Here is a 60,948-nt window from a genome sequence, read left to right as displayed (position 1 = left end):
ATGCCGAGTGCCCAAACTACGACCGAAACCCAAATATCTTTTGCAAAGTGCTGATTCGACAATTTAAATAGTAACTTATGACTCCCTGCTCTGTTACATGTTTAAATTGTATAGGCACCTGAGGATACCAATACAGTAGAAATAAGGAGAAGAAGTTTTGGATTATCATTGTAGCTTCCTTCTAGGGTTCTGGGCTGCCTGGGACTGCAGGAGGCCTTGAGTCCTGTCTGGCGAACTCTGCGCTGGGGTGATGGCACAGGTGCCCACAGAAAGGGCTCAGAGTGCCACCTCTGGCACCCGTGCCATAGGTTCGCCATCACTGCTGTAGATGATGCCACAGCTTACCTCCTCCGCTGCATAAAGCATGCCTGCAAAACTCTCCCACTATAATGAGTTGACCCCAGTCTATAGCTGAATATGTTCATAAGGCTTTGGAGGGCCAACAAGCAGCTGAAAAACACTTTGATCTTTAATAAATAAATTCTCATTTATTATACTGAAAAAGGACACTTTCAGCACAAATAAAATGACTGAGACATCTGCTTACCAGCTGCATCTTACTGTCAAACAGTTTTTTGCCAATAACTAAAATGGAAGCCTTTCTGAAGATGTCATTTCTAAGCGACACTTTCCTTATCTCTTTGACTACTAGAGAGAGCAGTGAGCCGTAATAATATGTCTTTCCTGCAGGGGTCGCTGGCTTTCCTTTTCAAGTGTGACTTTTGGTCTCCACTAAAATGTCCGCTTACATTGCCTTCCGCATACTGCTCCGGAGACAATTCTTACTTAATAAGGAAATAGGAATTTTGTGGATGTTTTTCAGTCCTGTGCTTGTAAGGAATGAGTGGGACGTTCAGAAGGCACTACCCATTCAGAAGGTCTGGATTTTCTTAGCGGGTACATTTCTTTCCTGCAGCAGTGTATATCTGTATATATCTATAATGTATATCAGGGTTCTGGGTTTTTTAGGGGAAACTGGGAACTTTCTAACACATATGTGAATTGTGATGTGCACTCTGTTGTTATTTTTGACTCAATCAAACCCAAAGGGGCTTTGTGAATTTAAAGAGAACCTGTCAGGCAGTCACTTATCTGTTATCCAAGACAGTGACAAGATCACAATAATGTCCTTTATTCTGGGAGATTCAGCATTACACAGAAAAATAACTTTGAACGCTGAATGCTCAGATGCAGAGAAGAGTCTCACTGGGGCACATTTACTAAGGGTCCGTGGACCGCATTTTCGCCGGGTTTCCCGACTTTTTCCGTTTCGAGACGCTTTTAACTGGGGTTTTTGGAGCACGCAATTGGATTACCATCTACACTGCAGATTTTAAAAAAAATATGAGTGAGTGTTTCCTGCAGAAGTATTCGGATGACACTGCGATAATTGGGTGTATAAAAGAGGGAGATTTGTCTGAGTATTGGTCGACCATTGACCTGTTCTCGGAATGGTGCGACACAAATGGCTTGGAATTGAATCTATCTAAGACCAAGGAAATGGTAATCAGTTTCCGAAAAGAACGTGATACTGATGGTGAGCCTACAAAGATTAGGGGTGTCGCAGTGGAACGCGTCACAAACTATAAGTATCTGGGTGTTTATCTGGATGATAAGTTATTGTGGCATATAAATTCAGAGAAATTGTATAAAAAGGCGTCTGGGAGACTGTACTTTTTAAGATCGCTCAGGTCTTTTGATGTGGACCGTAGGATGTTGCTGTCCTTTTACCAGTCTGTAATTGGAAGTGTTTTATTCTATGCGGTGGTATGTTGGGGAAACAATGCTCGCACGACTGACTTAAACAAATTTAAGAAACTGATTAGGAAGGTGAACTCAATTGTTGGCACTAAGACAGGATTGGGAGTCAATCTTGTGTGCGCGTATGCTCTCCAAATTTAAGTCCATTGTATGTAATGAGAAAAACCCATTGCATAACACACTGATGGGTCAACGTAGCACATTTAGTGAACGGTTTCTGCATATGAAATGTAGAACGAATCGTTTTAAAAACTCCTTTATACCTAGGGCAATTGTATTAGTTAACATGGGCAAGTAATTAGTAATTAACATCTGTAACCATTGTGTTTTTCTCCTTTTTAACTTTTTATTGACTCTTTTATAATAATTGTTATTATTTATATGTATATGTACGTTGTATCTCACTGTTTTGTATATATGTGTAATTGTGATCATGAATGGAGGTGTTGCTGTTGTCGTTGTGACAAAGTCTATTTCCCCTATGGGGACAATAAAGCATTCTATTCTATTCTATTCTATTCTATTCTATTTTGGCGTACGCAAACAGATTTCATGCGCTTGATTCGGACTAAGAGCGGGAATTAAAAAATCGAAATTGTGTCACAAGCTATGCACTCGTTGGACAACGCACGGGGATCGCGACGGAACGGGTAAGTAAATGTGCCCCACGCCCTTGAACTATGGCTATTTGCTAGCAGCGTCAATTTGCGGCCAAAAAGCCAGTCCGTCGTGCTTCTGCTGGATTTGATTATTGCGTCTGCTCATCTCTACTACTACCGGTACTAATAGTCTTTATTTATGTAGTACCATCAAATTCCGTAGCGCTTTACAAAGCAAACTAGTGTCCCATAGGGCAAGTATTTCCACATAGAGTGGTTTATAATTTGTGGCACAAAGATTTGCTTCTTGGGGGTCTGAGTGTGCAACACAAATTGCACCAAAAAGTGTTGGACAAGCTAAAAGAGAAGCAAAAGTGTTGGGATTCATGAAATAAACTGATGTGAGTGTCGGAACTTGTGGGGTAGAGAAATAATAAATAAGGTGCACATGGTGCAGCAGCAAAAAGAAGAGTACTCCAACACCAAGAAACAATAGGGTCCCTTTAAACCACTGGTCAGAAGTTCTCAGCTTGGATTAGGGGTAGAAACATCAACTTAAAGGACATCTACCACCAGGATGAAGGACTGTATGCAAATGAGCCTGAGGGGCTCCAGGCTCCATTAATACCTATGGAGCCTGGAGCCCCTCAGGCTCATTTATATACAGTCCTTCATCCTGGTGGTAGATGCCCCTTAACATTGCTCAGCAGTATAACAATAGAAATAAAAGTCATCATAGGCATATGAAGCATGAAGAAAACGGTAGCAATCGCCGATTAAAAAAGTCCATAATCTTTACAAGTAGGGGACCGCCTGTATTCAGAAGTCCTTCATAAAAAGCAGCAGCCTGTTTTGCGCCATACAAGCGCTTTGTCTAGCTTGTATAGCTGTTGCTCTTAGTGCATCTCCCCTGCTCCTACTTCACCTGATCGACTGCTGTTTTTTTATAAAGGACTTCTGGATAAAGATTGTGGACTTTTTTAAATTGATTTTCTTCATGCTTCATGTATTGGGAAAAAAAGAGTGACCGCTAAAAAACAGAAATGCAGTGTCCCCCAGTGCGCCTTCAGCTGAATGCCATCCAGTCTTGTAATGATATACCAGGACTTTGGGACATCAAATTATCCAGGACGAGACATTGCAGCACAATTCTTCTACACAATTCTATCATTCCTGTAAAAATGCTGTAAAGTTTCCTCCTTTATTAATATTACTTGCTTATTTTTCTGGTTCCCTGCAGCTGAGCCCGCCACATGCATCTTCCATGTTATCCAGTATCCTTGTCATCCAAAGCGACCTTCTGTCATTTTGAATAATTTGAGAATATTGACATATTTGATTCTCCAGAGAACTAGAAAATGATAACAGAAGACTGGTCAGATATCAATTATTAGACTGCCTGTATAGCATACATCTACTTACCCGGTCCCACAGACTTCACGCAGTACAGAATGTCCGATGATCAGGCACTCTGTCGCGATTCACTAAGATCCTGCATGTGTCACTTCCCAGGCTCAGGTCTGCCGGAGTCCACCTTCTTCTTCCTGGTGCATGTAAGTGCATTGTCTTGCAACACAATTTGAATCTTGAATCCCGAACTCAGTCCGAATCACTCAAAACGTCCGACGGCACGCCCACCAATTTCTGTCGCATGGAAGCCAGAGCAGCTGCGCAACAATTCGATCTCGTGCGACACAATCCCAGTGCAAACCCCTGTTAAATACCAGTCAAAGCTGCGCAAATCCAGAAAACCGTGAACAGTCCGACTAAAGTGCGATTTGCGACCCTTAGTAAATAAGCCCCATTATCTTGGCATGTCAAAACTGAACTGCATGTTATCTTGCATTTAAAAGGTGAATTGTATAAAATCCTTTTTATACATTTTTTTAGGTCTGGGGTTCCAGTGAGTTATGGGAATTGCCTTGTTGCACCTACCATAAACCATGTGGCGTAGAAGGAAATTTGGTAAGAAGTCACAGTTGGGATTGGAAGATTTAAGGATACAGCGCAGAGAACGGGAGACAGGTGATTTCTGATTTTGACTTACTGTAGATGTTGTATGTGTGTTATTCTTCTTGGTGAACCTTGTGCCATGGTGTAAATGCACTGAATTATTTTATGACTGCATTATGTGTTCTGGCCACTTGAACAAAATGATGAATGTCCATTTATTTACTGCTTATACGGCAGTAATAAAAAGTGTTCATGGCTATCAGTAAGCATCTTCTAGTTACTGTTACTTATGTGGATTGAGCAGTTAACATGCTGAAGAGCAGTGCTTTTCTAATCTAAGAATTTTTCACCTAAGTACTTTACTATTATTGTGACATTTTGGTGATCAGCCATTGCTGTCACATCCAGTACATGGCCGTGGTCAGTCTATGACAAACTTCTGTGACAGATTGACCACAGTGTTGAGGACTCTACATCATAGTGATATATGTTGTTGTGGTCATATATAATATACAGTATGTTCCTGTTTAGCTCTAAGAAAAGCAAGAAGAGAAGAGCATCTTATCAGCAAGAGGCTACTGCAAGATGTCACTCATGATGACCAGACCCTGGAAGATGTCCAGTCTACTTTCTCAGAGCAGCAGGTTATAATATACATATGTGATTGTATTTCATGGATTCATGGATTGTCAAATGGTGGCAATAGTAAAGGAACATAGCTTGTATGCAGTAGTGGATTATAATATAGGTGGTTTGGGAGGTAGCCTGGGGCCCAAACCAACCACCAAATTTCATACTGAGAAGGACCTTCACCCATGAAATCCTTGTACGTCTGCTCCTGCTCTCAATGCTCAAGAACCATTCCAGGACTTTTAAAGTTCCTTCAAAGGTCCTGAGATCACAGTTTAAAAGCAGGCAGAAAAACATTATTCTTAAAGATTTTTAATCAAAACTACCGTATGACAGGTCAGACCTGGAGTAGTTTTATCCACCGGCCCTGCTGGTCCAAGCCTCATGATGTATCTGCCGTGGAGGCAGCGGGGGCTTTATCATATTCTAAGGCACGATAAATCTCCTCCTATGAGAGAATAAGTTACAAAGGCTCTGCCCACTGGTACCCGTACCTGTTGAAATAACATTTGTGTTATCTTTAGGACTGCACAGTTCTGCTACTGGATAGCTTTGGCAGTGGTCCTGCTTAACGGTTATTCTGACCACAAATTGGACCACAATGTCAACTTAATATGTAAATCCTTTTTGAATACACATGTTCATAGCATATATGTATTCTAGCTAGTTCATATCGTTTTTCATAGAGGGACTGACATTCTTCAAATACTTACAGATTTATTTCTATTCTTTATTTCTTAAGGTTGCACAGCTTGTTACAGACATTCAGCATGGATCAGCTGACAAGTTACCGTCACTTGTTGCTCTTCGTCAAGCTCTTCGAGATAAAGACGTGCGGGTTATGTTCATTAGGTATGTTTTGACCTGTACATTTAAGGTAATAGATGTGAAATTGGCATAGTCCTAGGACACCTGACACATGACATTCCTGATTCCCTTTAAGTTTTCCCTGTATCAGTGAGTACAGTACTGTAATTTTCTGTCCTTAGTAATAATGTCTACTTATTTACTTCACACAGGGCAGAAGGCAGTATGCGAGTTCTGATCGGGTTATTCACTTTTCAGTTTGCCAGTGTTCAGATGGAGGCAGCGAAGTGTCTACATGAGCTCTCCAGCTCTGATGATCCAGCTGTGTGTAAAGCATGCCTGCCAGCTACACCCTACCTTCTTACATATTTATCTGGGAGTAGTCCAGAATTCATGGTAAGGCACAATCGCTGAAAGGGAATCTGTCAGAAGAATTTATCCCATTAAACTACTAGCATCTAACAAATGTATAAACTCTAAATGTTGAAAATCTGAAATGCAATTTCTTGTATTAATAGACATGCTCTTAGTAAGTAACTCTCCCAGTATCTATAAGCCAAATTAAAAAGAAAATACTCTTTCCTTCCCTTCATCTTTAAAGGGGTATTCCCACCTGGGCATTTACATTTTAATTTAATTCATTTTCCATATGTAAACATTTCTTCAATTGGATGTTATTAAAAAAAAAATGCACCAACTGTACATAGTTACTGTACATAGTTCAGAGCGCAGACGAGTGTGCGCAGCTACCATGATCTGAGCGGTCAAGATCTCATAGTAGGAGGATCGAAAGAGACTACTGGGGCGTGGAGTAGCCGCACTATGTAGCTTCAGCTCCGGATACTCCACGCCCCAGTAGCCTCTTTGCATCTCAAATTTGCATATCAGGTTAATAAAACGTTTGCAAACTCTGCGGCCGCTCAAGGATTAGCCCTAAAAAGGGCTCCAATGGTATTTGTGCTGGACCTGCCACCGGATGTACCCAGCGATCTCTGTCAGCTCCATAGAGATTAATGGAGCAGAACGGTCATGCGCTGCGGTCTGCTCTAGTAGTCTGAAGAGCGGAGAGGGGTCGGTTGGACCCCTCGTTTTCACCATCTGTGGGGTCTCTGCACTGAGACTCCCATTGATCAGCAAGTTAGGCCCTATCTCTGGCCTTTGTGGGAAAACCCCTTGAACGGGTAGATCCAAGATAATAGGTTTCCTTTAATAAATTTGGCACTGTTTACCCCAAAAAAACATTTCGGTTAAACAAATGTGGGCTGGTGTTTTGTTATTTTTTTTTTTTTCTATCGGAGGGTTTTGGGGATTTTGACAGTGTTTTGGAAATCGCAGCTCTAAAAAAACCATAAAAAATACAATTGACATATGTAATGAATAACAATAAATCTAGCAATGAACAATGTTCTCAGCCCATTCATCTTCTAATGACTTGCAGATTTGTCATATAATTTTGTAAGTAAATATTATCAACCAAAGCCTGACAATCCATGACTCCATGTCTTTTAGGAATTGTGTCTGTATACGCTGGGCAACTTGATTGTGGAAAGTGAGGCAGCAAGAAACCAGTTACTTCTGCAGGGGATCATTCCTACCTTTGCATTGTGCTTACAGGTAAGCAATAAAGCAATATATGGCAATAGTTGTTACTCTCCAGCCATCTTATACTTGTCTAAACAACCGTAAATTGCCTCCTCATTGTAGTCCCCGCACATGACTGTCTTAGAAGCCACCGGCTATGCACTTTCTCAGCTGCTGCAGGCAAAAGAAGCCTCTGAAAAAGTCGTGCCGTAAGTAACGATAAAGCTGTTTCTTGCTTTTAGGAAAGGGAGTGAGGCTTCTCATAGTTTTTAGCCTTGACAGCTGTGTCAGTGAAAATGTATATACATGTATGTGTATATATATCTATCCTAGGCCTAAAGAGATGAAAATGAACCTAATATTAATCTGTACATCACCCGTATGGAGAGGGCTCGTGGGCTGAGCCCTCTCCATACAAGTTGGGTGTTTGCTGCATATTGCAGCTAACACACGTGGTCGGCAATGCTGCTGGAGGCATTTAAATCCCGGCCGCATGTGGGCGTCGCCATTGTGGGAAATACTTAAAACTTCCCTTTTTTCAAGCCAACAGTTGAGAGGACAGTCAGAAATTGCACAAAAATCCTTGCACTTACTAGAAACTTTATCGCTGTGCAGTGTGGACTTCTCATTTGTTGCAGTTCCCTCAGTGCGTACCCTTGTGCATCTCTCAAGTCTAATCGGGAGTCGGAAAAGACATATTCATTAAAGACCCTGCAGGAGGATATTGTACCCAAATGTTTTGGGTACAATTCTAGAAAATAAATGTTAGTGTTTAATTTAAATATTAGTAGACTGTTTGTACGGAAATCCCTATTTGTTTCATTCTTTCTTTCTACAGGCTTGTCCTACAATCCGGCCTCGTACCGGATATTCTTAGGCTGTTACACTATAGTCCAGAAGATGGCTTTGGAATGAGGATTGAATTTGCTTGGTGCCTCCATTACATTGTGAGCAGGTACCTTCAGTTTATAAACTATATAACTATTGAAATGTTGAAAAACAGCAGTGTTTTTATGTAGAGTTTTAATGTATATGGCCCACTGTAAGAAGAACAAATGAGTTTCAGAAGGGGTTTAGAAATTGGTAGGCTTGTTGTTTGTTGGTTTAATTTTGCTCCAAAAAGTGTTGGGAAACCAAATTGCAGGAAAAATGTTGAGACTGAAGAACTGCACCCAAATTGATTGAAAAAAAAGTCGTGACGTGTAAAAAATATGGCGCACAAGGTGAACAAAAAAAAATTTGTCCTTTAAAAACTGGTGCAAAGCGAATAATGATTTCCATGTCTCCTCCTTAGACCTCATGCACACTAACATATGCTCGCCTGGGCCGTAGCCTCAGTCTCTGTCTCCTTATGTATTCTTCCACTACTACCATATCCTACACTCCTCTTCTTGCCATGTGCATTAAGCAGACATGGGAGGAGGGGGTTGGTTTGGAGGAGAGGACTCATCACGCATTGCTGGCAGGGAGCGAGTAATGTGAAATAAAGTTTCATAAAGTATTGCAGAATTGATGATGCTGACAAAGACATTTTTAAAAGCATCCTAGCATAGGCTATTGGAACATGTCACTAGCTAAAAATGTAATTCCTGGTTAACGTTAAAGGAAATCTTCCATCAAAATCGAGGATAATAAATAGGGACACAGTGACCGTGGTAATCTTTTATATTTCTTATCCATGGTCTGCTTCCTTCTTAAATCAACTTTAAAGCCAGAAGTAGTCTACTGTGTGTTATCATAACCCCTCAGTGCTGTAGCTTCACTGTCTGTTACATGGTGCAGGGGCACTCCCCCTCCCGCTGTGTAAGATTACATCAGGCGGGAGCAGGGGAAGAGAGTGTAACAGCCTGTGAAGCTACAGCAATGAGAGGCTCTGATAGCCCCCCCCAGGGTCCTTCTGGCTTATTAACATAATTTTAAAAGCTGATTTTAGAAGGAAGGAAGCCATGGTCCGCACAGAGCAGACACAGGACAGAAGATGGCCACTGGTCACATGTCCACATCACATGTCCTGCATCTGCCTGGGCAGATCATCACCACTATGTTTGGCTGTAGTGGGTTTGTTGCAGTGCATCCAGTATGGCCGGTGTTGTGATGATGTGCAGGGATGGCAGTTACACATCGTTACTATGGTAACAGAGCAGGAAAGTCTGTTATATCATCCCTGGGAGCAGAGTATAAGAGGTAGAAGGAGTTACTGAGAACTAAAGGATCATGGGACTTGTAGTTTCCAGTGGAAGCCATCTTGGTGACAACCCTGCATACTTTAGAGAGGCCATACATTTTGTAAATCATAAAAATCAAACTATTTAAGCTCCATTTTGTGACTGACATTGAGTTTTGTTATATTCATTTATTTATATCGTCATGGCTTTTTGTGTCAGAAGTTCATACTCCTGAAATACCCCTTTAACAATCAGATAATGTCCTGTGCAGTGTCCTGCTTGCAGTGACTTATGTCGAGTAGGTGGTGCTTAATATTCCACGCCGTGTACTGGGAACCGAGAAAATTTTTTCGAATGCAGTGAAATTGGTGAAAAAAACCACACCACTTTTCTTGTGGGCTCGGTTTTTATGGCTTTCACTGTGCGTCCCAAATGACTTGTCTACTTTATTATTTGGGTCGGTGCGATCACGGGGAACACTTAATTTGTATAGGGGTTATAATGTTTTCATACAGTTATAAAAATTATAACCTCCTGTACAAAAATAATTCCTTAATTTTGACATCTTCTGGCGCTTATTACTTTTTCAAACTTCAGTGTACAGAGCTGTGTGTGCGAATAATTGACATTTACGACTTAGGGCGCTATTTTCCGTAACGGGGAATAACTGTTTTCATGTTTTGATAGATGGGACATTTTTGTACACAGCAATGCCTACCACCAATCATGGGTGTTACCGGTGGGTGTTTGGTGCAATATGCAGCAAATATCCATCTTGTATGGAGAGGGATCAGAACGTGAACCCTCTCCATACACCCGCATCCGACTTGTAAAATACTAATACTTCGGTAAGGGGTTAGAATCGTGTTTCTTTCATGAAAATGCGTAGTAGAATCATCCAGAAAATACATTTTGAAGTGATATGTAATATGGTTGCATAAAGTCACCAAGGAGCAGGGCTTAACACTGAAGTTAAGCTCTTCCAGCTTCAGGAAGTATCTTTCGCTGTAATAGATGTCATAAGTTACCGCTTTCCAGTGTTCTGAGGTGGGAGAGCTTGACTTCAATGCTAAACTGTCCGCCTCCATGACTTACACTTTGAAGCAAGATGCACATATGTTGTATCTTCTGGATGACGTCACTACGAAGGGCCATAAAAGAAACATGATCTGGACCATGTGAAGCTGCCTGACATCATACTGTGAGTAGTCTATTAGAATTCCACTGACCGGTTCCTCTTATGATCCAAATAACTCATGTCACTGAATATTGTCTATGCTATTCTATACTGTACTTCTAGCAGTCTCCATGATTTGGAATTTATATTTCCAATATACTGTGGCCTTTTGCAAGTACTGCATATTAATATTGGTACATATATTCTTGCAAAATATATTCTGACAAATATTCCACTTTCTCATTTTTAGCCAGGTGAATAACATTCTGCTGATTTCTGGAGGGGTTTTAACCAAACTGATGAATTTATTTATTAAACTTGCTGACCTTGTTACGAAGATAATAATTCCAGGTATAGAATTGGTGAGTGTATGACAAGTGTTCTACCATAACCCACAAATAACCATTTCTAGGACATCAAAATCATAGTAAAAGAGGTTAGAAAAATACAATCAATCAAAAAGTCCAGCCTATAGATTATATTGCGTTGATCCAGAAAAAGGCAAAAACCCTGCAAGTCTGATGCCATTTGGCCTAAAACATGGAAAAAATTCCTTCCCGGCCCCTAATACGGCAGAATAACTCTCTGGATCAACAAAAACTACTTACAAAAGTTTTATTCCCATACAATGTTATATTATTCCTCTCCAGAAAGGCATCCAGGCCTCTCTTGAACATGTACATAGAGTCCGCCATAACAACCTCCTGCGGCAGAGAGTTCCATAGTCTCACTGCTCTTACAGTAAAGAATCCCTGTCTATGGTGATGGTAGAATCGCCTCTCCTCTAGGCGCAGAGGGTGCCCCCTTGTCCTGGTCACAGGTCTAGGTATAAAAAGATATATGGAGAGATCCTTGTACTGTCCGTTCAGGTATTTGTACATTGTAATGAGGACCCCCTAATAATCTTGGTTGCTCTCCTCTGCACCCATTTCAGTTCTGTTATGTCCTTTTTATGCACTGGTGCCCAAAACTGTACACAATATTCCATGTGTGGTCTGACCAGCGATTTAGGCAAAACTAGGGCAAAACTATGTCCTTATCATGAGAATCTATTCCTCTCTTGACACATCCCATAATTGTATTTGCTTTAGCAACAGATGCCTGACTCTGGTCACTAAAATTAAGTTTACCATCCACCAATACACACTAGCCTTTTTCTTCATCAATTTTGCCAAGAATTTTATCATTTAACACATAATTATAATTTTCACTTCCTCGACCCAAGAGCATAACTTTACATTTATCTACATTAAACTTAATTAGCCATTTTTCTGCCCGTTCCTCTAGTTTCCACAAATCCCTTTGTAAATTATACTATGCTTCTTTGTATTAATTACTTTACAGAGCTTGGTATTATCTGCAAATATAGAAATTCTAAATTGTAAACCTTTTAACAGTTCATTAATAAAAATATTTTAAAAGTGGCCCCAATTCTGACCCCTGTGGCACTCTACTGATAATGTCAACCCAATCTGGCAATGTTCCATTGATGACGACGATTTGTTTTCTAACACTAAGCCATTTACTTACCCATGTACACAGATTTTCTCCCAGTCCCAGCAGTTTCATTTTATGCACTGTGTCCAGATACACAACATCCACAGCCTGCCCAGGTTCAATCTAGAACTTACCGCCCTGTAGAAGTCAATCAGATTAGTCTGACAGCACCAATACCTCACATGCTGGGTTAAAAGATAAATCACGAAAGATTGAGGAGGATTTTCTGGTCTTTCTCTGTACCCTGTATTCTATATATTTTAGGTTTGGACTACAACTTTTCATCATTACAGGACATCTCTCATCAAACTCAAGCATGGATAAACCACAGACACATACTTATAGAACCAGGCACCATGACTGTGGTAATCTGCTTATATTTATTATCTATGACCTTCTGTTAGGTTGTCTCCCTCTCCCTCTTTGCTCCTTCTGAGCACTTCCCCCTCCCTCTGCCGAATGGACTCTTGCTAAGTACAGGACATTTCAGCACACAGTGGGAGGGGGAAATACTGTGCACCCTGTAACATCCTGTGAATTTGCAGCACAGTGGGGCTCTGGGAACCTGTAGAGTAGCCTTACAGGTGCATTAGCATAATTGTAAAAGTTGATATTAGAAGAAAAGAGGCCATGGATAACAAATATCAGAAGATTGCCACAGTCAAAGTTCCTGGATCTATGAGTAAGTGCCCCTGGTTTTATTTTGATGGTAGATTTCCTTTACTGACAATCATTGTAGTTTAATTATGTTTCACCTTTTGACCTTGGTTTACTAGGGTTTATCTCACTAATGATATTTGACTTCTGATTTCTGTCTGGGTTTCCAGTGATACAGAACATGTGTCACCTGGTACTCATACTCATTGGACACTCAGGAAAACTCGTAGGCTCTAGTTTTCTAGACAATCCAATCGGTCAGACACTCATAAGAGTGTTTTTCATAAGATATTATGACTAAATATATATATTCTTCTTTCCCCCAATCCAGCTGCTTTGTCCAATAGTACGTTGCTTGGGAAACCTTCTGGTAGAAGTGGATTCTTCGGGGAACAAGATTCAGATCCGTGATGGCAGAATTATTGTGGCCTTGTTTGTTCTTATGCAGCAGTTCCAGAAAGAGCACGAATTCATGGTGAAAGAGTGCTTATGGGTCCTTAATAATATGACAGGTAAAAGGATATCGGGGATGCAAGTGGAGAATTTTTTTTTTTTTTTTTTTGGGGGGGGGGGGGGGCACTTCTGCACCTATTTTTGCCATAACAAAATATTAAAACTATATGTTGGGGGTCACATTCCTAAAACAAAATACCAGTTCCATCCCCACCTCCACTCTGCCAAGTTAACTATAAATCATCTAAAATAATCAAACCCTCATACAACTCCATCAACAGAAACATTTTATTCAGTGACACAAAAATATGTTTGTATTGGGCAAAATATTGAAATTCTATTATTACTTACAGAATTAGGTTGACATATTACTCGAGCAATGTATCTGAACACCTTCTTAATTTCTACAACTTGGATAGATAAGGAGAGGAAGCTAATGATTAACACTCTCCATACATTCATTATATCTCCATTGACAATTCAGCTCTATGAAGATATTAGACTTTCCAGGGACTGTCTGTAAAGCGAGTACTGGTTTACATTAACTGCTTTAAGCGTAATTTCAAAGTTACCTATCCAAAAATTGTTTTGGCACAGCTGGGAGGGTTTTTGTCAACAATTCCAGTAATGCCTATATTATGCTGCTGACTTCTTCCTAGTCTGAGATCTAGCCTGTTATGTCTATCAGTAATATCTGTAAAGTCCTCTCCAGCTTCCCATGAGCAGCTTTACCTCACTTCCCATAAGGCAGAACTCTTTTCATGTTCACAAGCAACCTAGTTAATCAAGACATGGAATATCAGAATTAAGTATCTCCTGTACAGAAATCCACATAGCAAGGCAGGCAGGGCAGGGGAAGACACAAAGCTGACAGTACACATCACTGGATTATGTACAGAACATGCAGTAAGTCACCAAATAAAGTCTACCATACACACGGTGGCTCAGTGGTCAGCACTACAGCATTGCAGCGCTGGGGTCCCATCCCGGTCAACATCTGCAAAGAGTTTGTATGTTCTCTTTGTGTTTGTGTGGGTTTCCTCCGGGTCCTCTGTTTCCTCCCACACTCCAAAACATACTGGTAGATTGATTAGATTGTGAGCCCCATTGGGGACCGGAACTGATTTGGCAAGTTCTGTGCAGAACGTGCGTGTGCCATATAAATAAAGGAATTATAATTATTACATGTGTAACCCTAACCTGACAGTTACATTAATTGTCAGATTCACATGGTAACATGTGTTACAGTAAATTATACACACAGAATTTGGCACATAATCACACATATACACATATGGTGTGTGGATCTTTTGGAGGATACTAGAATTGTGCACCTGTATGGGGATAGGTGGACTGTGGGAACATGAGTACAGACTGTATACACTATACAGCATACATGCTCCTCATCTCCTCCTACTGAAGAAGCTGTGTACAGAGCGCTCCCCCTTCTGCTCACCCTTGTGTCAGTAGACTGCATCTCCTGTTCTACAATACGGTTTCATCATGACAACCAGAATGCAGGGCTGAAGGGAAAGGGACTGGCAGAGAGGATGGACTGGCTATTAGAGCTATAGAAGAAACTTAATATAGTATATTACCACGTTAATTATAATTTTTATCACATCTTTATCAGGCCATCTCTCTTTATTCTGCATTAGTGAGGGCCTCATGCCAACTGCATAAAACAACCAACACCTAGTAGAAGTGACACAAGCAAAGATAATGGGGCAAATTTACATACCCGTCCCTGCGCAATCCCCAAGGTGTATTCCCCGACTACAATGCACAGCTTCTGCGATTCACTAAGATTGTGCGCTCGATATCCTGCATCTGTCGCTCCCCGCTCAGGTCCACCAGAGTTCACCTTCTTCTTCCCGGTACGTGTAAGTGCTTGATCTTGCGACACAAGTTCAAAGTTAAATCCCGCGGTTTGTCTGAATCCGACAGCCTGTCCCCCGATTTCTGTCACAAGAAAGCCAAAATCTAATCGCGTGCAACCCAATCCCTGGCGGGATCCCCGAAAATTCGAGAAGCCCGACGAAAATGCGGCCGTGGGACCCTTAGTAAATAAGCCCCAATGTGCTGACACCTTTGCAGAAATGAGTTTCATAGGAACTGTACAGTAGGCAGAAATGGCTTAAGTTGTTTTGGTACAAATTTAATACCGTACTTTGTGTTTTGTACTCAATTTTTTTTTAGCGGATGATCCAGTGGCATCTTCTGCAGTGCTGCACCTTAACCTGACTCCTGTTTTGTTGCAGTTCTTTGGTCGTTCTAAGGATGTTCTTGTGATGGTAAGTTTTCATATGAGGCCGGCGTTCACACGTGGCACTTGAATTGCTTTTTGAAATTAAATTCAAGCGCATCAGGGAGGAGCAACTTCTGAACTCAAATACTTTTAGCCCTTAATGCTTGTGTTTGAAAACTAGCAACAAGTTTGCCTTGCGTTTGGGAATTAGAAACCCTTAGGCCAGTTACACAAGTGTTTAGGTCTAAACACTGGAGTTCTCCCCAGGGTGCTTGATTTGACAATTCAAGACAATTCAAGCATGATGTGTGAACATGGCCTATCACCGCATGCGCTTTTGGAGAAACTTGAAATTCTTTAAAAATTTACACTGAATCCTTTTACATTTAGATCTGTGGGTGGCAATTGTTATGCCTTCATTCCCTTTTAACCATATACTTTGTTTTTTTTAACCTATGCAGGTTCTCACAGTATTATGTAATATAGCAAACTTCGGGCCTGCATATTGTCAGTATCTTCATGAGAAAGACCTTTTGTCCAGCCTGACTCGCCTGCTCGGCCGTGCAGATATACCTGTGACGATACACTGCTTGGATCTGATGAACATCTTCTTGCGTTACTGCCCAGAGGTAAACTGTTCTATATTACGAGAGCTTGTGTATGTTGTAGAGTGTGTGACTAGTAACTGCTCTATGAAACAGAAAAAAATTGGAAATGCCCCTGAACACCATAGAAACAACATGTGAGTAAATAACTTTTAATAAAGTTGGTGATTTATTTTAAAGGAAAAAAAAGTGTGTAGGAACAGATGCACAATACTTCTTTAAAGGAAACCTACCATTTGATTTGATGCAGTATGAAGCAAACATACCTTGAGAATGCTGTAGCTACAACTGATGCAGCACTGATCCCCACATCACCTAAAATTAGCTGCCAGTAAGGCACTATACCTTCATTAGACAGTTTTTCTGAAATGCAAATTAGCTTTCCTGACTTATGTCTAATGGCTGTGACTCTTCTATCTCCCAGGCTGTCAGTGCACCACGCCCCATTATTTTGACTGACAGCTCTGTGTCTCTTCAAATCACTGCTCTGCCTCGTTGTGCTTAGGGACTGTCTGGTCATATTCAACTACAGATATATAAACCTCTATTTACTTATAGGAAATATTGTGTAAATTTTTTTACACAGTCCCTTTTGTTACATTCATACCATGTGAATGTACCGCTGGTCCTTTAGCCTTCTAACAATAGTAAACTATACTCCATGTATGTGATTACATGAAATCACAGCAGCCTCCATGGAGGATGGAGAGGAGTAGAAGTCCATGGAGGCTGCTGAGACTTCATGTGGTCAGTTACATGCATGTGGTACAGTTTGCTATTGTTTAGAGACTAAAGGACCGGAGAACATGTCACCCTGGTCACATGACCTGAACTCTTACCAGTAAGGGCATGGGGAGGATTTGGATGAGCAGGACACACCCCTTTGATGCCAGGTTATAAAAGATAAAAAGTGATTTATGTGTATTTAAGCGAAACTATTTTTATCTAGAAGGGGGTCAGTTAGCTAATAGGGCTCTATACAGTTTAAGACCTTGCTGAAATTACTACTTCTGTAATGCCATAAATACACATCTTTCTTTTTTTTATCAAATAAAGTTTTATTGAAAAACTCAACAATGAGTTTGCAATTTTATCATATTTATTCACACATTTATTTCTTAGGCTGAAAATGACATCTTATTGCATTCTGTATTACAAATTCCTGAAAGTCATAAGGACAACCCTGAGGTACAACAGCGTATGGAAGCGCTACAGTATTATCTCAAGCCTAAGGTAAGCGTGTACACAAGTAGTCCCTTGGCATCTGTACAAAGACTTGGGGCTTGCACATTGGCGCTGTTTTTCACATCCGTGGTTCAGTGATAACTTCAGATGCCTCGCTGAGCCATTGATTTCTATGGGTGCTTTCACATTAGCCTGTATTTTCACTGATCCATTGTCCATAGAAAAAAAATTCTAAAGTCCTATTTTTTCACTGATACGAATGATGGAAGGCAATAGAAGTCTATGGGTCGGCAAAAAAAAAAAGGACATTAGTTTTGTTTTTTTCCTAATGAGGCTGAAAAACCAGGTGTGATGTTTTCATAGCAATGTCAAACATTATTTTGTTTTATGCAGAAACATAACACAAGGAAAGCGCAACGGAAAATAAGCACCAATGTGAAAGAGCCCTTAGTCTTTGCTATTTAACCTGATGGCAACAATGTAGTTTAAAAAATTTCCTGTATTTGTTGGTATCTGTGTGCAAATATATTCCACGTACTCCATCTTTAAAGGTAATACTTTAGGTCCTTTCTGCATCAGTCCTGAATAACAAGCACATTGCTGGGGATGCCGGCTCTGCCAATCACTGAACACCTACCCATACCATCAGGACAGCCATGGCATTTGAACCAATTTCTGCAAAATAGTTAAAAATGTGATTTAATCCCTGCATGTATTTATAATTTATTCATCCTTAACCCCTTTTTTTGGCTTATGCATTTTTCTCCACCTTCAGAAATCTATAACTTTTTTTTATTTTTCCATGTAAAGCACTCTGTGATGGCTTGTTTTCTGCGTAACAAATTGTACTTCATAGTGATGGTATTTAACCCCTTCCCGACGTGCGCCGGGTCCCGGTGTATGGAGAGGGCTCGCGGGCCGAGCCCACTCCATAGTCGGTAAGTCTTTGCTGCATATCACAGCAAAGGCTTACCGGTTAAACCCGCGATCGGTGAAGGCACATCGGGTGCATTAACGCCGATCGCCGCTGTCAATGCTGCCGGCGGCTTCAAAAAGACGGTGGCACACGGGCGCTGCCATCTTGCTGCGGATCGTCGCTCCTCGATAACGTCACGGGGAGCGGCAATCCGTTGCCATGAGAGCTTCGGGTCTCACGAAGACTGTCTCGTTTTAACATTGTAATGAATGAGGAGTAAAATCCCCATATACTGCCATATTGCAGTATATGGTAGGATCGATCAGACAACCTAGGGTTAAAGTACCCTAGGGAGTCTGAAAAATAGTAAAAGGTAAAAATTTAAAAAAAGCAAAAAAAAAAAAAAAACCCTAAAAATTCAAATCACCCCCTTTCCCTAGAACTCATATAAATATTAATAAACAGTAAAAATCAAACACATTAGGTATCGCCCCGTCCGCAAATTCCCGATCAAAATATAAAACCGGTTTTTCACTGCATTTAACCCCTGAACGGAAAATAGCGTCCAAAGTCGAAAATGGTATTTTGCCATTTTGAAAAATATTTTAAAAAATTAATAAAAAATGATCAAAAGGTCGCACAGTCCTAAAAACGCCATCAAAATTTGCAAAACATGACACCACCCACATCTCCGTACACCAAAGTATGAAAAAGAAGATGGCAAAATCCCCCAAAAAATTTTGGTACAGGAGGTTTTAATTTTTTTTAAATGTATGAAACCATTATAAAACCTATACAAATTATACACATAATCGTAACAACCCAAAGAATAAAGTAGACCTGTCATTTGGTGCGCACAGTGAAAGCCGTAATATCCAAGCCCACAAGAAAATGTCGCAAATGTGGTTTTTCACCATTTTCACTGCATTTGGAATTTTTTTTCCGCTTCCTAGTACACGGCATGGAATATTAAATACTGTCACTACGAAGTGCAATTTGTTACATAGAAAATAAGCCATCACACAGCTCTTTATGTGGAAAAATAAAAAAGTTTGATTTTTTGAAGGTGGTGGAAAAATGGAAGTGAAAAAAACTAAAAAAAATATGCCAAATCGTTAAGGGGTTAATATTCCGTGCTTGGAAGTGGGGAAAAAATTCCAAATGCAATGAAAATGGTGATACAGGCGGTCCCCTACTTAAGAACACTCGACTTACATACGACCCCTAGTTACAAACGGACCTCTGGATGTTGGTTATTACTGTACTTCAGCCCCAGGCTACAATAAGCAGCTATAACAGTTATCACAGGCGTCTGCAATTAAGATTTATTGTTAATTCTGGTTCTTATGACAATCCAACATTTTTAAAATCCAATTGTCACAGAGACCAAAAAAGTTCTGGCTGGGATTACAATTATAAAATATACAGTTCCGACTTACATACAAAATCAACTTAAGAACAAACCTACAGACCCTATCTTGTATGTAACCCGGGGACTACTTTATTCTCTGGGTTGGTGTGATCACGGGGATACCAAATTTGTATAGGTTTTATGTTTTAATACATTTACAAAAATTAAAACCACCTGTTTTGGATTTTGCCATCTTCTGGCGCTAATAACTTTTTATACTTCAGTGTACAGAGCTGTGGGTGGTGTAATTTTTTGTGACTTTTGATGAAGTTTTTAATGCTATCATTTTTAGGACTGTACAACCTTTTGATCATTTTTATTGAATTTTTTAATATTTTTCAAAATTGCAAAAAAGGGGCTTTTTCAACTTTGGGCACTATTTTCCGTTACGGGGTAAACGCAGTAAAAAACATTTTAAACGGGCATTTTCGAAACATAGCGATACTTAATGTGTTTAAGACTTTTACTTTATTTATGACTTCTAGGAAAAGGGGGGGGGTGATTTGAATTTGTTATTTTTATTAAACTTTTTTTTTAAACTATCAATTTTTACTATTTTCAGACTCCCTAGGGTACTTTAACCCTAGGTTGTTTGATGGACTCTACCATATACTGCCAATAAATTCAAATATTCATTTATAGAAAAATTGGCGATTGGGAGATTTGGGCACTATTTTCTGTTATAGTGTTCAAAGATGGGAATAAAATGGCGTTCTAACAGATTTATGATTTTTATTGTTTTGTGTTTTAGGGACCCTATTATTTCAGACCCTCTAGGGTAGTTAACCCTGCAGGGTCTGATTGCTCATACTACATAACTACTGTATTGTAGTATATAGTAATTTTTTTAGTGCTAAAATTAACTTCTTTATCTACTTTTAGACAGAGGGTCCAACCGGTGAACTTCCCGCATGAAGTGTATGGATGGAAAAGCAGGATCTCTACACAGTGCAGTTTTCAGAAACTTTTTATTCAGATCACATGAATAATCTATTTTTGTAATAAAGTTATATATATTCAGATGCAAGAGGTTGGATGGGTTTCTCTTTAAAGATGACACAGTCCAATAGGGATTTCCATCGGGCAGACACACTCATATTTCCTACAGATCGCTTGAGCTTCATGGCTTGCTGTTCACAACAGACTCCAGCGCTTTGGCTACTTGATCGGCAGATTGATTATGAAGGGGGATGCTCACTTCTTTTCCAAAATCTAAAAGGAGACATTTCAGAAGTAGTGAACAAATAAATAAAATGTAAATAAGCATTTTTTTTATTTTTCCAATTAAAAAGGTTTTAATAAGCAGTAAAATTGTATAAACCTTTACCAAAATGTTATAAATGTGTAACATGCTTATCAAGCGCCGTTTTCCAGGTTTAGAGACGGAGGCCGTCTTCTTTGCCTTCTGCTGGCAAGCTGGAGGAGGCTCACTTCAATCAGCCATATCTGAACCCTGGCACCTAGTGACACAATTCTGGTGTCCTACAAAGGAGAATCTCCCCTTTTAGTAAAATGTGTTTATCTAGGTAAAACAGAACTAGAGATATCCAGGAATTGAGATAAAATGCGATTTTTAAATACATAACAGTGGACATCTCTGGTTCTGTTTACACCTAGAAACACAATCCAAACAGATCCTGATATTGTATTAAAGAGGAGATTCTCTCTAATAGAGCAGCAGAATTGTGTTTGTACATTTTGATATTGTCATGATGTGTATATACAGAAGGTGCTATCTGCACTGTGCAAATAGAACGTACATAGCCCTCTATGAAGGGGTTAAAGGAGATCTACAAACCAGGATGAAGAACTATATGCAAATGAACCGGAGGGGCTCCAGGCTCCATTAACACCTAAGCCTGGATCACTTCAGGCTCATTTGCATACAGTGCTTCATCCTGGTGGTAGATGCCCTTTTAAGGTCATCCATATGTAACTTATAACATGGTGCAGCCAGTCAATAACATGCCTGACCAGGCGTTATCAAGCCCTTTTCTACAAGAAAGGTGGATGTTCCATATTGTCACCATGAATTCCATGCAGGTTTCTCTTTATTTTCCCATATACTCACCATATCGGGCCCAAAGTTTGGGTTGTATTTCAGAACATTCTCTGATCAGTACGGGGAATTCTGGATTAGCCTTTTTTAGTGCAACATAATTCTGTTCCACAAAATCTCTGGGGGAAAAAAAGCAAAAATAAAAATTCAGTTAATCTCACAAAAAGTTAACATAAAATGAATTAATGAAACCCCAAAATAGAAAAATGGGGAGCAAGAGTAACCTCACCAACCTCTGGGTCAAGGATAGTTTCAAAGATCCTAATTTATAAGTACGTAGTTCCCCCAACACTATAGAACCTTCACATATAGAAGTTTAGAACTTAGCGCTGCTGCACCCAGGGTGTTATCACAGTAGATTTTCTGCACAACATTGCAGTCCCAGGTCTCAGCTGCATTTTGACTTTGCCCATTAACTTCAGTCACAAAAATTATTCTAATGGAAGACTAGCGGATCCTTTAAAAAGCCCAATAATGTCAATTTAGTGTTAATGGCTTCTGTTAGTGTCCATTTATGCACTTCTATTATTTCCCCCCCCCCCTTTGAAATAATGATAACCTAATTCTGCAGTTTCCGATCCATTTTCCACTCAAGTAACTAAAGACTAATAGAAGTGGTACAAACAGAAGCCATTAAAATGGATGGACTTTTTAATGGATCGGTTACAATTTTTGTGATGGAAATTAATATAAGTCCAAACACAGATTTGAATTTGGCCTTGAACTATTTTGTAGTCAATGCAAACACATCGTTACTACACATAAGAGCACATATAACTTAGATATGTCTTTTTCTGCTAGTCAGATGGATTTTGGTAGATTTCATCTTTTTAAAATCAACTTGTAAAATTACTCTGCACTCTGTGTCCTGACAATGGTTGTGTGTGCCGAAAAGTGCGGTCCCAGGAACAGAAGAGGACCAAGGAGTGGTAACGGCTTGTCAGCTGTAGTGTATTGCTGCCGGGTCCTCTCCTGCTCCGGATACTGCTGCATACAACCACTCAGGAGACAGAAGAGCAGCACAGAGAGACGACAAGAAGGTGAAAGGAGAGGATTTGATTTTTTTTTTCTGTCTGCTATTGAGTCTCCAGTACCATTTGCCTGCTCTGAGGGTTCTCCAGTACTATTATCTGTTCTGTAGTATTTCCAATATTTGGTTTATGGGGTGGTATCTATTGCTGTACTGCAACATTTATTATTTCCGGGGTGGCATTTTGTGCTGGTTACTGAGCAGTATGACACTATGGCCCTTGGACCAATAAATGTTGCTCACACACATTAAAAGGAATTTTTTTTTTTAGAATCATGTATTATGTTTGTAGACCATACAGGCAGAAAGCTCTGCTCATTGTAACAGTATGTGAATATGCAGCACTGAGCCCTTCAGGCTAATTAGGATAATTTTAAAAGTTAATTTTAGAAGAAAGGAGGCCAAGGATAACACATTAGAAGATTACCAGAGTCACAGTGCCTGGATCTATGAAAAAAAAACACATGTTCAACCAAGGGAGAGAAGGGATTGAAAGCTTCAGGAAGTGTCCCCGGTTTATTATGATGGATTTTGATGAAGAAAAAGCTGAGCAAAATAAAAGATACATGTGCCCCCTGTTCTGCTTGGAGAAGTCACATTACAGCTCCTGTAATAAGATCTGATACTATGCGAGAGCTTTAAGTTACAGGGCGCTGAGATCCAGTGTATCTAATGCTCCTACAATACTGGATGGACACATGCTCGTGCCGCTGCTCCACCAGTACATAACCCCTCTCCAGCGATCACATTGTCGGCCCCTATTCTGTGGGCAAAGAGTCCAATTTCGGAAGACCCTTTTAGTGAAACCCAGATGGAATCCTGAGTGACTGCACAGAACACAAACACGGGCGTGTGTACAGAGGAATTCTCCTCCAGTAACATGCCGGTCATTTCGGTAGATGCGGGGTTACGGCCGTTCTGGAGCTTTTTCATCGTAAAGTGAGTGACATTGCCGGGAAGGTGACCTCAGTAGCCCAGCTCCTCCGCCTGCAGCACTGTCCCATCACCCCCAGTCCCTCCTCACCTCACCCCCTGACTGCCCGCAGACTTCTGACACAGGTGAATCCTGATCTCCCGCACGTTCCTGCTCAGCTTTGACCCGATGTTTCTCACTATGGTGGCCGCCATCTTCCCCTAGAGTATCTCCGCCAATCACAGCGATGCGGGAGTAGTAAATGACAGATACACTAACCAATGAGCGTCCGCCAGTAGGCATCCAATGGGAAAACACTTGAAGGTCACATGTTAAGGGGCGGGTAATGTTATGTGCTGGGGGCTTGTGAGGGAGAGCCGTAGTACTTCCGGTTTCCGGTTGGAGTCTATGTGGCCGTGAAGATGCCTGAAAGAGACAGTAAGTTGTAAACATGATGCGGATTCGCAATGATATAGTCAGTGCTGCGCGTTATATATGTGTATATACACGCGGGGATGCGTGCAGTTACCTCAGCTGCACTGTGGGGAGCGCTCTTCTTATTATGGAGGGCCCCCGTGTCTCCATTATATTGGGGAGCTGCTGACCCTTATGGCAGTCGCTTGGGTTACATGATGTAGACGAGTGCTGCAAATATAATGTCCGTCCTGCCCTGCACTAATATTGTAGGGGTCAGGCTCTCGGAGAAGGAGGATTATGTTATGGGACTAACAAAAATTTCTGCTCAAGAGGCAGAAGATAAAATATAATGCTAAGGTCACATCTGGCAGAAAATAGCGCAGCTTGGAAGAGTAATGGAGGGTAACTGTCTGTACCTTCATATCAATGGAACATGGAAGGTGAATAAAACCTTGCATTATTTTAGTTTCAGCCCAAACACAGCTGTGAACTGGGTCTTACAAAATTTGGCAAGTAGGGGTGCAGTTATCCACATAGGCTGTTTGGCCGGCAATATGTCCAGGTCATGTGGCTGAATCCAAACGCAAATATATTCGTCTCTATTTCTTGTTTTACAACATTCCCTTTTCCCTGCCACTATTACGTTTGCCCCTGGACAGGCCCTTTTCTTGTCTCAGTATTGAAGTGGACATCTCTGTTCTTTGTAAAATTGACTTTATAAGTCAGATATTTGTTTAATCTCGTACTGATATGTGGTGAGAAGTGAACTGTGCTGGGGTAAAACTTGCAAAAGGTTAAACCTTTATTCACACAGGCATAGAAAAAAGTGCAACGTTTCGATTCACAATGAATCTTTGTCAAGCTTGACAAAGATTCATTGTGAAATAAAACGTTGCACTTTTTTCTATGCCTGTGTGAATAATCATCATATTGGATGCTGTGGCCTTCTCTCTCCTCTTTTTGTCTTGGACTATGGATCCTGCACACTAGGACCCTGGGCTGCATGAATCAAACAAACAGCTTTTGGCAAATAGATTGGTTGCTGTTTTTTTTTTTTTTTTTTTAAACTTGCTACACAGCAGATTTTTCAAATCTGTGTATGTGATCACTCTGACCCCCAGTAATTACCATAATAGGACTTTACTGGTACTTCATATAATTTCTCCTCTGGGTAACCAGTACTCATTTCACTTCTATGGGACTGTTAAAGATGGCCGTCTCAAAAATCTTCTAGAAGTGAAAGGAGCACTTGTCTCGCATGTAAACCATCTGTTCCTGTGAATGCTGAAGGTCTCATGGGTTGCATGTTCCGTGATCAAAGAGACAACGTGGAACTCAAATATTCAAATAAACTGGTTTATAGTTCCAAAACTGGCAAGGTAAAGCCAATCCACAGGATTGCTGGAGAAATGTGGGAAGTACATAGGTGACCAGTGCCTCTGTGAGACTAATGGTAATATGGAGATTGCGGCATACACAGCTCCCAGGAGGAGACGCCATGTTCAGTGATCAGACACCATTCCCTTATGTTGTGGATAAAGGATAAGTCTGTGGCTGGAAAACCCCATATAATCTGCTGAGGGTCTTCGTTCCCCAAGAAACAGACATTAATATAACATTGTCTGCTAGAAAAGAAAGTAGTGTATGTGCTTTATTTGGACAAAACTGCCAGAAATAAGACCCATCATAAAAGTAGATTAGGAGGTGAATCTGAGCTTTGTGGCTTCAGCATTTACTATTGTCTCCATAGAGTTTGTTTAGGAACATGTTAACATCTAAGAAGCAACATTACTAATAACGTGTTCACATCCATATTTGTCTCATTGTGATTTTTTTTTCTTTTCTTTCCCAGGTGAGTTGTTTTCCAACCCTCTGGCCCCAGATGGCCATGAGGTGGAAGATTTGCATTCCTTACAGTAAGTAACAGACCCCTGTGATAAGCTTTATTCTGTTAGATCGAGTGGAGACTGCAGGCTCAGGCCCAATACTTTTTGTCTTTAGTGTGTAATTCTGGATGCTTGGATCAGGGCTGTTTACACAAAACATTAAGGCTAACACTTATCAAAACGAGTGCAGTCGGTACTAAGGGCAGTTTGCCTGTGGAGTGTTCAGAGTGCGTCAGATTAATTTAATTAAATTAATTAAAAACTGGCGTACGGTCTTCATTAATCTGGTGCACCCTGCACTGCTCTGGATGTGTGCCACTTTCGCATTTTGTTCATGCAGCAGAATTGTGGAGCACATCAGTAATAAATGTGGTTCAAACTCCTACTAAGCAATTACACTCCCCTTTAAGTGCACATTTTATTTGTTTTGTTGGACACCGTGCAGCCACAACACCAAACTGTCAGACACTTTATAAATACTTGCAAGCAGTCTGCATGTTCTTTTCAGTGCAAAGTCAGTCAGAAAACTGATGCAAACGCTTTAATAAATGAGGCTCAATATCTGTTAAACAAAGTGTTTATTTGCACTAATTTTGTTACATGTATATTATCGAGGCATCTGGTGATCATTATTTTTCTTTAGGTCAAAGCTGACAAATGAAGACTTCCGTAAACTTCTTATGACCCCTCGTGCGACGCCTTCGTCTGCACCACCTACAAAATCCCGTCACCATGAGTAAGTACATCTTGGATTTCGAACTGTGGCAAATATTAATCGGTGAGAGAAGGTAAAATCCAGGGTTTTTTAAGCACTATACTGACTATAACATTTGCGTTCCAGGATGCCACGTGAATATAATGAGGATGAAGATCCTGCTGCCAGAAGACGGAAGAAAAAAAGGTAATTCCATAGCTTAGTTTTAAAATCCATGTGATAACTTTGCCCATTGATAATGTGGTTTCAAGGACTTTTAATGCAACTATTATTCAGTCATTAAATGTAATACCTTGCTTTTTATTTTTTCACACATACAGCTACTATGCAAAATTACGACAACAAGAAATTGAACGTGAGAGAGAGCTTGCAGAGAAATACAGAGACCGAGCCAAAGAGCGTCGAGATGGGGTCAACAAAGACTACGAAGAAACAGAGCTCATTAGCACAACCGCAAATTACCGAGCAGTCGGACCCACAGCTGAGGCGTAAGGGTTTGATCTCATTGTTGATCTATTAAGATTAAGATTTTTTGGGTCTTTTAGTGGAACAATCTAATTTAAAACTTTAACGACATACCTGTAAATCACAGTGGCCTTAAGGATTTTTAAGTGGCTTCTTCAAGCACATACAGCAACCTTGTACTTAAGACTGATCGCTAGTGTTGCTAAGTCCTATCACTGTTGTTAACCTGTTAAATCTCAGTCAGCAAATAAGTGCGCCATCTTGAACGGATTGTCGCTCCCTACAGGGCCAATCGATAGAGAAATCTGTCATGACTTGTGTATTACAGGCTATGACAGATTACCTCCAATTTTGCCATCTACTGCAATACCGTAGTATGTTTCCAAATGTCTGAATCGCCACACTTTTGTCATTTTGCAATGCATAAAAAAGTAAATAGTTATCAAAAAGTCATAGTCTACAAAATGAAAACGTCATCCCACCCTTCATCCCGTATGAAAATTTTTTTTTTACAAAAGGTTTTCATTTTTTTCAAGTCTACTGAAATTTAATAAAACTTTTATAAATGTAGTATTTTTGTGATCGTATGACCCAGAGAATAAAAGGAAGGCGTCATTGAGTGTTAAGTGAACAGCTGTAAAAACAGCCCACAAGAAAGTGGCGCAAATGCGTGTTTTTGTCAATTTCACTGCATTCCTTATCCCAGCCACCTTTAAAACTTTGTGAACCAAAATAACATCACTTTTTTTTTTCTTAATCTTATATTGTACAGCGACAAATCCGCAGCAGAGAAAAGGCGCCAGTTGATTCAGGAGTCCAAGTTCTTGGGTGGTGACATGGAGCATACTCACTTGGTGAAAGGTCTCGATTTTGCTCTATTGCAAAAGGTAAAACCTCAATCTATGTGTTATTTTTATTAGGGGGGATAATAGTGCTTGAATTTTAAAGGACACCTGTCATCAGGTCTCTGCCACTAGTCCTGTCACCTCTTCCTGTTGGAGCAGCTCACAAGGATCCATCCCAGCCTTTATCTAGTTATTTCATACATTATTCATTGTAAAATCATCTATTCTTTATTATGTAAATGAGGCTGGTCACATGGTCAGAGGCAGTGATGTCACTCCTGTTCCCCCTCCCCTCTCCTCCCCCTGCTCATGTCTGTGTGTAATATATAGTAAAGCATTGCTGACATGCTGCATCCTCCTAATATACAGGTGAGAGACACAGACATCAGCTACACATGAATCTGTGGTAACATGGCTGCCTGGAGCTGCTGTATCTCTCCTAAACACACACACATTCACACACAGGCCGCAGGGGGCGTGGCCACCAGCACCAGGAAGCACATCATTATGCAGCCTCACACCATTATACAGGCTGTCAGTCATGCACTGGGGGTGTGGCTGTGCCTCCCACTCATGAATAGAGTGGACAGCTTGAATATGCTAATGCTTCATTGGACATTTCACAGGTCATTTGCATACAGCTTTAGGACCTCATTGCTTAGGTTTACAGGCATGTAGAGGGACAATGAAGGGATAGATGCAATGCTCTCAAATGGCAGTTTATCAAAATATATTTAGTTTAGGGGGGTTATTTTGCATGATGGGTTCTCTTTAAGAGCAATTTGTGTGTGCTGTGTAAAGAATACAACCAGCTGATGAATGTATAGCCCTGAACTGCAGTCTGAGCCAGCTGTTCGTTAGGCTGCATTCACACTGCTGTATGGGGGACGTATATACTGAGTATATACGTCCCCCATAGCCGACAATGGGTGCACGGCGCCCTACGGGAGCGGTACGGTGCAGCACAAGTGCACCATCTTCCTCTATGGAGAGGGGCAGGGGTGAGCAGCGCTCGCCCCCTCCTCCTCTACCCGGGGCCGACGTGTGCCCGCCATGCTACGGTATGGCACGCACACGTCTGTGTGAATGTAGCCCAAGTGTATAAACCCAATGTAACAATCTTGTGAAGCTTAACAATACTGACACCTAGTGTCAATATAATGTCACTTTTATGACTGTGGAGATATATGCCAATCAGATAAGCTCACTGATACTGTAAACAAATAAAACCAGACACTGGTACAATATTAATACCAATAATGTATTTCTCCTAGTAACAACTAAACACACTCTACACGCATCTTGGGATTTTAAAAGTCTTTATTTGCACAGATAAAATAGAAAAAGTCTTTTAAGAATGAGCTTTTAAAAGTTATATTTTATTAAAGGAAACCTACCACTTGAAGTGGTAGGTTTAAGATGGAAATACCGAGCACCAGCTCAGGGTGAGCTGGTGCCCGAGCTTATTTTTGTTAGTGTCCTAAACCGCTGCATTGCGGTTTAAAACACTTTTAAACTTTATAGCTGAAGCTGCTTCGGCGCACCATGCGCGTGCCTACATAGGAAGTGAAGGAGAGCCGCGCGCACTTGATGCCCCGAAGCAGCTTCGGCTATAAAGTTTAAAAGTGTTTTAAACCGCGATGCAGCGGTTTAGGACACTAACAAAAATAAGCTCCGGCACCAGCTCACCCTGAGCTGGTGCTCTATATTCCCATCTTACACCTACCACTTCAAGTGGTAGGTTTCCTTTAAGTACCTGGAAATGAGATGAAGCCTTTTTTTTGCCTTTCGCAATATTCTGAAAAATATGTTGAGCCCTACCAGTACTTTTGTCCCTAAGATCTGTTGAACTATTTTTATTTTGGTCTCTTAAACTGATATTTTTTTTAAGCTTGCGGGGGATTCTCTTGTGTATTGTTAGGTCCGTGCTGAAATTGCCAGCAAAGAAAAGGAAGAAGAGGATCTTGTTGAAAAGCCACAGAAGGAAACCAAGTGGGTATTCAAACATTCATATAAAATAATGTATTGTTTCTGATAAATTATTAGTGTTGCTGTTAAGACAGGAAGAGCCTACCTCAAGCCCCCCTCCCCCTGAGTGTTTAACTGATTTCTTTGCATCCAGTTACTAAGAATCTATCATGATCTTTAATAGTTCATTGCAGGCGACCACACATGATCATTGCACTTATTGTCCAGCGCATACTTCAAATCCCATTGCATGGTCATCATTGTTGACTGCACAAAGCCATGTACATCTTCTTACCTGAACATGACCTGAGTAACTGTTTCTTGTATATATCTATTCTTCTACAGAAAAGATGAAGATCCAGAAAATAAGATTGAATTTAAGACTAGACTTGGTAAGTCCGCTCCAAAGTGAATATTATGGAAAAAAAAGATTGAAAGTCTTATTTCATGAAATTTGCTAGCACATTGGGATTCCTTTTAATGTCGGACAACTTATAAAAGATTTATCAAAGTGGAGTACATTGGCAAAAGGTCACAAAAATGTGTGACTATTTGGATGTGAGGGGCATGCTCTCCCCTTTTTTTGGTGGGACATTTGTGAAGGACATCCCAAGCAGGGAAGCGTTAACTCTCAAAACAGCTGAAAAGTGCGTAAGTAGCATCACAAATCTAATGTTATATCCTGGTACACAAATCACTTGACACGCACCATAACTAGGACAGTTGCACCTCTCTAAAGGGCAGCTACCACCAAGATGTAGGACTCTATGAAAATGAGCCTAAGGGGCTCCAGGCGTTAATTGAGCCCCTCAGGCGCATTTGCAAACCGTCTTTCATCCTGGTGGTAGAAGTCTGTTATTGAATTTGGGGTTTCTTACCTGATCGCATACTGTACACCGGATGGAATAATGTTCCCCCTAAACGTTTGTTTCCCATTTCTGTAGGCCGGAATGTGTACCGTATGCTTTTTAAGGGCAAAGCCTATGAGCGTAATGAGCTGTTCCTGCCTGGACGGATGGCTTATGTGGTAGATTTAGATGACGAGTATGCCGACACTGACATTCCAACTACACTTATTCGAAGCAAAGCCGACTGTCCAACTATGGAGGTAAATAATGCCTGTTTTACACTGCTGTTTTACATGTTCTCAATGTTGCAACTTTACTGCTACTTTATTTGAATCTGTAGTATCTTGTTGATCTTTTCTTTATGTGCATCTATTTTTCAGGCTCAAACAACACTCACAACAAATGATATCGTCATCAGCAAGCTGACTCAAATCCTGTCCTACCTGAGACAAGGAACAAGAAACAAGAAGCTGAAGAAAAAGGACAAAGGTAGCCGTCAGTGTGTTTCTCGTGTACTGTCTTGGATTATTAGCTACTCTACCTGTTTCAACATTTATTTAATGATTTTTTTTTTTTAATTTATTTTTCTTTACCTGTATAAAAAAAAAATGAACAAAAATCTACAAAGTCATGTGATAATGAGCTGAGATAATGTAATGCCTTAAATGAGTTTTTTAAGAGGCTGAAGTGGTTGTATCACTTCAAATTCCCCTATTCTAGTACCCCTATTATTATATCCCCCTATTCCTGGTGTATAGGTACATATTAACAAAAGAATCTCATCTTTCAGAGATAATCAGGCTTGTGGTCCGGAGATGCAAGCAGATGCAGCACATAGTAAAAGTGAGCTGCAGATGAAGAATAAGCCTTTGTTCCCATCAGTAGTTCGGAGCACTGTAATCACAGAGACCCTGAGCCAGAAGCGCAGGCTCCTTATTGCTGTTGCAGCTGTAGGAGAAACCCATCTTGGCTCATTGTCCCGGTGTTTACAGGGCTCCAAACTACTAATCAAAACAAGGTTCGGATTCGGACTCCTATTTATTAGCTATTGATGGCCTATCCTTTAATCGGCTGTGCTAGGGTCACGTTCTTTAACCACTATTATATCTGCAATAATCAAGACGTGACACCAAACCTGGGATTCAGGCAACATGTTTACTGGATCATGACTGGTTTGGGATAGGAAGCTTGTGGAGCATTCAAGTATAGGCTATTGGTCTCCTAACCTATTTAATTGAAAACTCTTGTTTTCTATTTTTTATTTTTTATAGGAAAGCTGGATGAAAAGAAACCTCCGGAAGCTGATATGAAGTAAGAGCTGTTATATTATTATTATTATTATTATTTTCTTCTTTTTTTTTTCTGCTATAGTTTAGATATGTCCACGTTTAACTTGCTTAAAGTTGGTCAAGGACTTGCATGAATCTGCATGACACAATCCAATATGCTTTGTTATATCACTCACTAAGCCAGTGGTAGGATGCAGGTCAATGGATGGCCACCAATAAAAACGCATATGACGCACAGGCCGTCATAAAAATGTTGTAAGAGATGTTTGATTCCTAAAAAAAAAAAAACAAAAACATGGTAAGAATGGGTAGACTCAAGTGCATACATGTTGGGCAGAAGAATGGTTATGTGTATAGGCCATACTGACCACAAGTGTATATAATTCTTTTAATTTCAGCATTTTTGATGATATTGGAGACTACATTCCAACTACATCGAAGCCTCCCCGTGAGAAAGAACGAGAAAAGCACAGAGAGAAGGAGCGGGATAGGGAAAGGGACCGTCCAAGAGAGCGAGACAGAGAACGGGATCACGATCGTGACCGAGAGAGGGACAGAGAAAGGGCACGGGAGAGAGAGCGAGACCGGGAAGAAGAAAAGAGGAGGCACAGCTACTTTGAGAAGCCAAAGGCTGATGACGAGGTAATGAAATGTTCTATACTATATATACTATACCTTCACTATATTGGATTACAATCAGAGCTTCACCAAAGGTCACAGGGCAGGTGTGTTTGTAGGATGCATGCCAACTAATTGTCGGTAATTCAGGGAAAGATTGTAATGTTTGTAATATGTATACTGTATATACTCATGGACAAAAAAATGTGCTGAAAAACCTCACCTCGGCTTATACACGAGTCAATGAAAAAATAAACTTGTATACTCACCCTCTGGTGGCCCTGATGCGCGGCTCCTCGATGTCGGAGCAGCTCCTCTTCTTTCTTCGGTCTTCTGTAACAGCCAGCATGGACACGGCCATGTTATCTGTCAGTCCGCGCATACTATGTCATCAGAGGCCGCATCATAGTATGCACCGGCCGGCAGAGCGCATCTCTTTCAGCTGTTACAGAAGACCGAAGAGGAGCCACGGGGAAGACAGAAGAGGAGCCGCACTGAGCATCGGGCCGCCAGAGGTTGAGTATATAAGTTTATTTTTCTAATTATTTTTTTTTTAAAGTGCTGGGCTGGATACTATAGGGCGCCGGCTGTATACCACCTGGGGGCAGGCCGGCTGTATACCACCTGGGGAATTTTTTTTTTTTTTACTCTGGCCCTGGTGAATTCTTGGATGTGAAAATGTGACTAAAACAGTAAGTTATAGAAGAAATATTTGCAACTATTCTAGGTGTTCCAGCACTACCAGTCATGACTTAAAAAGAATCTTTCAAAGATTGATAGAACATTTTAAAGGCCAGTTGTCTAATACCAGAGAGCATTACTTTCAGCAGTAATCTAGATGCAGAGGACAATACCCCTTTGAGTTTTTTATATTATAAAATATTAAATTGTTAACCTTTTTTAATTTTCATCTTTCTTTCAGCCTCATGATGTTGACAAAGGTAAGTCATCTGATACTTTACCACTTGCTTATGCTTAACTTGTGCAATGAACCATTTCAGCTTTAAGGGAGAAACAAGGGACGGCAAACTGTTTTTAGCCCGAGCAAACTACATTGTTTTTTCTCATTGCTGCATGGCTATTGTAATTGGTGTAGACATATAAAACATATGGGACCTACCACTAGGAGGCAGACGAGCCGTACATAAAATCTGAGATTGGTTGTGAATATGCAAGTTTGTTAACTCGCAGACAAAACCTGTTAAGGAGGTCTTCTGTGTTTTCTATATTTTGTGTATATACTCTAGTATAAGCCGAGTTTGTAACCATGGACCGGGGTAATCCTAGGTACTAGGTTTTATTTGTTTCAATTATTGGTAGCTACTGCAATTCCCACCCTAGGTTTATACTTGAGTCAATACATTTTCCCAGTGTGGTTTAATTTATTTTTTTACCTCCGCTTATATTTGGGTTAATTCAAGAATTAATGGTGTATGTAATAAATTTTTTTTCTAGATCTTTTTTATCTATTAGTTTTTAATAATATTGGGGAAAAATAGAGCAAACTGTCCTGTTTGGGACTGGGTGACACTCACTACTGTTATGTTAGAGAAATTCTGCATAATTTTCGCTTGAAAATGGCTGTGACAAAAAAATTATCTAAACTACTTTTTTTTTTTTTATTTAACCTTATTAGTTTGTGAGGGGCCTAGGCTACTTTGCAGATCTGAAAGCCTCTCCTAAATAATAATTTTATCTGTAATTAATTACTTTATGGGCTTTTTAATGTCTGTCTTTTTTACTAGGACCTGGATCAACCAAGGACCTTCTTAAATCCATCAATGATAACTTTGCTGGAGCTCCTGGCTGGGAGGCATTAGAATATCCTTTTTGTCTGTTCTTTCCTTTTTTTTGTTGTGTATATTCCTTATTTTACTTATTTATATACTAAAGTTTTTTATTAAAGGGATCATGTCACCAGCACTTACCCCACTAATCTACCAGAACACTTAGTTGGGGTATGACATATCCTTTGGTGCATGCCCCCTTTTTAACGGTCACATTAAAAATATGGCTTTTCTTTGCTCATGATTTGTAAAGTGTTTAGTAGCCTAAAAGATGGCGTGCTAGTAAAGATATTTTATACCTTACCGGAGGAGGTTATTACTTTAGTGGGTGTAAAAGCTGTTCACCAGTTCCCTTTAAGTTTTAAAGTCAGAACTACAAAAAATTTTTCTTGTAGAAGTTGTAACCATTTTGCTGAATGAATTGACAACTAGGTGTTACTAGTTAGGGCTGTGACTGTTGCAGTTGACTTTGGAACATCTATGAATCTAAGGTTTATTAACATCCCAATGACGATTGTGCGATTCTGGTGCTAGCCAGCTACATTCACGAGCAACAATGGTGGAAAGGCAGAAATGGGCAAATTCACATGAAATCCTCAAGAGCTAAAAATTTGGGAGCGTCCTGCATGAACATGTTGCTGAATTGTCAGGGGGACACCTCACAGCCATGGCTGTGATGGCCAAGGGAGTCAATTTGCCGATTGACTGTCTGGCTGTCAATCTGGCAACATGTGCATGATTGCTCAGGATGGTCCTGAACGCAAATTTCGGATACACTCATCTCTACCCTCAATCTCCATGTACTGTTTTTACAAATAGTGTCTTGTGAGAAAAAGGTGTATATGGTTATAGTTCCCGATCTCCCTCCCCATACCCATTCCTGTTCTATTATTGTTACTATGTGCAACCGACTAGATCCATTGTGCTTTCCTACATTATTACAGTTCTAGATACCATAACTCCTCTACTTCTCCTCTTCTTGGGTCTGTTCAAGACAAATATGACTCTAGGACCAGAATACCCAAAAGTTGATTTTAGTTAGTATAGAGTTATATGGGGTACGTAGATGATAAATGATTGTATACTTTTAGTAATCATATTAATTTATAAAGTTTAGTACATTTTAGATATTATGTTTTGATTCGCGTTTAGCCGCGTGTAGCAAGGACCAGGCGGAGGCAACGTTGTGCAAAAATAACTTGCAGTTCTTTATTCGAACCAACAGCAGCAACAGGCCAAACAATTCCTTACAGATGGTGGTCTTACTGAGAGTGATCTTGGAGAGTGAACCTCAGGAGTTGGGTCACCAGCCTGGATGCAGGGGCAGGCTGGGAGGTAGCTGTGTCCAATGCTGGAAGCTACAACTTTGTCCTGGATTGGTTGAGTGTCATCCCTGATGGTGGACTGACACAGTAACTCTCACTGTGTGCTCTGTAGAGGCTCTGGCCTTCTCTCTCAGAGCTGGGCCTAAAGAGCTGCTCATGAGGTGATGCTCAGCACTAACTCCCTGTCAGCACTCACTCTTCTGACTGAACTGACTGTTGGCACTCTCCAACTGTCACTTCTCCTCCGCTCCTGGTCATGTGATCTCCCTCTCCAATCACACTCCAGTTACAAAGGTGAAACATCATTGGATGACATCAGTAAGCAGGTTAACCCTTGCCTATCCAGGCAGTATCTACCGCTGCTTATTACCTCTTGGTGCACTGAATGGTACAAGGGGTTTATTCGCAACTACTCCTCTGCCATGCGCATTGGCAGGGATATTGCAAGTGCTTTTTATGAAGTTCTATGTTGTGCCTTATGCTTCTTAACTGCTGCAAACAATGAAGAAACACGAAGACAAGAAGCAGTTGGGAGACTTCTTCGGCATGTGGAACAGTTATGCTGAATGTTACCCTGCAACGTAAGTATTTCCTGGTGTTGCGTACACTATCCCAGTTATATCTCCTACATGGGGTGTATATGACTCTGCTGGGTGGGGGCTGAGAAGGGGTGATAAATGCTTCAGAGGTGGGATTGAAGGACCTCACATTATGTGGGAGCGTTGGGGCATTTCTGGAAGGGTATTTTGCCTCTGATATCTTTATTGCATGGCTATACCAGTCTGTTAGGTGATGTGGATACAGAATGGGGGCTTCTCTGAGCATATGTAGAATTCTATGTAAGGCTTGAAAACATAAAGTGTGCTATTGGCTAGGAAAGCTTCATTGTTCACTTCCTGTGGACAAAATCCAGTCAATGGTCATGTGATGTCACACAGGTACACGGCTCATTGTAACGGAAAGCGTGATATTAACATTGATAAATGTGGCCCAATATGTATTGCTTAGAGGTCAACTCCTAGGCATGGGTCTAGTATGCAGTATATGGCTTTATTTGCAGCAAATGGGAGCTGGCCACTTCATAGAGGAAAAATCTGTGCCTTTCACATGTGTTTTCTGCATTGTTTCCAAGGCTACATTGTTATTAAATTCATGAAAGAAATCTAATGTACAATCTCTTCTTCTATTTCTAGTATGGATGATATGGCCGTTGACAGTGATGAAGAAGTGGATTACAGTAAGATGGACCAGGTAAGTCCTTTTGATCACTTTTTATAGATTTTTTAAAAGTATTTTTCAAAATGGCAAAGTGCCATTTTCGACTTTGGGCACTATTTTCCATTACGGGGTTAAACGCATTGAAAAACCATTATCATATTTTGATCGGGCATTTTTGGACGCGTCGATGCCTAATGTGTTTATGATTTTTACTGTTTATTTATATTTATGTCAGTTCTAGGGAAAGGGGGGTGATTTGAAATTTTAGTTTTTTTATTATAATTTATTCTTTTTACTATTTTTCAGACTCCCTAGGGTACTTTAACCCTAGGTTGTCCGATCGAACTTATCATATACTGCCATACTACAGTATGGCAGTATATGGGGATTTTCCTCCTCATTCATTACAATGTGCTAAAATGAAATGGCCTCGGGTCTTCGGAAGACCCGAGGCTACCATGGAGACGGATCGCCACTCCCCGATTGACGTCACGGGGAGTGGCGATCCCAGGTAAGATGGCGGCGCCCATACGCCACTATTTTTTTGAGGCTGCCGGCAGCCATCGCTGTGATAACACCCGGGATCGGTGCTACCACCGATCGCGGGTGTTACCGGTAAGCCTTTGCTGCAATATGCAGCAAAGACTTACCTGCTGTGGAGAGGGCTCAGCCCGTGAGCCCTCTCCATGCAGCACGATCCGACCGCCGCCGTGTAGTCACTGCTTAATACATGATAAATAAATTCCCCTTAGTTTGTCCAAACTATGGCAGTATGGCAGCATAAGGTTAAGAACTCTAGGGGGTTGAAAAAATAGTAAAAAAATAAATAAATTAAAAAAAAATCAATTAATTCAAAAAACAGGTTTTGGAAGATTTCTATTATAGATTGAGTATATAAACCTATCCAGCCTCCTGCATGAGATTGAAGTGGTTTCTAAAAGGCACATTTCCCTTTTTCACCTCACACAGGGCAATAAGAAAGGACCTCTCGGACGATGGGACTTTGATACTCAAGAAGAATACAGTGAATATATGAACAATAAAGAGGCTCTGCCCAAGTGAGTAGTGGTCTCAGCGTTGTTCTTCAGGTCTGCAAATTGTCTATAAAGCTATAGAAAATAAATGTTACAATACATGTATTATCCTTTCTATTAATATTATTTAACACACAATGATATTGTGAATGAATGATATGATATTAATACATATATAGCCCACATTGCGGTATCTGTCATTTTGTACTATTAATACCCTGCATGTGACCTCTTCTGTTACATAGGGCTGCGTTTCAGTATGGTATTAAAATGTCAGAGGGACGAAAAACAAGACGCTTCAAGGAGACCAATGAGAAGGCAGAACTGGACAGACAGTGGAAAAAGATCAGCGCGGTAGGAATATTATCTATATAGCACATTCACCGTCCAGGTCTATGCATGTTCTGCTAATCAGGGGAAGATGGGTAAAATTTAGTGCAAAGGAAATGATCTACAAAGTTTTTGTTTACCAAGTCCCTCTACATCTTCTTAATGGTCATATTAATAAACTGTGGACATTACTTCTACACCATAATTCTGTCTTCATTCGTAACATGCCATTCATTTCTAAAAAATGTGTACTTTTCTGTCTAGATCATTGAAAAACGTAAGAAGCTGGAGGCTGATGGGTAAGTGGCTGCTACATAAGAATATTTTCATATTAGTTATAGTAATAGTGCCACAAGTTATTCTCCCACTGATCCTAAAAATAGGGCTGAAAACCTCCCCTCTCTAAAATGAGAGGACCAAGAACAAACACATTTTAAATACTGAACTGCTTCTTCTAGTACTTCACGGTATTTGTGTGAAGGTTTCTTTTATTATGGTGGATAATAAAAGAGGCTCACCCCTCTCTTTAGGAAATGGTGACTAATGGCCAAAATATAGCAAGGTCTATCTCTTTTTTTGTGGCCATGGCAAGGTAGGATGAGCACACATTGGGGCAAATTTACTTACCCGGTCCATTCGCGTTCCAGCGGCGGCTTCTCCGCTCTGGATTCGGGTCCGGCCGGGATTTAATAAGGTAGTTCTTCCGCCGTCCACCAGGTGGCGCTGCTGCGCTGAAAGTAAACTCATCGCGCCGGAATGCACCGAGCTGGACCAGGTGAAGGTAAGCGGTCCTTATGCGACACATTTTCGGTTTTTAAATGCGGCGGTTTTTCCGAATACGTCGGGTTTTCGTTCGGCCACGCCCCCCGATTTCCGTCGCGCGCATGCCAGCGCCGATGCGCCACAATCCGATCGCGTGCGCCAAAATCCCGGGGCAATTTAAGTACAAGCGGCGCAAAACGGAAATATTCGGGTAACACGTCGGGAAAACGCGAATCGGGCCCTTAATAAATGACCCCCATTGTGCGCACAATACCACACCCTGCGGCATAGGTGTCTATGGGGACGTATGTCCGGCCGCAAATATGCAGCCGTATATACATCCCCCACATGGCCCGTGAATTGGGCCTCTGTCCCATATTGCAGGAAAGCCACACTATGTTCATTTCAGTGGGCCCCTTGTTCTTGTGGGAAAAGCTTGTCAGAAATCCTTTTAAAACTCCCTACTTAAAGGGGTATTCTCATTTTACCAAACGTTATTGTTCATGATGACCAATGTTTTCAATATACTTTCTGTATCAACTCCTCATGATTTTCTTGATCTCTGCTTGCTGTCATTCTATAGAAATCTTCATTGCTTGACCAGGGTCAGATTTCTGGTGCACAGCTCGTTGGTATAACAGAATTATCAGTGCTGTGTGAGATCAGAGATCAGATTTCTGTCCACTGGATATAAACAATGAAGCTTTCTATAGAATGACAGCAAGCAGAGATCTAGAAAACCGTGAGAAACTATATTGGAAAATTGTATAACATTTCATTATACCAACAATATGAAATGGGAACACCCCTTTAATGCAGTTTTAACTTCTGCACAGATTTTTCAGAAATTTTTATACTTTTTTTTTTTTTTTTTTTTATTCAATTACCCTTTAAAACATTTTGCTTACACACAAATTCTGACTGTTGTGTTCTGTGAACAGAGCCTTAATTATTTATATACCAAATTCTTAACCTCTGTCTCCCTTTTTATTGTCTTATTTTACTATTCTGTATTTTTTTATTTTCAGGGTTGAAGTAAAAAGACCCAAATACTGAAGTTGTATATGTAACAGATGACTACAGCGCTGAAATTTCATGTTTTGGACTTTTATTAATATATTTTATGCACATTTAAATCAGCAATTTTGAAGAAAAAAAATACTGGCTCATTGCAGTCTCCTAACCACAATGTGACATTGGAGGAAGACATCCTGTGGGACCAGCCAAGGTCATGCTTCTGGTTATATTTTGGATATAAACAAATTTACCTGAAGTGGTGGATATTTGTGTCAATTCCATTCTCCACTGTGATTGAAGTAGCATTGTATTCTCCTTGTTGGCACCCTGCATAGTGTAACTGTATCTATTAAAAATCTTGACTTCCTTATCCACCTTGTGTGTGTCATTTTATGTTCTGTTATGTGTAAGATGCTGTTCTGAGCTTAGTAAAGTAGCTTTGGACCCCTGCGTGGAGGGCTTTTATGTAACAATATACAAAAAAAGGATCAAAAAGCAATCCTGAAAACTACTGACCTGTGTCTATTAAAATATTTGAGGTGTTTGTTAAAGATGTTATCCTAAGGTATCTCACTGTACATAACCTTATAACCCAGCGTCAGCATGGGTTTGAGAGATGGGTCCTGTCAGACTAATCTGATTGGCTTTTATGAGGAGGTAAGTTCCAGACTGGATCTGGGGGACGATATGGATGTTGTATAGCTGGACTTTTTAAAGGCATTTGGCACCGTGCCGCAAAAAAGGTGGGTACATAAAATGAGACTGCTGGGGCTAGGGGAAAATCCGAGTGTTTTAGTTAAGTAATTGGCTTGGTGATAGAAAAAAGGGTTGTCATTAATAGAACATTCTCAGATTGGGTTGATACCAGTGGAGTGCCACAGGGGTCAGTATTGGGGCCACTTCTTTTTTTTAATATGTTTATTAATGGTCTCGTTGTGGGTTTACACAGTCAAATTTCAATATTTGCAGATGATACTAAGCTGTGTAAATGAGTCCTGAGGTTGATGGTTTAGCATTACAGAGGGATTTGTGGAAGCTTGAGGAGTGGGCGGAAAAATGGTTGATGAAGTTTAATGTAGATAAATGTAAAGTTATCCACTTGGGCCATGGAAACCAAAAAGTATAATTATGTTATTATTACTTGGTAAAACTGAAAAAGGCTGGTGTGTATTGGTGGATGGTAAACTTAATTTTAGTGACCAGTGTCAGGCAGCTGCTGCTAAAGCAAATAGAATTATGGGATGTATCAGGAGAGGAATAGATTCTCATGGTAACGACATAGTTTTGCCCTTATACAAATCCCTGGTCAGACCACACATGGAATATTGTGTACAGTTTTGGGCACCAGTGCATAAAAAGGCCATAGAACAGTGATGGCGAACCTTTTAGGGACTGAGTGCCCAAACTGAAACCCCAAAGCCCCGTCGTTTATCGCAAGGTAAATGACACCAACACAGTAGAAAAAATGATGGAAAATTTGCATCATTGTAGCTCCTTTCCAGTGTCCCTCTGTACACAGAGAATCATGGGGCCAACAGAAGGTCCTCCAAAGATAATTCGTCCCTGTCTACATATTCCCCTCTTCCTACAGTCCCATGTAGCCAAGTAAGTATCACTTTAAAATATCACCTAAAGCTGCATCTTTTAAGTTGTTTGGAACTGCAGGAAAATTCTTTGAGCCCTGTCTGGTGTGCTGGGGTGATGGCCCGGGTGCCCACAGAAAGAGCTCGGAGTGCCGCCTCTGACACCCGTGCCATAGGTTCACCACCTTCCATAGTAGGTTGGAACGATGCAGAGGAGAGCAACAAAGATTTTTAAGGGAATGGGGGGGGGGGGGGGGAGAGACTAGAATACAATGACATTACAAAATTTGTGATTATTCAGTTTAGAAAAAAGACGACTGAGGGGAGACCTCATTACAATGTACAAATACCTGAACGGACAGTACAAGGATCTCTCCAAAGATCTTTTTATACCTAGACCTGTGACCAGGACAAGGGGGCATCCTCTACGCCTAGAGGAGAGGCGATTCTACCATCACCATAGACAAAGGTTCTTTACTGTAAGAGCAGTGAGACTGTGGAACTCTCTGCCGCAGGAGGTTGTTATGGCGGACTCTATGTACATGTTCAAGAGAGGCCTGGATGTCTTTCTGGAGAGAAAAAATATCACAGTTATGGGGAAAAAACATTTAATTCTTAAAGGTTGGACTTGCGTCTTTATTTTCCAGCCTTATATACTATGAATGGGTTCCTAAACTTATATGGGTCATATCTCTTGACCCTGTGGGTAGAATACAACAAATTGATCAAGGACGCTGTGGCATTCAGACATTGTGTTTTATAACTAACCTCAGAGATTTTTTTGGTCATATGAATCTTTCCTTTTTGGTATTGAATTTATTAATTCCATTATGTGTTGTAGGTGTGCAAATAAATGGAAAAAGTCTTCTAACATTTTGTACTTTCTAGATCTCCACTTCTTGTGTGGCTGATAGAACACTAACCACAAGGAAACTGCATAGGTTACTGTGTATGAGGCCTTACTGCGTTTTTAACTATACTTACTTGCCACATGTGACTATATAGCGTTAATAAGAGTTAATATGTTGCATTTCCCCATCATATTGTGTCCTCTCATTGACTCCTCATATTGTGGCCTTTAATCTCCCCTTCAAATTGTAAACTTTCACCTCCTGCTCATGTTGAGGTCCCTCCTCTCCCTCTCATATTGTGGCCTGCTCTCATCTCCCCCTCATATTTTGAACCCTCTTATCTCCTCCTTATATGGTGGCCCTCTCTCTTCTCCTCTCGTAACATAACCTCTCTCCTACCCCTGATATTTTGGCCCCTCATTTCCCCCTCATATTGTGTTTCCTCATTTCCCCTTCATATTGTGGCCCCTCATTTCCCCTTCATATTGTGTTCCCTCATTTCCTCCTCATATTGTGGCCTTTAATCTCCCCTTCATATTGTGATCTCGCACATCCTGCTCATATTGCGGCTCCTCATTCCCTCTCTTATTGTGGCCCCGCTCATCTCACCCTCGTATTGTGGACCAAAATGTTTGATCAAATTGTATAAACCCACTATCCACTTCATGATGACCTTGGGGCAGCCATAAGTGGATCGCACCCTCTAGGTAAGTGACACAGGGGATCCAATCTACTTCAGAAGCCCCTTACATGCCGTGGTCATGCTTGACTGTGTATTGCGGGTGTCAGTGCAGGGTGTCAGCTGCGACCTTCCTGCAGCGCAGTACTTTTACAGCGTGTGTTGGGAACGGGTGAAAAATTCATGACTTTTTTTATTTTTCTGTGTACTGAGCTTTCCAACAAATTTTTCTTCTTATTGGCTGCATTTAATTTTCCATGCTGTGTACTGTGGAATGGGAAAAATTTTCAAATGGGTGTTTTTTTAACAAACTTTGCACAATTTTCTTGTGGGCTCTGTTTTTACGGCTTTCAATATACACTCCCGATGACAACTTCCCTTCAATCTCTGCGTAGGTGCAATTACGAGGATACCAATTTCATATAGGTTTAAAAAAAAAAAAAAATTAAAACCTTTTGTAAAAAAACATATTTCTTCATTGCGCCATATTTTTATGCTTGTAAATTTTTCATGCAGTGGTGGTTAGTGATCTGTACATTTTGTGCACGACCTGTAGTTTACATTATGGGAATCTGGTATTTCGGGCATTTTCTGGGAATGACCATATTATGGACATAGCTGTATTTATATATTGATAGATCGGGACTTTGGGTGATACCTAACATGTTTATGATTTTTGTTTATTTTTACATCAGTCATAGGGAAGGAGGTAATTTGAACTTTTTTGATTTTAAACTTTTTTTTTACTGTTTTGTTGACTACCTAGAGTACTTTACTGATCAATTCTACCATATGCTGCCATACTACAATGTAGCTGTAGATGGCGCTTATGATCTATTACAACGTGCCACTTGCACATTCTCACAAATTTGCATAAATGACAAGTCTTTGGGTCTATATGACGTCACAGTGGGCATCAATCATAGCCAAACCGGCACCATGTATAGGGGTAAACACCCACAATCGGGGGCTACCTGTGTACTGCTTGGGTACATGGGTGGGCTAACTGTATTCTGCTGGGGCACGTGTGTGTGTGGGCTGCCTGTATTCTGCTGGGGCACGTGTGTGGGGGCTACCTGTATTCTGATTTGCTGGTTATATATATAGAAATTAATGAGAGGTAGTATATATTATAATATGTTAAGAGGTCACAGTTATTGTCTGTATATGCTAGGGGCACATTGTGGAGCTCTTAGCTGTTATTTAGGGGACATTATATTGACTGATTTTTTTTTTAAAAAAACATTTTTTAGGTGCGGAGTGTGGAGATGTGCTACAGAGGTCACAGTCACCAGGGTGGCAAATTCTGTAGTGACAAGTCATGGCTCGGAGAAGTTTCCATGAAGTTCTCTACTTGATGGAGAAGTATTGGCAACTATGATGAGACTACAGGAAGAAGAGCGGGATGGACCAGACCAACACAGGCATAGAAGGAAACAGCTGCAGACTAACAGTAAGTGATGTCTTTGTCCGAGTGCAGGACAGATGTTCAGTACATTTAATGCTGGTATATATTTATCTGTGGTTATGGTATTTACTGCTGATATATATGTATGCTTTTAGTATATTCATTTTGGTCTATATTTATATGTGCAGGATTTGGTGGTAAATATTTATGAGTGATCTACTTATTGGTATCAATGTATTTGGTATATTCATTGCTGGAATATATTTATATTAATATTTGCGGTATATAGATTTCAGGTATATATCTAATATGTGTAGTATTTTCGCTGGAGGGACATATTTTTCTATTTACTACTAATAGGCCATATTGTAAATGATCCCAAAGCAGTAGCCCCTTTGGACCTCATTCTTATGATATTTTTTGCAATGGGGGAGGGCCATTTCATTTTCATCTCCCCCCCCCTCCCCCCGATTCTGACACATTTTTCCTACAGTGTGTGTGTAAGTGGGGGGGGGGGGGGGATGGGGCACCAAAATGGGCTCGTCCCTTATCTTCTTCTTTATATTCATATTTATGTACAGTATTTTTGCTTGAGGTACATAGTTTTATGTGTGCTAAATGTATTGCTGGTATGCCACATTGTAAGTATTCCCATAGTAGTTGTTCTATTTCTTTCTTATGATTTTAATGGGGGGGGGGGGGGACCATTTCATTTTTCTACTCAGGATCGGCATTGATTCCACCAGTCTTTTTGCTATGATTTTTTTACAGCGTTTGTGTTGCAGACAATGTCGCAATATTGCTTCTCGGCCTAGGCCACTAACATGCCTTATCCAGGCCCTGCTCCCATAATTTCAAAATGGAAATTCTATTTGGAATGTTTAAAATTTGACAATAAAACATCTATGTATCCATTCAATGTACACATATCATTTATGCTGAAGGAAAGGATTGAATGCACATTATAGCAGGGTATAGAAGAGAAGGAGTGCCACTGAGATTTTGCGGAGCAGAATTTGATGGATGTTTTCCCAGGTGTAATGAAATATTTGAAACATTACTGAGATATCGGAGCAGTGGGAACCCCCAACAAGTAACCCCATTTTGTATTTTGTAGAACATTTACTCATGTAGGTGAAAAATTACTATCCAAATTATCCAAACAATCTTGCTTCAGACCCATAAATATTTGATTTTAAAAACTATTGCATAGCCACACAAGTGGGGCTCAGAAGTGAAGAATTGTCTGTTGGCTTCTGGTACAGATTTCGGCGGTTATGAGCCCCTGAGATACCATAGCAGAGGAAATCCCTAAAGAGATGAAGATGGTGAATAGAAAATATATATATAAACTGTGCAGAGTACATTGGGTACACCAAATCCTGGATTGGTGGGGGATGCTTTTTGGGATGGTCAAATCTTGTGTCTTTTGCCCCATAAACGCTAAACGTGAACCCTGATACACTACTGCTCAATTTATACATTCTTCTCCCTCGCCAAAGTCAATTTTGCCCTAAAGGTTGTTATGATTTTGGAGAGTTTCATGGAGTGCACTTTACAAGCTATAACATTTTCATTTCTTTGTGAATATTATCATCAAAAATAAGGGCTTGTGTTCTACGGGATGAGATGAACTCTACAGTAATACCATTTTGGGGATAATACCAGTATCTCAATGATGAAAATTTATTAGACTTTTCTTGGGGGAGATGAAAAAATAATAGATTTTCTACCATTTTGTTATGCTGTTCATTGTATAGCATATAACATGTTACTTTTACTCTATGGGTCAGTACAGTTACAGTGGCATACCATTTATGTATCTTTTTTTATATTTGAGTAGCTTTGCAGATTAACACCAAATTTGAGGGAAAAAGTGGCATACTATTTTTATTTTTCTGTGGACTATTTTAGTGCTTTTTTTTGCGGTACAAGTTGTACTTTTTATTGGTATAATTTCTGGGAAAATATACCTTTTTGAGCTCCTTTAATCCTGTTTTTAGTGAAATATTGGACAAAAGTTGTAATTTAATGCAATTATTTTTAGTTTAATATTGTGATGTTCACCAGGCTCGTTGATGATTGCTTTGATTTCAAATATGTAGTGTTTGTGTATTAATTGTATGGTTGTTTTATAAAGGATTGCACACTGTTTTATTTGTTTTTAATTATTATTTTTTTTTGTTAAGAAACATATATTTTTTAAAATTTGATTTGTTTGTATGAATATTATTTTGTCCCGCTATGGGACTGGAAAAAGCAATCTTCTAATTGCTTGTTCAAACATATAGACTGCCATGCGGATGTACTGCAGTGTAATCCATAGGCTGATAAACAGCTAGGTCCTGCCCTGGCAAGGTAGGTACAGAGCCCTGCAGGCGCTGTGTTCATATTTGACCATGACAACTAAAGGAATAAACAGCCAGGATATCTACTATCGTGATCCCGGATGTTAGTGCAGAGACCTGGTGTAACAGGCCAGAGTATATCCCCAGGCCAGAATAAACCTATATATTTCATTTTTCTACATTTTATTTGGGATTCAGCTCTGTTAAGTTGAGTTAGATCCCTACCAAACTCCAAACACATAACCATAATAATAATTCCTTTATATAGCGCGCACAGATTCTGCTGCGCTGCACAGAGCTTGCCAAATTAATCGCTGTACCCATGGGGCTCACAATGTAATCAACCTACCAGTATGTTTTGGAGTGTGGGAGGAAACCGGAGGACCAGGAGGAAACCCAAGGCTTGCTTCTCCCTGCATGTGATTTTATGCTTCTTCACCTGAATAAAGGACATTGCACTTTTCTAACAAGTGGGTGAGTGCCGTTACTTTCTTCTACATGTTGCTTAGGAAACTCACTTTATCTAGAGTTTATCTAAACTCCACATTAGTGGGGTATATTCTGTCCTGGGAGAGGTATACTCTGGCCTAGGCTACTTTATACCCCTGGGTATACTGTGGCCCGGGGGAGGTATACTCTGGCCTAGGCTACTTTGTATGACACAGTATACTCTGGGGTGGGCCAAATTATTAATGGTATAATCTGGGACGGGGTTATTCTGGATTGCTACCCCGGCTGTCACAAACTTCCGCCCCCTGCATTGATCGCTATGTTTCTGAGCCTGTGCAATCTACTTAACCTGCATGCATGTTAGGGTACGGCAGAAGACCGCATTTCCTGATGTGCATGTATGTCAACATGCCTAAAAACGTTAAAGAGTTAAAATTGCCGCTCTTGGTACACTTTGAGCTCCAGACTCAACTGTCATTGATGGCTTCTGTTTATATAGTGGCAAGTGGTGAGGTGGCTTTGGCAAGGGTGCTAAGGCTGAAGGGCAGCACTGAGAGAGGAAGAGTATAAGCTCTTGGTGGTTTTTAGAACCCCCTCCCCACATGATGTATTATATAGTAGTTTTAATCCTGGACAACGTCTTTGATTGTATATATACTGTATATTTTTCAGAACTTACAGACCATCATCAATGATTTGTGTATTTGATTCTAAATCCATGATGAATTTTAATAACACTTTCAGTTTGCTGTTGCCTCCCTCCCTGTCACAATATATATGTACATAATCTTTTTGTAAATTTATCATGAGCTTGATTTGGATTATTTCAGAGAGGTTCTTGATTGTTTTCAATTGCAAGAAATTTTTTTTCAGGTTTATTCATTTGAATAACTACTTTGGTATGGGAGTTCATATGTTCGAACAATTTGCACTTTCCACTTTGTGCCATCGTTCCACTAATAGCTCTGGACTTAAACCATGGATCACCACAGCTTTTTGGTACTCACAAGGTTCGAACCTTAATCCAAACACCTTAAAACGGCCATCATGTCTTAATGTTAAATTTGCTGCCAGAGTTAAGAATCCAAAATATACATCATCCAATGGGAAGACAGGAATCTTCTGTGAGACCTCATACAGGAGCCTGGCTGAGGGACCAGTATAAACAAACCCTCCACCTGATAGAAATTTTGGGTAGAATGGACCAGGAAATATATATTTCGAAATAATGTTTCTGCCGGAACGGCCCACAGTCTGACGAGTCATTACATTTCCATGTAGAACCAAAGGGTTGGAGCCGAATGTCTTTAAGAGATTAACCAAAACTGAAGGGTTGACATACATATCTTCATCACCTGTAAATATACCAAAAGTACTCATGAAATACAGTTTGCTCTGAAACACTCCCCAGGCAATGACAAAACTTACTCAATTGTGATATGAAGGAGTCTGGATGTAACTTTACTAATATTCTACTCTCCACACAGCATGATATTTTACTATATTACATTTTCCCTAAAATTACATTAACATGAGAAAACTATATATATTTACAGAAAATATTGTTTTATTGGACATATAAGTAATTTAAAACACAACTTTTAATAGTAATCATTAAAATGTATTGTTGCGGATGGGACAATAACAACCAACTTTTGTAGAGAGCGAGCATCAACTTTAAGACGTAAAAAGGAGGGGGAAGTTCCAGCTCACCTCTAGCCACTGTATACTCTGGAACCGGCACGGACTTTACCTCGTTTGTTGAGGTCTCAATTACATATGAAAAACTCTTGACAGTCCAGCCATATTCCAGGAAAACTTCAAGACTTTATTTAGTCAAATCCATACATCCACAGCATTGTTTCCAATGTTCCCTTTACAATCCAACGCGTTTCGAACGGGTTAAGCTGAGTGTGTATGTGGATGGATGATGCAGAGCTGAGTGTGTATGTGGATGGATGATGCAGAGCTGAGTGTGTAACTATGGATGATGCAGAGCTGTCTGTGTAAAATGTATGTGTGTGCTGTGTTTAGTGCGACCAACAGGGATATTTTAATTGGTGTAAAATATATTTCTCCTTTTTTTGGAAGTCTAAATCTGGTGTGCGTCCTATAGTAAGATGTGTCTTATAGTCCGAAAAATACGGTAGTGTCATTTTATCACATGAATTGCACATTACTGTGTTATACAGATATTAGCCGTATTAGCAAGTAGGGGGTCTAAATATGAGGGAACAGATCTGGGGGCTATATACACTCACCGTCCACTTTATTAGGTACACCTGCCCAACTGCTCGTTAACACTTAATTTCTAATCAGCCAATCAAATGGCGGCAACTCAGTGCATTTAGGCATGTAGACATGGTCAAGACAATCTCCTGCAGTTCAAACCGAGCATCAGTATGGGGAAGAAAGGTGATTTGAGTGCCTTTGAACGTGGCATGGTTGTTGGTGCCAGAAGGGCTGGTCTGAGTATTTCAGAAACTGCTGATCTATTGGGATTTTCACGCACAACCATCTCTAGGGTTTACAGAGAATGGTCCGAAAAAGAAAAAAACATCCAGTGAGCGGCAGTTCTGTGGGCGGAAATGCCTTGTTGATGCCATAGGTCAGAGGAGAATGGGCAGACTGGTTCGAGCTGATAGAAAGGCAACAGTGACTCAAATCGCCACCCATTACAACCAAGGTAGGCAGAAGAGCATCTCTGAACGCACAGTACGTCGAACTTTGAGGCAGATGGGCTACAGCAGCAGAAGACCACACCGGGTGCCACTCCTTTCAGCTAAGAACAGGAAACTGAGGCTACAATTTGCACAAGCTCATCGAAATAGGACAGTAGAAGATTGGAAAAACATTGCCTGATCGGATGAGTCTCGATTTCTGCTGCGACATTTGGATGGTAGGGTCAGAATTTGGCGTCAACAACATGAAAACATGGATCCATCCTGCCTTGTATCAACGGTTCAGGCTGGTGGTGGTGGTGTCATGGTGTGGGGAATGTTTTCTTGGCACTCTTTGGGCCCCTTGGTACCAATTGAGCATCGTTGCAATGCCACAGCCTACCTGAGTATTGTTGCTGACCATGTCCATCCCTTTATGACCACAATGTACCCAACATCTGATGGCTACTTTCAGCAGGATAATGCGCCATGTCATAAAGCTGGAATCATCTCAGACTGGTTTCTTGAACATGACAATGAGTTCACTGTACTCAAATGGCCTCCACAGTCACCAGATCTCAATCCAATAGAGCATCTTTGGGATGTGGTGGAACGGGAGATTCGCATCATGGATGTGCAGCCGACAAATCTGCAGCAACTGTGGGATGCCATCATGTCAATATGGACCAAAATCTCTGAGGAATGCTTCCAGCACCTTGTTGAATCTATGCCATGAAGAATTGAGGCAGTTCTGAAGGCAAAAGGGGGTCCAACCCATTACTAGCATGGTGTACCTTATAAAGTGGCTGGTGAGTGTATATTTGGGGTAGAATATCAGGAGAGCAGACATGGGGGGCAGAATATAAGGGGAGCTGAGCAGGAGGGCATAAAGTGGTGGAGAGCAGACCTGTGATGAGAATATCAGTGGAGCCTACCTGGAGGGACTGAATATGATAGAGAGCAGACCTGGAGGCCTAAATATGAGAGAGGCACATGGGAGAAGATCAGGGGGTCTGAATATAAGGCTGAGCTGACCAGAGAGGCCCAGCATATGAGGTGAGCAGACCTGGAGGGCAGAATATGAGGGGGAGCAGAACTGTGGAGCAGTATATGTGGGGAACAGACCAGGGGGCTGAATATTATTATTTACATTCACTTGAATGCGATCCTGTCAGCAGATTCTCCCCTATTTGTACAGGGTTAGACTCCTCTCCATATGCTCCACAGAATCTATTCTCTTAAAAAAATACTTTTTCACTATAAACAGTGCAAACTATGTGCAATTTGCCTGTGTAGTGCAAAGAGGACGCCAGATTCAGGAATTGTGGCGCTCGTTCATCATTAATCTGGAGCTCCATTCACTTCTCCAACTTTTTTTGGTGTACCTGTAACATAGGGCATGCAACACATTTCTGTCGGACTCTGCATGATAAACGTGCACCAGAACAGTCCTTTCACTGCAGAATTTTGTATAGAGCAGCCGCCACAGAAAGTAGTCGTGTGCGACACGTATGAGGCGCTGACATTTCTTGAATACATGGGAAAGCAGTTTGTACATAAAAGAACATGCATAATCTGCAGGTTCATAATCTCTTTTACTTAACGACATCTCAGGATCAGATATACTGTAGCTATAGAGTCAATCCATATTAATTTGTTCTGTGCTTAAATCACCATACATCTGCTACCAGAATTCTTTTAAAGGGGTTTTCCCATGAAAGAGAATTCTCAAATTTCAATCCCCTAGTGTTTTTCACACGATAATTTTTAACCACATACTTTACAATTTTACTCAGTTTTATTGCTGTTTTTACTTTTATCACTCAGGGATGGTCAGAGTAAGATTCCAGGGTGCTATGATGCCTGTAGTGCTATGAGATGCTGTGTGCTGACAATGTGGTTATCAGGGTACAGGTTTATATACACTTTCATTTCTGAACATTGTACTAGTATCTGACAAATAGAAAGAGAGATGAGACAGATCAAAGATTAGATGATGATATCCATGAGATGCATTTAATATTCTCAGTTCTGCTACATCTCAGCTACACACACACACTGTCAGATCTAATGTGCCTCCCTCCCACTCCCCTGGATAAAGATCTTATTTGTCTGTAGCTTGTAGCTTTACTTTCCTCATGATGTATTGCTTGCCAGCAGGAAGTCTGTGTCAGCTTGTCTTGGAATGCAAGGGTGGGGGTTGGAGGGCAGAGAGCAGCTCAGTACAGAGTCAGACTGGAGAACAATATGTCTAGCCGAACCTAAAGTCAGAAGATTAATGGTCGGAACCAGGGACAACTGAAATTGTGTACACCAGGACTAATAGAGACAGGTTGGAATTATATCTGTAAAATGCTGTATTTTTGTTAATAACAGTAAAATATAGAATGTGTTATTTTGTTATCCTGATTATATTTAGAGGAAACCTACCGTGAGGAATCTACCATTAGATCTGATGGTAGATTCCTCTTGCCTACCTATTAAACCAGAATTTAATAATCCTGGAACCTAACCTAACTTGTTAAAAAACCTTTATTTTAGTAATATGTAAATTGACTGTAAAGGCTACTGGGGCGTGTACTAACATTAGCTCCCAATGCCCGGCCAGGCTAGTACACACCCTGTTCATATGCCAAAGAGTACTATGAGATGTGCATACCCCAGCAGTTGTGTCATCTGGTGTCCACTCCAACATGTGTTTTGGCGAAACCAGCCTATGATTCTACGATTTAGACTATATTATGTAGATAGTGCACCCTCATGCTAGAACCCCCTCTGTTTATCCAAATTATTATACCTTTTTACATGACATAAAAAATGTAATGAAAAGTGATCAAAATGTCGTACAGACCTCAAAATGGTAGCAATGAAAACGTCGACTCATTTCACAGAAAATGACACCTCAATGCTCTGTTCCCCAAAGTATGTAAAAGTTATTAGCGTCAGAACATGGCAAAAAATTTTTTCCTTTTTCGTACACATTTGTTTAATTTTTGAAAATGTATTAAAATGCAATAAAACCTATATAAATTTGATATTACTGTGATCATACCGAACCAAAGAATAAAGCAGAGGTGTTATTTGGAGCACAAAGTCAAAGTCGTAAAAACTGAGCCCACAAGAATGCAGGTTTTTTTCAATTTTCCCACATTTGGATTTTTTTTCCTGCTTCCCAGTACGAGGCATGTTTTAATAAATAACATTACAGGAAAGTAAAATTTGTTACGCACAAAATAAGCCCTCACACAGCTCTGTACATGGAAAAATGAAAAAGTTATGGATTTTTGAAGGTGGAGAGCGAGAAATGAGCGAAAAAACCCAGCATCCTTAAGGGGTTAAAGGTCTCATCATGCAATTATTCAGACAATGTAGTTTGACTGCTCTCCTGACAATTACCTGTGACAATTGCAGAGATAAAAAAGTAGAGATTTAGCTTTTTGCTGTTTGTTTTTTCACGTCTATGCCCCACACAGTAGTTTTTGGCTTATGACCTTTGAAATCAGTTGCCTTTGGTATTTGCTTAAAGAGAGGTTTTCCCACGAAAGAAAATTCTCACATTTATATCCCCTAGTAATGTTAACACAATAAAGATCATTTTAACCCTTTACTTTACAATTATATTCAGTTTTATTGTTTTTTAGCTCCTCTTTCTCTCTCGGGTGCTCAATGCAAAATCCCAGGGTGTGGGTGGGGCCTCTCTAAGCAGAAACATTATGACCCTTCCAGTTCTGTGGGGTGACAATGTGATTAGATTATCAGGGTACAAGGTATCTATGCACTTTCATCTGGCTTCTGACATTGTCTTAACACACTGACACATAGAAAGAGAGATGAGGCAGATCAGAGATGCATAAGATGATTACACAGAGGCTTTTACACTGTGAGCTCTGCTACATCACACAGACATGTGCCTGCCTCCCCCTTCCCTCTGATCACTTATCTCCTTGTAGTTTGTAGGCTCTCTCTCTGCTCACAATCTCCTGGCAGGAAGTGATCAGTGAGTGTCTCTGAGCTCTGTGCAGGGAGCGTGGCTATAGCCACACAGCATAGACAGACAGAAATCTCATCTGCATGATCTCATCCAAGATAGTGCCCGACCCGAAGTCGTGTCTAGGGGCAACTGAAATTGTGTACAACAGGAGACAGGTTGGACTTATATTTGTAAAATGCTGTATTTTTGTTAATAACAGTGAATTAGACATTGGGGAAGATTTACTTACCCGGTCCCATCGCGATGTCCGATGAGGATTCAGGAGGATCCCGTGCGCTGTCCGACGAGGATTCAAGTCCAGTGCGATTAACTAAGATTGTGCGTCTGAGTTCCTGCATGTGTCGCCTCTGCGCCGAGGTCTGCTGGAGTTCACCTGCTTCTTCCCGGTGCATGTGAGTGCATGATCTTGCGACACATTTCCTTTTTTAAATTCCGCGGTTTGTCTGAATCCGTCGGGTTGTCCGACGGCCACCGGCAAACCGGTGCCGATGCGTCACAATCCGTTCGCGTGCGCCAAAATCCTGGGGCAATTCAGGGCAAAACCCAACGAAAAGGGGAAAACCCAACGAAAGTCCAGGGTTCGGACCCTTAGTAAATGAGCCCCAATGTGTTATTTTGTTATTCTGAGTACATAGAAGAAACTTGTCTTCGTGGGAATACCCCTTTAAGAGAGTAATGGGGTCAGTCCACTTTAGTTGGCTGTAGCTCTGACCACTGTGCTGACCACTCACTACAAAGGTGGTTGTTATTGTCCACTACAGAAACAATATAGTTCTCTCAAGAAACTTTGTGCGAAAATTTATATGGGACAATAGTAGAGTACAGTCACCCCAACCACTGCACACACATACACACACCTCTTGCACCTTATTATTTGAGTCAATACATTTGAATAACTATGACTAATAGTTATGTTTTAAATTACTTATCTGTCCAATAAAACCCTACTTTCTGTGACTATACCAATAGGTGTGGTAGGACCACTGCTTATATTCTTCTATAATCATAAAGAATACTACCTAGTAGTAGATCTTTCACTGACCATGTATCATCGACTGTTATCTGGGACCCAATCTACTCATGCCTTATTGATACAAATGAACTTTCCCTTCATATGTTAAGAATTCATTCGTTTTCAAACCCCTACGCAGGAGTTCTGGAAACAAAGATGGGGGATCATTCCACTGTGTACCTGTTGTGGCTATATGGGAAGTGCATCTATCTATCTAGAAACATGCATGTTGTCATATTTAATATAGAAATCTCATCTTTCGCATTGCTTGTGAGTATCCACTGATGTCTTTGACTTCCTGTATCTCCGGTTCTGTAGATCACAGATCTTCAAATCTGATGTGAAAAATTAGATTATCTTTACGACCAAAACATGTTTCTAGATATTATAGAACTGAAGATAGGAGCTGAAGTGACACTCCAAAAATATGACTCTACTAAAGTCATAGATATTTTAATTTTTCATAGGTAAACAGGTGAGATGTCACATAAAAAGGGGAATACCAGAAAGTACTTTTGTAATGGTGTAAAATCTGGGAACAGGTTTTCCGTGGAATTTTCTTTTTATGGCCCTTCCCCAGAAAAACATGATCAGTTCGGGGCCAACACCAGATATACTGTTAGATAATGATGTTTTATCCTGATAAGATGCAAATCGTCTGAAAATCCCCTTTAACAACACATCGTTTACACCACCTACCTTTATATATAAATGCTACCTTGGAGAGATTGTGGACTATGTATTCTAATAAGCATCTTTCCTTGAGAGGTAAGCTATGGTATCCTTCCTTAAGATCCCATTGTAGAATATCTCCATATTCTTTGCTTTCAATCTTCACAAGTTCCATTTGTCCAGAAACTTCTGTGCGGCCCACAAGAAATACGGGTCTCAACACATAACCATCCAGCTGCCATTCTCGAGCCCATGTTTGTCTGAGTGCGTTTCTTCTGCCCGATGTTGCTGGATGAGATTTAACAGCGAGAATGATGAGCGATTTTGAGGGCTCATGATAAATGTTCGGGGTGAGGATTACTTTACAAACATAGTCTTGTTCATAAGGAAACTCTTCCTGAAATCGGGAGAAGTTCAGATGGAACTCATTTACTCCATCATTCAGGGTTACTGACTCCCTATGAGGAGGTAAAATGTAAGATGGAGACTTGTTTTCAGGATGATCCTCTGGTGGTTCCGTGGTCAATGGAATGGGCGATTTCTTTTGGTTTGTCCAAATTCGGTTAGTAAAAATTCCAATAAGGAAAGCCAATGACAAAATGAAAATGAAAGAAGGGACATGTATCTTCATTGTAACCTGTGAGGAAACAAACATTCATAAATTTACTGAAAAGTGATATGGATATGTAAATTGCCTGACAGTACATAAATGTGTGAACTAGTATTTAAAGGTATATTTACTATATGTGTATGTGATGTATGGTGTGTATATGCTATATGACTGTATATGCAGTATGTATGTATATGGTGTCTATATACTTTATGTCTAAGTATATGAAAGTATAAAACTGTGTGTATATATAAGTGTATAAATGTGTATGATTGTATAAAAATGTGTCTTTACAAATATGTATATATTTTTTAGGGGAAAGACTATTCAGGCTATGCCCTAGGCATCAAGAATGGTGTATCTGGAAACCCCTTGTGTATAAGGAGTTGTGCATAAGAAGAATCTCCCTGAGTATAAGGCAACTATAGGGATGACTATAGAAAATTGAATGAAATTGAGAAAAGGAAAAGGAGAAAAAGTATTTCATGCAGTCCAAATCTCTCTTTGTACCCTATAGGTCACAAAACATACAATACTAATAAGTTCCATCAAAGCTCTTGGCCATTAGATGGCAGCAAAACACCTGTCTGAGCAGGCTATACTCATACTCTGAATACACCAGAGGAAAAGACATCCACAAGAGAAGGGTGACTGTCAAGAACCAATATAGAAATAAAAATATAGATATAAATCATGATACCTCCCAGCTTTTGTAGTGTAGAAATGGGAATTTTCTTTGCCCTAAGCCACGCCTTTTGTTCTGCCTTTTACTGCTGTGCACAGTCTAACAAAAGTGCACAGCAGGATCCTTAGTAGCAGAGCCTCTATATCTCACAGGGTAAAAGGAAGATTTCTTGATAACCTTACTGAAGAGTCCATGAGGCTCCCTAAAACAGACAGACCTTCTGGACTTCCAGGACAGCTGGTATCTATCCCATCTTCTGCCAAATGCTCCCAGAGAAACATGTGAGATACACAAGCAACCGAACTGCACTACACTGTTTACATAAAGTGGATCTGGGAATAGCGTACAATAGGGCGCTATTCCCAGATCTCTTATCCACTTCTAAGGGAGTTACAGAAACTAGCAGGTTGTCTTCTCTACCCTCTTAGGCAGGGGCGGACTGGCCATAAGACCCACCGGGAAAAATCCCGGTGGGCCGACTCGTTTGGGGCTGGTCCAGGGCTGGTCTGACACTGGTTGGGCTGATGTAAAAAACCCCAAAACATTAACTCACAGTGGCTTTACTGTGTAAGGATGGACGGACACAGGGGTAAAGGCCAGTTGCACACAACATCTGATCAAATTTAAATGTGTACAAGTTTCATCAGAATTTGGTTAGATTTCAGTCTTAGTTCTATCCTAGTGCTATCCAACAATCCATTTTTGTAGCCCTAGGTAGGTTGTAAGTTTTTAAAAGCTCTGAGCTTCTTCTTGGAAACTTTTGCTTGAAAAACTGCCCGCTCTAGGCTTACATTTGTGTCGAATTTTTTTCTGTTAGGCCCAGTTTCCACCTGCGTTGGGGGTTTTAAGAGAGTGTAATGTGAATTAAAAATGAAGGGTAAAGAGAAATTCTTCCATTGCCTATAGATTTAAATGTATAGAAATTACACTCCCGTTATTTGTAGCATAAAAAAGAGACACTGGCTGCTGCGCTATTTTTTTGCTATTAATAACGCAATGTCTAAGGCAACAAGGCGCAGGTGTGAATTTAGCCTTATAATTAAAATCTGTACAGTAACTGCCATATTTCTTTAAAAATTAGAGATTTCCACAACCTTCATATATCCCAGGGCCAATGATTTTCTTAATCCACCCCTGCTCTGCACCTTGGCCAAGACCAAAGATCTAAGACACCTTCTGGACCTGCACAAGGCTGAAATGGGCTACAGGACAATAAGCAATTACTAGAAAATGGAAGAAACGCAAGATGACCCTCAGTGTTCTCTGTCTCTCACAGATGAAGTATACTTAAAATTTACAAACCTTTACATTCTTTGTAGGTGGGAAAAATGTTAAAATCAACAGTGTAATAAATACTTATACTCCCCACTTATCTCTCCTTATTTTCTGTGTGTGTGTATATATACACATATATATATGTATATATATATTCTGTCAGAAGTAGATCTGATGGTAGATTCCTCCTGCCTGCCTCTGCCCTAATCTGTAACTTAATAATCCTGGAACATAACCCGTTAAAAACTTTATTTTACTAATATGTAAATTAACTGCAGGGGCTACTGGTGTGTGTAGTAGCTTTAGCTCCCAGTCCTTAGCCTCTGCAGATAATTTACATATTACTAAAAGTTTTTAATAAATTAGGTTAGGTTCCAGGAGGAATCCACCATTAAATGTACTTCTGATTTTATTTAAGTGTTGCTTCTTGCTTATTCTTGAAAATATCTTGAATCTATTAGCTAGAGTTCTAGATATGAGAAATACAGAGAGATGGCTAGGTATGAGATAAATAGATACTGTAGAAAAAGAGATAGATATAGACCTGATAGAAAGATACATAAATTAGAGATATTTATCATATATTTATGATTAGATAGATATTAGATAAATAGATACATAGCTGGGTATAGATATCTATATATAGAATCTAATTGTGTACGATTGGCAGTTGCAACAATTCCAGAGAAGATAACATGCACACAGGACACTGACCAATAAAAAAAATGATTTACCTCTTGAATCAGATAAAGTTACATTGGAGGTTTTCTCTAGTTCATAATCCACAGGACAAAGTTAGGTGAGGACAAGAGGATAGGTCATAAGGCACAACAAGGACCACCAATGGCAAAAATGGCTGGAACAAAGTAATGTCCACACGAAGGGCAAAAAGCCCTCATGGTAAATATCTTGTCTGAAGATGTAGCTGTTATACAATATACAGTGTTTGCGGTATAAAGTCTGAGACAGACTGGCTTTAAACTGTGTAACCTATTCCATCATATTAAGCTGAAATACTGGTTTTCTTCTCTGAGGGCAGGTCATACTGATCACAGTTTTCATCATCTGTTGATCTGGGATTATATAGTAAAAAAACATTTCGGTCCTCAATATATCCTCTTGATTATAATTGTACAATTTTCGGTAGTCCCTAATTTAGTTAGTGGATCACACAGAATGCATTTTTTCCCTATCATCCGTTTGGCAGCACACACATGGGATTAACCAAGGACTAATAACCTGCATTAAAGGAGGCTAAACCCCAGCCACCGTGTATTTATTTTCTTCCTTAGGTCATAAAGTGAGCAGGTCACTCTGTGTCGTAATGCAGACTTGTGTGGGCTCTGTGCCCCTGTAACTGTTCTGGTCTACACATCTAGCTTAACCACTCACCTGGAAAAGCTCTTACACCCTATGTGGCGCCCAGGACGGCTGGTGTGACTAGTCCAATTAAGCACTGGTGTCTAGATTACAGTGGCATCACACTTTTCATGCCCACTTGTTTCTGTCTCAGTGCAGTGTATGTGGTTCAAGTGTCCCAGGTGGTGTAAAATTAATACCCTTTAAACCTGTGAAAGTGTTGCCTTCTTTGCTCTTTTTTTCACTCTAAAAGTGCAGTTATTACTAATGTCTGCACTCCTCCGTGCCCAAGCTTCTCTCTTGCTGGGTATGGTTGCAATGTCTGTTTTTTTTTTACTCACTATTTGTTTACTCTCTCTCTCTACTAGATGTTGTCATGGGTGCTCCTGCGACCCATCTACCCCCGTGTACCCTGTTGCGGTAGCTTCCAGCTCACTTACACGTCCATGCTCCAGCGACAAGGCCTTTGGTCTAGTGCGCATGTCCCACCCCCCAAGGGCGTGTGCTGCGTCGGCTCTGTGAAATTGAAAGGGCCAGCTTGCTGCTAACTGGGGCTGGTCGGCCCCTGCCTTGTTGCATAGCCTGCCTCTTCCTATGACTCCTGCCAGATTGTTGTGCCCAGTTGCATTAGAAAAAGTTTTATTATTGATACTCTTGTGATTTTTCCGCTGTGTCCCCTGCTTCGTTTCCTGACCTCGAGTATGACGGAGACAACGAGTTGTGGAGGGGCTTCATCACCCAGTGCTCACTGCACATCGAGCTGATGCCTACACAGTTCACCATAGAAAGGTCTAAGGTGGCATTTGTGATCAGCCTACTCTCTGGGAAAGCGCTGGCATGGGCCACCCCTCTCTGGGACAGGAACGACCTGGTCACAGCCAACATCACTGCGTTCCTTGCTGAATTCCGGTGCGTCTTGAGGAACCAGCCCGGACTTCTTCTGCTGAGACTGCCCTGTTGAATTTGCATCAAGCAGACTTGTCAGTGGGCGACTTCGCGGTTCAATTACATACACTTATCACCAATCTCACCTGGAATGAAGCGGATATATAAATATACGGGTCAGGGCTTTAGGTTCAGTGGCTACATGAGGCTTTGATATCTGCTTTACTATGGCACAGCCCTCTGATGATTCCTTTAGAGATGACACTCGTTAAGGCATGCACTATGTAGGGATTTCCATGGCATTTCTAC

At 40.5% G+C, this 60,948-nt stretch overlaps 4 protein-coding genes across 5 annotated transcripts; 2 read left to right on the top strand and 2 right to left on the bottom strand.

The window, feature by feature from the left end:
- Nucleotides 1-755: 755 nt before the first annotated feature.
- On the top strand, nt 756-20,842 carry TMCO6 (transmembrane and coiled-coil domains 6). Of its 2 annotated transcripts, none has more exons than XM_072145758.1 (14): nt 756-878; nt 4,251-4,385; nt 4,845-4,957; nt 5,686-5,795; nt 5,963-6,146; nt 7,260-7,364; nt 7,455-7,540; nt 8,170-8,286; nt 10,924-11,035; nt 13,159-13,339; nt 15,480-15,574; nt 15,990-16,157; nt 17,256-17,366; nt 20,528-20,842. In XM_072145758.1, the coding sequence occupies exons 2-14, from the start codon at nt 4,304-4,306 to the stop codon at nt 20,558-20,560; spliced, it is 1,497 nt and encodes a 498-aa protein (XP_072001859.1). In that variant the 5' UTR covers nt 756-878; nt 4,251-4,303; the 3' UTR covers nt 20,561-20,842. The 2 variants fall into 2 exon arrangements, with proteins under 2 accessions (XP_072001859.1, XP_072001858.1); XM_072145757.1 differs by having other exon boundaries at nt 756-897.
- Nucleotides 20,597-23,918, bottom strand: NDUFA2 (NADH:ubiquinone oxidoreductase subunit A2). The gene is made up of 3 exons (XM_072145759.1): nt 23,759-23,918; nt 21,717-21,823; nt 20,597-20,857 (listed from the first exon to the last, which is right to left on the bottom strand). The coding sequence occupies exons 1-3, from the start codon at nt 23,860-23,862 to the stop codon at nt 20,766-20,768; spliced, it is 303 nt and encodes a 100-aa protein (XP_072001860.1). The 5' UTR covers nt 23,863-23,918; the 3' UTR covers nt 20,597-20,765.
- Nucleotides 23,919-23,932: 14 nt separating this feature from the next.
- On the top strand, nt 23,933-40,541 carry IK (IK cytokine). Its single transcript, XM_072145756.1, has 20 exons — nt 23,933-24,085; nt 25,917-25,980; nt 26,594-26,686; nt 26,792-26,851; nt 26,986-27,153; nt 27,903-28,017; nt 29,897-29,967; nt 30,289-30,335; nt 30,888-31,051; nt 31,172-31,280; nt 32,063-32,102; nt 32,479-32,722; nt 33,621-33,639; nt 34,444-34,520; nt 36,312-36,391; nt 37,004-37,061; nt 37,998-38,086; nt 38,308-38,416; nt 38,657-38,691; nt 40,183-40,541. Exons 1-20 carry the CDS (start codon nt 24,070-24,072, stop codon nt 40,208-40,210), a joined length of 1,686 nt encoding a protein of 561 aa, XP_072001857.1. The 5' UTR covers nt 23,933-24,069; the 3' UTR covers nt 40,211-40,541.
- A 6,703-nt stretch (nt 40,542-47,244) lies between these two features.
- LOC140128940 (beta-1,3-galactosyltransferase 5-like) lies at nt 47,245-59,354 on the bottom strand. Its single transcript, XM_072150619.1, has 3 exons — nt 59,130-59,354; nt 55,853-56,462; nt 47,245-48,845 (listed from the first exon to the last, which is right to left on the bottom strand). The coding sequence occupies exons 2-3, from the start codon at nt 56,454-56,456 to the stop codon at nt 48,400-48,402; spliced, it is 1,050 nt and encodes a 349-aa protein (XP_072006720.1). The 5' UTR covers nt 56,457-56,462; nt 59,130-59,354; the 3' UTR covers nt 47,245-48,399.
- Between the last annotated feature and the right edge of the window lie 1,594 nt (nt 59,355-60,948).

This window comes from Engystomops pustulosus, chromosome 4 (assembly GCF_040894005.1).
Source record: "Engystomops pustulosus chromosome 4, aEngPut4.maternal, whole genome shotgun sequence".
Classification (NCBI taxonomy): Eukaryota; Metazoa; Chordata; class Amphibia; order Anura; family Leptodactylidae; genus Engystomops; species Engystomops pustulosus.
The sequence above is the reverse complement of the archived record's forward strand: the minus strand, read 5'-3'. Positions and strand labels throughout refer to the sequence as shown.

Excerpts from the sequence above, each read along its gene's own strand:
- IK (XM_072145756.1), top strand. Across the intron at positions 26,687-26,791 it reads ACAAAATCCCGTCACCATGA|GATGCCACGTGAATATAATG; the intron begins GTAAGTACATCT and ends TTTGCGTTCCAG. Across the intron at positions 31,052-31,171 it reads CCGACTGTCCAACTATGGAG|GCTCAAACAACACTCACAAC; the intron begins GTAAATAATGCC and ends TCTATTTTTCAG.
- LOC140128940 (XM_072150619.1), bottom strand. The coding sequence starts at position 56,456 with ATGAAGATACATGTCCCTTCTTTCATTTTCATTTTGTCATTGGCTTTC. Across the intron at positions 48,846-55,852 it reads GGTAGCATTTATATATAAAG|GTGATGAAGATATGTATGTC; the intron begins GTAGGTGGTGTA and ends GTATATTTACAG.
- TMCO6 (XM_072145758.1), top strand. The coding sequence starts at position 4,304 with ATGTGGCGTAGAAGGAAATTTGGTAAGAAGTCACAGTTGGGATTGGAA. Across the intron at positions 5,796-5,962 it reads GTGCGGGTTATGTTCATTAG|GGCAGAAGGCAGTATGCGAG; the intron begins GTATGTTTTGAC and ends TACTTCACACAG. Across the intron at positions 15,575-15,989 it reads CTAAGGATGTTCTTGTGATG|GTTCTCACAGTATTATGTAA; the intron begins GTAAGTTTTCAT and ends TAACCTATGCAG.
- NDUFA2 (XM_072145759.1), bottom strand. The coding sequence starts at position 23,862 with ATGGCGGCCACCATAGTGAGAAACATCGGGTCAAAGCTGAGCAGGAAC. Across the intron at positions 21,824-23,758 it reads GCGGGCAGTCAGGGGGTGAG|AGATTTTGTGGAACAGAATT; the intron begins GTGAGGAGGGAC and ends TTTTTCCCCCAG. Across the intron at positions 20,858-21,716 it reads CAAACTTTGGGCCCGATATG|ATTTTGGAAAAGAAGTGAGC; the intron begins GTGAGTATATGG and ends GTCTCCTTTTAG.